A 72,089-nucleotide genomic window follows, 5' to 3' on the forward strand; every position below is an offset into this window, starting at 1 on the left:
TACAGAACAGGCAGAATAGACTGAACATAAATCTTAAGGGTCCTAGGATTTTCAGAATGGTAAGTGAGCATTGGCTTCAACGTCACCAGCTGCGTTACCCGCTAACAAGTCAGTCTGTCCTTTCAAGCTTTGAAGGCAAGCACTGACCTCTCCTCTCTAGCTCTGGACGTCCTAGATGGCATCTTCTTCCAGTAGAAGGCTGTTTCATCTACCTTGAAAACCTGTTGTTTAGTGTAGCCACCTTCGTTAATTACCTTAGCTAGATCTTCTGGATAACTTGCTGTATCTTCTGTAGCAGCACTTGCTGCTTCATCTTGTACTTTTATGATATGGAGACAGCTTATTTCCTTAAGCGTCATGAACAAACCTCTACAAGGTTCAAATGTATCTTCTGCAGCTTCCTCACCTCTCCTCAGCCTTCACAGAATTGAAGACAGTTAGGGCCTTGCTCTGGATTAAGCTTTGGCTTAACGGAATGTTGTGGCTGGTTTGATCTTCCATCAAGACCACTAAAACTTACTTCACATCAGCAATAAGTTTGTTTTGTTTTCTTATCATTTGTGTGTTCACTGGAGCAGCACTTTTAGTTTCATTTAAGAACTTCTCCTTTGCATTCACAACTTGGCTGTTTGGCACAAGAGGCCTAGATTTTGGCTTTCAACCTGCCTTCCTCACAAAGCTTAATTATTCTAGCTTTTGATTTAAAGTAAGAGACAAGAGATTCTTCCTTTCACTTGAACACTTACGGGCCATTACTAGCTGGCCTAATATCAATATTGTTGTGTCTCAGGGAATAGGGAGGCCCAAGGAGAGGGAGAGAGATGGCAGAATGGCCGAGTGATGGAGCAGTCAGGACACACACGCTGATCTATTAAGTTCTCTATCTTATATGGGTATGGTTCATGGCACCCCAAAACAATCACAATAATAACATCAGAGATCACTGATCACAGTTCACCATAACAAATAATAAGTTTGAAATATTATGAGTATTATAAAGATGTGACACAGATATGAAGTGAACAAACGCTGTTTAAAAAATAGACTTGCCCCACACAGGGTTGACACTCAGTTTGTAAAAACCACAATATTTGTAAAGCACAATATAGAAAAGCATAATAAAACAAGATGTGCCTGTAGTACTAAAATGCTTAGATAATTAAAATGATTGCTTATTGCGGTACAAAGACTTTGTAAAAGTGAATTTTATGATCTCCTTTTATAGAGATTTGCATTCTCTATTCCAGGATTTTTTTTTTCTCATACCAGGTAACTTAGTGTGTCTCTCAGCTTTTTAAGATCATTTTAGCAGTTTATTTGTTCCATCATATTTATGAGCCAGAAATAGAAAATGATCAAAGTTTCATTCCTTCTCTATTCACAATTATTTTAATCATTTGCATTTAAATTTTTCATAATATTAAGTTTTGTTTTAGTCCTTTTAGAAGTGGATAGTGCAAGGGCATTCTTTAGAATTGTATAAACAGTTGTATCCATCCAAATAGAAGAGGAAAATTATTTTGCTTCATGTAACTTCCTAGATAATTTCAAAAGTGATTATTGTTTTCTTTACTTATTGAGGTAGCTTTAAGAGTCTTTATGAAGAATTTTTTTTTCCCAGTAGCGGTTGCTTTTAGATAGTGGGATGAGAAATCCCAGATGCCATTAAAAAAAAAAAAAGTGAGTAGGTGCTACTTTATTTAGACAGGCACATAGACACATAGCCTGGGCAGCTAATGGGCTTAGGTAGATCATTGCTAATTAATTAAATATGTGGCCTAGTTATAGAAAAGCATCAGACCAACACAGATCCTGAGCTAAATTGTTTTTAGTTCTGTGTTTATCAACTAAGCCCAGAGTTGGAAACAAGAGTGTTATTTAAGCCTCACTCTGAGCCCCAACAGTTGAACACATTCCCTAAGAGGTGTATGGATCTGTAAATGGAAGAGCAGCTCAGCAGATGGTGGGATAGGGAAAGGAGGTATGGTAGAACAAACCAGAGACCCAGAGGAAGAAAGTCTCAGGATCTTGACAAAGTAAGCAAATATTCTGACTCAAGTTCATGTAAAGTGTGGCGACAACATTTGCCCAGCAGAGTCACTGTGAGAATTAAATAACATGCAAGAAAGCTTCTGACACACAGTTAAAGATCGGTAAAGGGTAGTTCCCTCCCCTTTCCTTTGCACAAGATCTAATTTAGAAAACAAACAGCAGCTAAGGGATAAAAGAGTCACTCTCAACCCCAGGCCCATCATAGGGAAGTGCTTCCTCACAGGCCAGCTTTATGGACAGCCATGCTTGATTTCATGCTCTACTATTGCGATTTTGAAATCTTTAGTAGTTTTGAACAGGAACCCCTCCTTTTCATCTTTTTTCTTTTTAAAATTTTTTTATTGTGGTAAAAGTCACATAATATACTATTTTAACCATATTTAACTGTACAGTTCAGTGGCATTAAGTATATTCACATTATCATGCAACTCTCACCGTCATCCATCCCCTGAATTTTTCACCTTCCTAAACTGAAACTGTCTCCATTAAACACTAACTCCCCGTTCTCCCTCCCCAACCCCCCCAGCATCTACCAATGTACTGACTCCATGAATTTGACTATTCTAAGTATCTCATATAAGTAGAATCAAACAGTATTTGTCTGCACCTAATGTATATAGGAATGCATTTTTAACGTTGACTTACGTCCTGCAAAAAACTTGTTACTTCTTTTTTTTCTCCCTGTGCTATACAGTAGGCCCTCACCAGCCATCTACTTCATACAGAGTAGTATACATACGTCAATCCCAATTTCCCAATCCATCCCCCCCACCCCTTCAGCCTTGGTGTCCGTACATCTGTTCTGTGTCTGTGTCTCTATTTCTGAATTGCAAATAGGTTCATCTGTACCATTTTTCTAAATTCCACATATATGCGTTAATAACATTTTTGTTTTTCTCTTTCTGACTTCACTCTGTATGATAGTCTCTAGGTCCAGCCACATCTCTGCAAATGGCACAATTTCATTCCTTTTTATGGCTGAGTAATATTCCATTATATATATCTACCACATCTTTATCCATTCTTCTGTTAATGGACATTTAGGTTGCTTCCACATCCTGGCTACTATAAATAGTGCTTCAGTGAACATTGGGGTGCATGTATCTTTTCAAAATATGATTTTCTCCAGATATATGCCCAGGAGTGGGATTGTTAGATCATATGGTAGCTCTATTTTTAGTTTTTTTAAGAAACCTCCATACAGTTCTCCCTAGTGGCTATACTAATTTACATTCCCACCAACAGTCTTTAATCCATTTTGAGTTTATTTTTGTGTATGTGTTAGGGAGTGTTCTAATTCCATTCTTTTACAGGTAGCTGTCTAGTTTTCCCAGCACCACTTATTGAAGAGACTATCTTTTCTCCACTGTATATTCTTGCCTCCTTTGTCATAGATTAGGTGACCATAGGTGTGTGGGTTTATCTCTGGGCTTTCTATCCTATTCCGTTGACGTATATTTCTGTTTTTTTGCCAGTGTCATATTGTCTTTATTACTATAGCTTTGTAGTATAGTCTGAAGTCAGGGAGCCTGATTCCTCCAGCTCCATTTTTCTTTCTCAAGATTGCTTTGGCTATTCGGGGTCTTTTGTGTTTCCATACAAATTGTAAAATTTTTTGTTCTAATTCTGGGAAACATGCCATTGGTAATTTGATAGGGATGCATTGAATCTGTAGACTGCTTTGAGTAGTATAGTCATTTTCCCAATATTGATTCTTCCAATCCAAGAACATGGTATATCTTGCCATCTGTTTGTGTTGTGTTTGATATCCTTCATCAGTACCTTATAGTTTTCTGAGTACAGGTTTTTTGCCTCCTTAGGTAGTTTTATTCCTAGGTATTTTATTCTTTTTGTTGCAATGGTAAATGGGATTGTTTCCTTAATTTCTCTTTCTTATTTTCCATTGCTAGTGTATAGGAATGCAAGAAATTTCTGTGCATTAATTTTGTACCCTGCAACCTTACCAAATTCATTGATTACTGCCAGTAGTTTTCTGGTGGCACCTTTAGGATTTTCTATGTATAGTATCATGTCATCTGCAAACAGTGACAATTTTACTTCTTTTCCAATTTGGATTCCATTTATTTCTTTTTCTTTTCTCATTGCCATGGCTAGGACTTCCAAAACTATGTTGAATAAAAGTGGGGAGGGTGGTTATCCTTGTCTTATTCCTGGTCTTAGAGGAAATGCTTTCAGGTTTTCACTGTTGAGAATGATGTTTTGCTGTGGGTTGATGTATGTGGGCCTCTATGCCCACTTTCTGGAGAGTTTTTATCATAAATGGGTGTTGAATTTTTGTCAAAAGCTTTTTCTGCATCTATTGAGATGATAATATGTTTTCTTCCTTTTCATCTTTCACAGGATACCACATGTTATGTAGCTGGTCCTACTTCCCCAGAGCTGGGATATTTGTGGCTTATGCTTCCTGTCCTGGTCATGCAGGTAAGGACCCAGCCAAACCCTGCTCTAAAGATAACCTCAAACTACAAACTCTAAAATAGAGGAGGAACATGAACTTGAATTCTCAGTCATTTCTTCTCCTTCCACTGCTATTATTGCTCCTCTGCTTTCTGTTGGTCTCAATTTAAGATTAGGGGGAAAATTGAATTTAAATTTATGTATCAACTGAAAAGGCTCACCATCCGGCTTAAAACTTTAAGGAGGCAATAAGGCAGTAAATGAAGAGTTAATTCATTCCAGAAACACTTTTAAATCTTTAGAACACTGATTAATAAAATGTTATAATTAATTTCTTAATCTTGATCTAAAGGGTTGACAGAGGTTAGAGACAAATGACTTTTAGTAGAACCCTGGTGTTCCATGAGCCAAAAAATATAGTGAACAAATAAGTGAACAACTTCTTAGATGCATAATATTTACAGCTTAATATCAGTTGGTTGGAACCTGGCTATCTCACCTCACTTATTCAAAATTCCTTCAGAGATCTTCTCATTTACTCTCACCTATAATATGTCTGCCATGATTTTAAGAATTTTATAGATATTATTCCTAATCCACACACCAAATGTTTGTGGCAGGTATTATTGTCTCCATCTTACAGAAAAGTAAAACCTGAGATTCCAAAAAAGTTAAGTTTATCCAAGATTACATGGCTACTAGATATAGAATAAAGGTGTTCTCACAGTACTGGCTATGTCCAAAGAAGGTGTTCTTTTAACCAAGCAAACTAATTTTCATAATGGTGATCTGAGTCATTAAAGGGATATAAGTATATGATGATTATATTCCATTTAAGGAGATAACACATTTTAGAAAGATAACATTACAAACAGAGTACCAGTATTTCTTAATGATACTTGGGATCTTAAACTCCAGCCATTTTTAAAAATCAAATTTATAGAATTCACTTCCAGCGAGTCTCAGATAAATTAAAAACTAATTTATCATCTTTCCTGACAGTGCTATTGCAGAAATAAGTCGACCAAGTTAAAGGTGAAAGTATGTAGATAATATAACAGAACTGAAAATCATCATCAATAATAACCTAATATTTATTTCATAGGAAAATTCCTAATTGTTATTAATGATAAACGTGAAACATGGACAGAGATTTATGGATAGGCATTTATTTCAACGTAGTAATTTAGAATACCAAAATTTTGAAGAAAACTAAAGAGGGGGGCTTCCCTAGTGGCGCAGTGGTTGAGAGTCTGCCTGCTGATGCAGGGGACATGGGTTCATGCCCCGGTCTGGGAAGATCCTACATGCCGCAGAGAGGCTGGGCCTGTGAGCCATGGCTGCTGAGCCTGCGCGTCCGGAGCCTGCGCTCCTCAACGGGAGAGGCCACAACAGTGAGAGGCCCGCATACCGCAAAAAAAAGAAAAAAAACTAAAGAGGGGATTGGTAAAATAAATCAAATCATGGCAGATGTGAGATATTATGCTCCCATTTAGAAATAGTAATGGAAAATGTTTAACATGATAGAAAATTAAATATCAAGGCCCCAAAGGGTATATGCATGCAGTAGGCTTGTCCTTAGTGCTGTTTGCCAGGTATTAAGAGTTGGCTCCCTTTCTGGGAAAATTATGGAATTGATATCTTTGGCTGTCTTGTGGTTGGGTAGAGCCATGCAAGTAGTTCTAGCACTTGTTTTGATTGATTGGCAATAAACTCTTATCTTCACCTATTATGGAAATTGTCAAATTTGAAATGATAGTTGCACAATCAGCATAGGTCCCAGAATAATTTTTATTAGTAAAGTCTTACTAATCAAATTTAAGAGGCTATCTTTAATGAGGAACACATAAAACTCTATTAAAAAATAAAACCACATTAAACACTTGCTATGCATGAGGCATTATTCTAAGCATTAGGTATCTAACAGTAAACAAATAGATTCCCAGGAAGCTTACATTCTAGTTGAGGAAATTAAACAGTAAATACACAAAACAAATAAGTGTGTATCCGATGATTATAAAAGTGAGAGATGATATTTTTCTACTGAAACAGATATTAGATTGATTGTAATAGATTTTCACGTTACTTCTAAATAAAAGCTTTCACTTGAATACGGATCTGGGATGGCATACAGTATAATACAACAGAGCCCATAATTGTATGGGGACACACAGATAGAAATGATGTTTTCAGTAATGGAAAGTATTATTCTACTTTTATAAAGCAGTTCACATATAGTCCACATAATGTCAGAACTCAAATTTTACCTACATTTGTGTGCACTCAAACTCATACATACTTTAGAAATGTTTATAGCTGACCTGAATAAAATATTAGGAACACATATAACCTGTAGGTGATTCCTTTTTTATTTGCTGAATTGTGTTTCAACATGTGTGAAAAATTAACTCTTTAAATTTAGCATTAGTAACTACTTCACAACATAAAAGTGACCTAAACTCTCAAGTATTGTATTTCAGCGTTCAACGCCAACAACATGACCCAATAGGTCAGCAACAAGGTGTGCCCACTCCAGCAGCATCTGGGTTCCTTGACCAACCCTCAGTGTAATGGCTGCTGTTTCATGTCTGACTTTAATATCACACAAGATTTTCTTGTGGCCAAGCTATACAGGAAATAGAATCTGAGAAAATGTAGTTCCAAATTTGCTAGGTTGACATACTTCAAAAATACCACGGATTATTTAAAGAGAAACAATAACTGTCTTGTGAGGGTTATGAATAGAGAAAAATATGCCATAATCGTAACAGAGGGCAGAAGATAGGTAAATAGAAATTATTTTATTGCACTGGGAGTGAGAAAGCACTAATTTTAAGACAGATAGAATGTAATACATTTAGGATGCATATCAGTGTCCAAGGTAACTGAGAAGGTACACTTTAAAAACTGTGGTATAATTTAAAAAGATATAAAATAGACCATACAAAATGTTGATAAATTTTTTAAAAGGCAGGAAAGGATGAAAGAAATGAGGACAGGATGGGAGAAGAGAAAACAAATAGCATGATGGTAGACTTAAAACCGAGAATATCTGTCATTATATTAGACGAAAAAGTCTAAAAGGAAACACTGTCAGACTGGTAAGGAAAAAAACAAACCCACCTCTATACTTTTTATAAAAGATTCTATATAAACACAAAGACACAGTAGAATGTTAAACAATAAAAACATACTAGTGAAAAGAAAGCTGTTGCAGCTTTATTAATATCAGGCTCCAAGGGAAGAAATATTAAAGTTATAGAGAGATGTTTCATTTTAGCAAAACAGCAAATTAAACAGGAAGACTAAAAACTCATAAGTTTGCAATAATAATAATTCTTCCAAATACAAAAAACAAAATTTGACAGAAATGGAGAACTTGACAAATCCACAACCATAGTTGTATATTTTAATAAACTTCCCTTAGTGAATGATAGAAGACAGACATAAATCATTACCATTAGAGAAGATCTGAACAAAACTATTAACCAAATCATTTAACTCCTTTTTAGAACACTATACCCAAATAACTACAGAATATACATTCTCTTGAAGGCATATAAACCATTTAATAAAGCTGGTCATATGCTGGATAATAAAGCAAGTGTTATCAAATATCAAAGTATTTACAACATAAATCGCCTTTGACTAAATAAGAATTAAACTGAACTGGAAGTTAAAAAAGATAACCAGAAGATCCCCAAGTATTTTGAATTTAAGCAATCAATAATAAAAGTATAAAATCCAATAAAAAATAGAACACTTGAAAATCCCTTTAAAGGGCATATCCAAATAACTAATAATTGTATGAATAAGGAGCTTGGTGTCATTACTCATCAGGGCAATACACATTAAAACCACCCACACCCACTAGAGGGACTAAAATTTAGAACACCAACAAGACCAAGTGTTGTGCAAGTTACGGAACTCTGCTGCATTACTTGTGGAAGCATCAGGTAGTAAAAAAACTGTGGGAAATTGGCAGTATTTACTAAAGCAATTCCAACCCTAGATACATACCCAAAAGAAATGAATGTATTTGCTTACAGAAAGACATACACCAGGATTTTCACAGAAGATTTAACTGAAAATGAAACAGTAACAAATTCATAAATAGTACAATGAATTGAGATATGTATAAATTTGACATCTACAATAGTAAAAAAAAAAAAAAAAAAGAATAAACTACTGCAACATATAAAAACATAGATGTAATAGCTGCATCCTATAGGCATTATGTTGAACAAGAGCCAGACACAAAAGCTTCCATATTACATGATTTAATGTATAGTTGACCCTTGAACAATATAGGTTTGAACTGCGTGGGTCCACTAATATGAAGATTTTTGACAATTTGAAAAAAATTCACAGAGGAGCCATGTAGCTCTCTCTCTAGTAACTGGAGAAACTTTGTATCAGCCTATCATCACAGGTAAGTTGTTTTTAAAAAAATGTAACAATGTTTCCAATACTGTGTTATGAATATGACTGTAATACTGTATGCCATAAACATTTTATAATGATCCGTTTCAGTCATTAGTGTACAGGCTAGGCTACTCCGAGGCCATCATATTGATTACATTAAGCTACAAAAAATCAATCATATTGCTGCTTCTTTGTTATCAGCACAAATCGTTATACCTCTAAATAAATGAGTTTCTTTTTTACATTATCTTTTCATTCTTGATGTCTAGCATTAGTAGTACATATAACATCTATAGTGTTTTATATCACAAAAGACAGTTTTGATATAGGTACTGATAAACAATTCATCTTGTAAACAGGGTAAACTTAAACAGGGTAAACTTAGAGTAATGATAAATACAGTACTCTAATGTATTTTCCCTTCTTTATGATCTCCTTAACATTTTCTTTTCTCTCACTTGCATATTGTAAGAATACCGTATATAATATATATAACTTACAAAATATGTGTTAATATACTGTTTATATTATCAGTAATGCTTTTAGTCAGCAGTAGGTCATTAGTTGTTAGGTTTGAGGGGAGTCAAAGTTATACACAGATTTTCAGCTAAGTTAGGGGATCAGTGCCCCTAACTCCCATGTTGTTCAAGAGTCAACTGCATATACATTTCAAGAAGGGGCATAACAAACCTATGGCAATAGAAGCTAGATCAGTGGTTCTTTTAGGGAGTATTGCTATGGAAAGGAGTATAAGGGATCCCTTTCATGTGCTGGAAATATCATATATTCTTGATCTTGCATCCAGTAAAACATGCGTATACATATTTAAACATTCACAGAAACAAACACTTGAAATTACTGCATTTTATGCTTTTTTTTTTTTTTTTCGCGGTACGCGGGCCTCTCACTGTTGTGGCCTCTCCCGTTGTGGAGCACAGGCTCCAGACGCGCAGGCTCATCGTCCATGGCTCACGGGCCCAGCCGCTCCACGGCATGTGGGATCCTCCTGGACCGGGGCACGAACCCGTGTCCCCTGCATCGGCAGGCAGACTCTCAACCACTGCACCACCAGGGAAGCCCTATGCTCTTTCTTAATGTAAATTTCACCTGATTAAATAAGGGAAAAGGGAAGTAAAGCTATAAATTGTCTGACCATTTGCAACTAGATTTGTACACATTTCTAATGTTGATTCTTTTACAGCTGGTTAGTTTGCTAACAGAGCCTCTTCTGCTCCATCCTGTGTGGTTAAGTATCTGTGACCCTCCAAGCACAATAACGTGAGCACAGATATAACATCTGCATCGTCTACCAACTGCTTTGCCACCATTAAGAAAGTGGAAAATGTTACCAGGAGCCATCATAGACCTTTATTTTCTTAATATTACCCTGTCTTTAAGGATAAATTATCATGATACGGCCACATGCTTGAATATGGTTCTAAAGCAGAAAAGTTACCTTCTTTGTATTGAGTACACTTTGCCCTTTTTAATCAGAATCCTTTAGCATAACTTAAATGTACACATAAAATAGTGTCAGTAGTAGGAAACCATTTATCAATTTCTATGTCTCATTTCTCATCTCAAGTACTTTTGGGAAACCCTAGATTTAATATCTTAAGGATGAAAGGAGTTGTTCACCTTAAAATAATTTTTATGTAATTTCGATAATTACTGAAAGAACGTTCAAGTGTAAATCTATTCTAAATTGCTTGCACTGTGCTTTAGCGTATTTGAAAATTAAGGGATATGTATTAAGTCCAAGTTTTCATTTTTAATCTACTTGCATTAATTAACAATTTCATTTTTCAACCACGAAGAATACAGAACACTGTAGGCAAGGCAAAAATTTACCTTTACTCTCTTATGGTCTGAGAATTAAATTGAGGTAAGATAGATTAGCAGGAGAAAAGCATACAGATTTTTACATGTACATGGGAGCTCCCATAGGTAAATGGATACCAAAGGAAGTGGCAAAACCTAAATGCTTACCTAGTTGGTTGAACAAAGTGGCAATTGTGGAAAAGTAAAATGCATGGGGAGGCTAAAGGAAGATAAGTTACTTTAACAAGGTCTGGGGGCTTCCCTGGTGGCGCAGTGGTTGAGAGTCCACCTGCCGATGCAGGGGACGCGGGTTCATGCCCCGGTCCAGGAAGATCCCACATGCCGCGGAGTGGTTGGGCCCATGAGCCATGGCTGTTGAGCCTGCGCATCCGGAGCCTGTGCTCCGCAACGGGAGAGGCCACAACAGTGAGAGGCCCGCGTACCGCAAAAAAAAAAAAAAAAAAAAAATGTACTTAAAAAAAAAAAAAAAGAAAAAAAAAACAAGGTCTGTTTGTACAGACTTTTCTCAGCTTTGACTCTACCTCTGGTGACTAGAAAGTTTTCTCCCTATACAGGGAAGGCAGAGTGTCCTTTTTTGTATCTGCTTTATTTTAAGTGTCTTTAGCTCAAAATAATCCGTATGTTAAAGTGTCATATTTAGGGGTGGTGTATTCTACCACCCTTCAACATTATATAGTACTTGTTATATAGGTACAGTAACAAAGTTTTAAAAATTGTTTTAAATATGATTAGGCATTTCAGCTACTATTTCCTTTCTAATTAGGAAAAATCACTTAGTTGCTGCAAAGTATTTGTTTTACTTATTATCTATTTTATACTCATATATAACATGGTATTTCCAATACCTAAATCTATGTATAAGGATGACTGAATGAAGAAAAGAAACAAGAGTTTGGAAAATAAGTACAGGTGTTTCATTTAGCTTAAAATTTTTTAAATATAACTTTCCCACTTTCAACTATATGATGTGGCATTGAAAACTATAATAAATTCGCATAGGGTCTCAAGTTTATCTGAGTTTCAATAAGGGACTGTACAAAAATCAACTGAAAGAGGTTTTCCCTGTCTCCTAAAAAGGGCCAGGCAACATTATTTTATGGACAGAATTCAGTGGGCCTTTTGAAAAGGATTAGGCTCGATCCTTCCTGGCTGAGACAGAGTCCATAATCAGGGTTTGAAATTAGGAAAATTCTGAATTTTATTCCCTCACACTTGGAAAATAGTTTTCAAACTCACTAAAAAAGAGAAAGGAAGTAAATATATGATCAGCTATGAGGAGAGTTTTTCTGTCCCAACAATACTTAGGGTAGCTTGGCCACCAGCTTCATAGAAGTTGTTACTTCCAGAAAAACAAAACGACCTGGTATGGTGGATCCAAACCCAATCTGATGTCTGATAAAATCATATACACTCATTTTTTTAATAGAGGCAGATCTAATGTATAATTCCAATGTATCTTTAAAATTTCATATTTCTATTTATATTGAAAGCATATTTTTATTTAATCATAATAAAATAAAAATGTAGCTGAAGTGAAACTAGATTGTCAGTTTCATAACCCTTCATATGTAATTGTCATATTATGATTTATAATAAGAAATATATATTTGGTCTTCATTCCCATTTGTGGCACACAGCTCCTAAAAACCCTTGTAATATACTAATATAGTGATAAGAGCTACAGAGGCATCTTTTGTTATACTCTTTGCGCCTGGTTCCTGACAGCTCCAGGGACAAAAAAGTGAAAGGAATGTCTTTCGTTATTCATAACAACTTCCTTTCAAACCTCCCCTGACTTTATGTTAATGAGGTGATATTTGGAAAGCCTGAGATGGGCTGGTTGCCAGGGGAACCAATCACATCATTAGAGGGTTGGAACTTCCAGCCCCACCTTCAGACCTCTGGGCAGGGGACAGGTGCTTGAGGTTGAATTAGCCATTAAGGCCAATGATATAATCAGTCATGCCTATAAAATAAAGCCTACATAGAAATCCCTGAACTGTGGTGGTCAGAAGTTGGTAAACCTTCACTAACCTACATCAACCTTCCAGGATGGTGCACATGTGGAAGTGCTGGGAGGCCAGGACCAGGGAGGGCACAGAAACTCTACACCACTCCCACATATCTTGCCCTGTATATCTCTTCCATCTGGCTGTTCCTGAGTTGTAACTGGTGATCTAGTAAGTAAACCATTTTCTTCAGTTTTGTGAGCCGCTCTAACAAGTTATCGAACCCAAGGAGTCCTGGGAATAGCTGGTCAAAACCCAGGTAATAATCTGTACTTCAGTTGTCCAAAGTAGTGTGGAAGCATTCTTATGGAACTGAGGCTTTAACCTGTGGGATCAGATGCTATTTCCAGGTATGTAGTGGCAGAACTGAGTTAAATTGTAGAACATGCAGCTGTGTGGGAGAATTGCTGGGGATGGGGGCAAAATCCCACACATTTGGAGACCAGAATTATTGAAAGTAGAGTGTTGAGAGAATAACAGACTTTTCTGATCAGTACAGTACTTCCTAAAATATTCTTCCTCAACAGAAGTTGAGGAGGGATATTTTAGGACCAGAGAGTAATTATATTCAGCTTTCCAAGCCACATCCAATCTCTATCACAACTATGCAATTGACACTGTAGCACCATAGACAATATATAAAAGAATGGGTGTAAATGTGTTTCAGTAAGTATTTACAAAAAAAAAAAAAAATAGTGGCAGAACAGATTGGGTTCATGGGCCACATCTTACTGTTCACTGCTCTAAAATGAAAAGTCAAACGTAAAAATGTTAAATTTATGGGGTCATTGTTTTTGGTTTGGTACAGTGTTTGCATATGGGTTTTCACACATTTCAATCTTAATCAGTAGCTGTTGATTTCCTATTATAAAAAATAAAGAAAATTAACACATTTACACTTATTCCCATTTCTCCTTTACTTAAGTTTGGTGTTTGTCAGTTATAATATTCTATAAATTTCAGCATTAAAAACAACTTATTCTCTCCCGTGGTCTATCTTCCTAACGATGAATCAAGACGCCCTATAATACTGTAGAATTATCTGTACTGTATGTAAACAAGCAAATACAAAGACTGCACTATGCAACCACCAAGAAAAGTACACAAGGTGGGTCTAATTATTTATAAAGTGATTAGGAAAGAATTTAAATTCCACTGTTTTTGTGTATTTCTGGAGCCGTAGGTGTGCATCACACTGGAATCCACTGACTTAACTGAACACCCTGAAATTTGTTTCTCACTTCCTCCAATGTGAGGGAAATAGATACGATTTTACTAGATAAAAAGAAACAGATGCTTACAAATGGCGTGTCCTCTAAAATTGCAAATTCATTACAAATATTTGTCCAAACAGATTAATAAATTGCATGATAAGATTTTAAGCGTTTGCCATCTTGGGGGAGAAAAGGAATGCATCCTATATGTGGCAGACACTACCTGCCCACATTCCATCTCTGCTAGCTTCAGTGCCCTGTGCTGTGCCCAGCTTCCAACAGCTATCACCTGACTTTGGTTGCCTGAGGATTCTCTCAGGCCTCTGGAACCAGCTTTGCCACCTACTTGATAGGCTGTAAGAGCAGGGGAATTAATAACTCCAGGAACAGCCCTTGAACAAAGGCTCACAGGAGTTCATGTATACATCTCCCAGCTCCCTTGCCCATCTCTTGAGTCTGTTTTACACAGACCCCCATAACTCCCCTGGTGGGATTAAGCTTTAGCTGTCCAGAGTGGTACCTAGTTGATAATTCTCCACTCGTTGGTTGCCTTCCCCTCCCCTTCTTATCTCACTTCTTTGCATCCTGACAGGTTCCTTCACCTCCCATACCCTGAAGCAAATGTTAGTACACCTATCTTACAGGAAACTGAAAATTAGAGACTGTAAACAACCATCCATGAACACAGATCTTCCTGGCTATGGAGCCCTTGTTACTGGACACTTTATCTTTTAATATAATTTTTTTTGCAGTTTACTCCTAAGAAGCAACAGGACATAAAGCTCAGCAGTAGTAATAATTGTGCTCATTCTGTGCCAGCTACAAGTACCACTTCACTTAATCTTCACAATAATTCTATAAGGTAGGTACTATTAGTAAGCATTTCTATGTTTTAAATAAAAAACAGGTCATAGAAAAGTTAAGTAATTTAGGGTGGTGGTGGTATCAGGACTTGAACCAGTGCATCTGACTCAAGAGTACCAGCTTTTACGCGGACCCCAGAGACGGGCGAGAGACGCTAAGGCTGCTGCTGCCGCCATCAAAGAGCCTGTGTGCGAGCACAGGTCACTATCCACACCCCTCTTCCGGGGAGCCTGTGCAGCCCGCCACTGCCAGGTTCCCAGGACCCAGGGACAACTTCCCCGGGAGAACGCACGGCGCGCCTCAGGCTGGTGCAACATCACCGCCAGCCTCTGTCGCCGCAGGTTGGCCCCGCACTCCGTGCCCCTCCCTTCCCCCGGCCTGAGTGAGCCAGAGCCCTAGAATCAGGGGCTCCTTTAACCCCGTCCTATCTGAGCAAAAAACAGACGCCCTCCAGCGACCTACACTCAGAGGCAGGGCCAAATCCAAAGCTGAGCCCCTGAGAGCTGTGAGAACAAAGAAGAGAAAGGGAAATCTCTCCCAGCAGCCTCAGAAGAAGCAGATTAAAGCTCCACAATCAACTTGATATACCCTGCATCTGTGGAATACATGAATAGACAACGGATCATCCCAAATTGAGGAGGTGGGCTTTGAGAGCAAGATTTATGATTTTCTCCCCTTTTCCTCTTTTTGTGAGTGTGTATGTGTATGCTTCTGTGTGAGATTTTGTCTGTATAGCTTTGCTTCCACCATTTGTCCTAGGGTTCTATCTGTCCGTTTGTTTTTCTTAATAATTAATTTTAATTATTTTATTTTATCTTCTTTCTTTCTTTCCTTCCTTCCCTCCTTTAGACAACGAATCATCCCAAATTGAGGAGGTGTACTTTGAGAGCAATATTTGATTTTTTCCCCTTTTCCTCTTTTTGTGAGTGTGTATGTGTATGCTTCCATATCAGATTTTGTCTGTATAGCTTTGCTTCCACCATTTGTCCTAAGGTTCGATCTGTCCGTTTTGTTTTTTAAAAATTTTTTAAATAATTTTTAAATTTAATAACTTTATTATATTTTACTTTATTTTACTTTATCTTCTTCCTTTCTCTTTTTTCCTTCCTTGCTTCCTCCCACCGTCCCTCCCTCCTTTCTTTCTTTCCTTCGTTCCTTCCTTTCTTCCCTCCTTTCTTTCTTTCTTCCTACTTCTACTAATTCTCTCTCTACTTTTTCTCCCTTTTATTCTGAGCCGTGTGGATGAAAGGCCCTTGGTGCTACAGCCAGGAGTCAGTGCTGTGCCTCTGAGGTGGGACAGTCACCTTCAGGACACTGGTCCACAAGAGACCTCCCAGCTCCACATAATATCAAACGGCGAAAATCTCCTAGAGATCTCCATCTCAACACCAGCACGCAACTTCACTCAACGACCAGAAAGCTACAGTGCTGGACACCCTATGCCAAACAACTAGCAAAACAGGAACACAACCCCAACCATTAGCAGAGAGGCTGCCTAAAATCATAATAAGGCCACAGACACCCCAAAACACACCACCATATGTGAACCTGCCCACCAGAGAGACAAGATCCAGCCTCATCCACCAGAACACGGGCACTAGTCCCCTCCATGAGGAAGCCTACACAACCCACTGAACTAACTTTAGCCACTGGGGACAGACACCAAAAACAACAAGAACTACAAACATGCAGCCTGCAAAAAGGAGACGCCAAACACAGTAAGATAAGCAAAATGAGAAGACAGAAAAACACACCACAGATGAAGGAGCAAGATAAAAACCCACGAGACCTAACAAATGAAGAGGAAATAGGCAGTCTACCTGAAAAAGAATTCAGAATGATTGATAGTAAAGATGATCCAAAATCTTGGAAATAGAATGGACAAAATGCAAGAAACATTTAACAAGGACCTAGAAGAACTAAAGATGAAACAAACGATGAACAACACAATAAATGAAATGAAAAATACTCTAGATGGATTCAATAGCAGAATAACTGAGGCAGAAGAATGGATAAGTGATAAAATAGTGGAAGATAAAATAGTGGAAATAACTACTGCGAAGCAGAATAAAGAAAAAAGAATGAAAAGAACTGAGGAGTCTCAGAGACCTCTGGGACAACATTAAACGCACCAACATTCGGACTATAGGGGTTCCAGAAGATGAAGAGAAAAAGAAAGGGACTGAGAAAGTATTTGAAGAGATGATAGTTGAAAACTTCCGTAATATGGGAAAGGAAATAGTTAATCAAGTCCAGGAAGCACAGAGAGTCCCATACAGGATAAATTCAAGGAGAAATATGCCAAGACATATTAATCAAACTGTCAAAAATTAAATACAAAGAAAGCATATTAAAAGCAGAAAGGGAAAACCAAGAAATAACACACAAGGGACTCCCCATAAGGTTAACAGCTGATCTCTCAGCAGAAACTCTGCAAGCCAGAAGGGAGTGGCATGACATACTGAAAGTGATGAAGGAGAAAAAACTGCAACCAAGATTACTCTACCCAGCAAGGATCTCATTCAGATTTGATGGAGATATTAAAACGTTTAGAGACAAGCAAAAGCTGAGAGAGTTCAGCACCACCAAACCAGCTTTACAACAAATGCTAAAGGAACTTCTCTAGGCAAGAACCACAAGAGAAGGAAAAGACCTACAATAACGAACCCAAAACAATTTAGAAAATAGGAATAGGAACATACATATCAATAATTACCTTAAATGTAAATGGACTAAATGCTCCCACCAAAAGACACAGATTGGCTGAATGGATACAAAAACAAGACCCATATATATGCTGTCTACAAAAGACCCACTTCAGACCTAGAGACACATACAGACTGAAAGTAAGGGGACGGAAAAAGATATTCCATGCAAATGGAAACCAAAAGAAAGCTGGAGTAGCAATTCTCATATCAGACAAAATAGACTTTAAAATAAAGACTATTACAAGAGACAAAGAAGGACACTACATAATGATCAAGGGATTGATCCAAGAAGAAGATATAACAATTGTAAATATTTATGCACCCAACATAGGAGCACGTCAATACATAAGGCAAATACTAACAGCCATAAAAGGGGAAATCGACAGTAATACATTCATAATAGGGGACTTTAACACCGCACTTTCACCAATGGACAGATTATCCAAGATGAAAATAAATAAGGAAGCACAAGCTTTAAATGATACATTAAACAAGATAGACTTAATTGATATTTATAGGACACTCCAGCCAAAAACAACAGAATACACATTTTTCTCAAGTGCTCATGGAACATTCTCCAGGATAGATCATATCTTGGGCCACAAATCAAGCCTTGGTAAATTTAAGATATTTGAAATTTTATCAAGTATCTTTTCTGACCACAACGCCATGAGACTAGATATCAATTACAGGAAAAGATCTGTAAAAAATACAAACACATGGAGGCTAAACAATACACTACTTAATAACGAAGTGATCACTGAAGAAATCAAAGAGGAAATAAATAAATACCTAGAAACAAATGACAATGGAGACACGACGACCCAAAACCTATGGGATGCAGCAAAAGCAGTTCTAAGAGAGAAGCTTATAGCAATACAAGCCCACCTTAAGAAACAGGAAACATCTCGAATAAACAACCTAACATTGCACCTAAAGCAATTAGAGAAAGAAGAACAAAAAAACCCTGAAGTTAGCAGAAGGAAAGAAATCATAAAAATCAGATCAGAAATAAATGAAAAAGAAATGGAGGAAAGGATAGCAAAGATCAATAAAACTAAAAGCTGGTTCTTTGAGAAGATAAACAAAATAGATAAACCATTAGCCAGACTCATCAAGAAAAAAAGGGAGAAGACTCAAATCAATAGAATTAGAAATGAAAAAGGAGAAGTAACAACTGACACGGCAGAAATAAAAAAAATCATGAGAGATTACTACAAGCAACTCTATGCCAATAAAATGGACAACCTGGAAGAAATGGACAAATTCTTAGAAATGGACAACCTGCCAAGACTGAATCAGGAAGAAATAGAAAAGATGAACAGACCAATCACAAGCACTGAAATTGAGACTGTGATTTAAAATCTTCCAACAAACAAAAGCCCAGTACCAGATGGCTTCACAGATGAATTCTATCAAACATTTAGAGAAGAGCTAACACCTATTCTTCTCAAAGTCTTCCAAAGTACAGCACAGGGAGGAACACTCCCAAATTCCTTCTACAAGGCCACCATCACCTTGATACCAAAACCAGACAAGGATGTCACAAAGAAAGAAAACTACAGGCCAATATCACTGATGAACGTAGATGCAAAAATGCTCAACAAAATACTAGCAAACAGAATCCAACAGCACATTAAAAGGATCATACACCATGATCAAGTGGAGTTTATTCCAGGAATGTAAGGATTCTTCACTATACGCAAATCAATCAATATGATAAACCATATTAAGAAATTGAAGGAGAAAAACCATACGATCATCTCAATAGATGCAGAGAAAGCTTTTGACAAAATTCAACACCCATTTATGATAAAAATGCTGCAGAAAGTAGGCATAGAGGGAACTTTCCTCAACATAATAAAGGCCATATATGACAAGCCCACAGCCAACATCATCCTCAAAGGTGAAACACCGAAAGCATTTCCACTAAGATCAGGAACAAGACAAGGTTGCCCACTCTCACCACTCTTATTCAACATAGTTTTGGAAATTTTAGCCACAGCAATCAGAGAAGAAAAGGAAACAAAAGGAATCCAAATCAGAAAAGAAGTAAAGCCGTCACTGTTTGCAGATAACATGATAATATATATAGAGAATCCTAAAGATGCTACCAGAAAACTACTAGAGCTAATCAATAAATTTGGTAAAGTTGCAGGATAAAAAATTAATACACAGAAATCTCTTGCATTCCTATACACTAATGATGAAATACCTGAAAGTGAAATCAAGAAAACACTCCCATTTACCATTGCAACAAAAAGAATAAAATATCTAGGAATAAACCTACCTAAGGAGACAAAAGGCCTGTATGCAGAAAATTATCAGACACTGATGAAAGAAATTAAAGGTGATACAAATAGATGGAGAGATATACCATGTCCTTGGATTGGAAGAATCAACATTGTGAAAATGACTCTACTACCCAAAACAATCTACAGATTCAATGCAATCCCTGTCAAACTACCACTGACATTTTTCACAGACGTAGAACAAAAAATTTCACAATTTGTATGGAAACACAAAAGACCCCAAATAGCCAAAGCAATCTTGAGAACGAAAAACGGAGCTGGAGGAATCAGGCTCCCTGACTTCAGACTATATTACAAAGCTACAGTAATCAAGACAATATGGTACTGGCACAAAAACAGAAAGATAGATCAATGGAACAGGATAGAAAGCCCAGAGATAAACCCACGCACATATGGTTACCTTATCTTTGATAAAGGAGGCAGGAATATACAGTGGAGAAAGGACAGCCTCTTCAGTAAGTGGTGCTGGGAAAACTGGACAGGTACATGTAAAAGTATGAGATTAGATCACTCCCTAACACCGTACACAAAAATAAGCTCAAAATGGATTAAAGACCTAAATATAAGGCCAGAAAGTATCAAACTCTTAGAGGAAAACATAAGACACTCTATGACATAAATCACAGCAAGATCCTTTTTGACCCACCTCCTAGAGAAATGGAAACAAAAACAAAAATAAACAAATGGGACCTAATGAAACTTCAAAGCTTTTGCACAGCAAAGGAAACCATAAACAAGACCAAAAGACAACCCTCAGAATGGGAGAAAATATTTGCCAATGAAGCAACTGACAAAGGATTAATTTCCAAAGTTTACAAGCAGCCCATGCAGCTCAATAACAAAAAAACAAACAACCCAATCCAAAAATGGGCAGAAGACCTAAATAGACATTTCTCCAAAGAAGATATACAGACTGCCAACAGACACATGAAAGAATGCTCAACATTATTAATCATTAGAGAAATGCAAATCAAAACTACAATGAGATATCATCTCACACCAGTCAGAATGGCCATCATCAAAAAATCTAGAAACAATAAATGCTGGAGAGGGTGTGGAGAAAAGGGAACACTCTTGCACTGCTGGTGGGAATGTGAATTGGTTCAGCCACTATGGAGAACAGTATGGAGGTTCCTTAAAAAACTACAAATAGAACTACCATATGACCCAGCAATCCCACTACTGGGCATATACCCTGAGAAAACCATAATTCAAAAAGAGTCATGTACCAAAATGTTCATTGCAGCTCTATTTACAATAGCCAGGAGATGGAAACAACCTAAGTGTCCATCATCGGATGAATGGATAAAGAAGATGTGGCACATATATACAATGGAATATTACTCAGCCATAAAAAGAAACGAAATTGAGCTATTTGTAATGAGGTGGTTGGACCTAGAGTCTGTCATACAGAGTGAAGTAAGTCAGAAAGACAAAGACAATACTGTATGCTAACATATATATGGAATTTAAGAGAAAAAAAGATGTCATGAAGAGCCTACAGGTAAGACAGGAATAAAGACACAGACCTACTAGAGAATGGACTTGAGGATATGGGGATGGGGAAGGGTAAGCTGTGACAAAGCGAGAGAGCGGCATGGACATATATACACTACCAAACGTAAGGTAGATAGCTAGTGGGAAGCAGCCGCATAGCACAGGGAGATCAGCTCAGTGCTTTGTGACCGCCTGGAGGGGTGGAATAGTGAGGATGGGAGGGAGGGAGACGCAAGAGGGAAGAGATATGGGAACATATGTATAACTGATTCACTTTGTTATAAAGCAGAAACTAACACACCATTGTAAAGCAATTATACCCCAATAAAGATGTTTAAAAAAAAGAGTACCAGCTTTTACAGCCTCTACTCTGCTACTTCCCAGGAGAGCAGAGCTTCAATACTCACTTTTCAAACAAAATAATCAGTTCATACTTCTGCTATGCTTCTACCCAGTGGCACACAGCAGAAGCATTGCTGGAAGTCTGTGGACATTTTCTAATGAGTTTTGTCTGACGATGATATCAAAATAATTACTCATTTCTTCCTTTGTGAAGTGCTTCACAGAGTATCATAACAAATAGTATGATCTAGATAGTATTACCTCTATTTCAAACTATCTAAGCTTCAGTTTCTTTAAGTAACAGGCTCAAGATCACACAAATAACAGGTGGCAGCACCTAGATTTAATTCTAGGTTTTCCTGAGACTAGTGCCAAAACAATTTTCATGAAACCTCCCTGTTTCAGCAGCCCACCCACTTAAAGATGTCAGAAAAGGCATTTCACAGGACTGGCTTCAGGGGAGTTTCATTTTTAAGTGAGCCAGATGGCCCTTCTTGGCATTTGTTGCTGTCTTGTTATCTCCACTTGTAAGGACCTCCACGGTCTCACCTCACCCTCTTTGTAAACTTCAGTTTACCATCAAGGCTCCTCCAGAAGTGAGGGTCCTGTAGGCCTCCCAGGTTGGTGAGTTAGTGGTGCTGAAAAGGGATATTAGCACAGCCAGCAGCCTCATTTGTCCACGAAATCTTCCCCTTTCCCTCCAAGAAACCCCAGGGATAAGTGGGTTATTTCCATACTTGTTAGTTTATTATTTTTTAAGCATTATGTCATTTTTAAAAGCAGAATGGCACCATGGCACCTGTCTATCCAAAAATCTTAGTCTTTTCTCCCAGTACACCCCTCTTCACCTTTCCACCTGTCACCTTTCCACTGTGGCAACGGGTTTGTCTCTCAGTATTTCTCAGTCTCTCTATCCCTCTCATTCTCCTTTTTCTCTCTCGTACCATATACACACAAACACATAAGCACCCCAGTCCCCATACACATTTAAAAATTTGCTCTTAGAAGATTTCATTAAATTCACTCACAGCAAAGTATTAAAATCAAAAGCTTTATCTCCATAGGGCTATTTGCATTTTGAGCCTCAGCTGCAGCTTGCAGAATTAAAAGTTTATCTCACTTAAAGGAATTTCATACATCAGTGACCAGCTATTACAGGGAACAAGGTATCTTTTAAAAATCCTATACAAATACACCCCAGCCTGGCTAATGGAGGAAGAAGGTTTGAGGGGCATTGCTAGGCATATCTGAATAAGCATTGGCCACAGTTCTTATTACCTGATGGTTTGTGTTCTAAATATGCACCACTTGGGACCCACTCTGAAATTCAGACAGGTACCACCAGCATTGCAATAAGCAGAAGCCACACAATAACCTCATCCCTTTGCTTTCTAAACACATTTATCAAAACCTGGCAAGACATCGCCCCTAACTGAATAAACAAAACTAAGATCAGTGTCTTTTCCTCAGGGGTGTTCTGTCTCTGCCAGCAAGAAAATGTCATGGCTGACACCATTTCTTCACAGCACTGATAACCCAGCAACTTCACTCAGTATCTCTGAGGCTCCTGGGGAAAGATTCTTTGATATGGAATCTTGCTCTCAGCTCTTTTTTTTTTTTTTTTTTTGGTCAGGGAACAAACAGGCATCTTGAGACAGCCCAGGGCCCAGTTCTCTCTCCTTCCCTGTCCTTGGAGAGTTCCTCTATCTGTAGGTATGGCTGCCAGTTTTCTAAGGGTCCAGTAAAGTTGCAAGCCAGCCCCTGTTGATTCTTTTTTAGGCAAGAAAATTTGCTTCTATAATTGCCTCAGGGAGGAGGAAAGCTCCAAATGGAAAACAAGTAGCACTTTCATTTGCAACAATTCTTCTGGGAAGTTTAAACATAATCTCCTCACTGAGAATTTCATTAGACTTTACCTGGCTTATTCCCAGGGAAGCTTTAAGACTCAACTGAGATGTCACCTCTTCTGGGAAGACTCCCTGACTGCCAGTCTTTGTTAGGATGCTCTAATGGTTCTGGACTCCCTTTCATTGTTGCTCTTATCTCCCCGGATTTTAATTTTGATTGCCCCATCGGATTGGGGTCTTGAGGGCAAATCTGTGTCCATGTACTATATCCCTGTAGTACTAGTATATAACTCAGTTCAGCTAAGCTAGACATTTAAAGAAAAAAAAAATGACATTTCTATCCTTCAGTAGAATTCCGGGAGGAGTCAGGTGTAGTTTAGTGAGGTCAGTTCATCGTCATTTTGCCCCTAATGCCTTTGAAGACATGTTGTGGGTCCATCTGTCAATCTCAACAGTGATGCAGAAAATTTTAATTGCAGCAAGTTTATTGAACTTGATCCTGATCGGAGAATTTCTTATTCTACCCCAAAGCCCTAGTGCCTTGCAAGTAATACACTACTTCCAAGTATACTTGTGACCCAGAGATTCAGAAGAAAGAAATAATGGATAGTGCCAATGCTAGTTTTGTTTTTACTTATCATGTCACTGTCTTTGTAAAACACAGACATTTCTAGATGTGGGTTGAGGATAGGAAGAGAAAAGAATAACTCCCAAAAAGTCCTGAAACTTTTTCTTTCTTATGGTGAGTATCAGGGAACAGTGGGTCTAATCATGCTACCACGCCGAGGCAGGCACCATCAGCAGAAGACACAGATGTGAACAGGTATAAAAGCCACCCTTTCTCCTAAAGTTTGTGTGTACCATTTCCGGTTGCAGCACTCAGCTGTTCCCTGTGTGATGTTATCAGGGCACTGAAGCAACCTGCAAACAACAGATGGAGACAAACCCAAATGTTACTGTTGGAGGAGAGCTCCTTACAGAATGTGGCCCTCAGTGGGACGAGGTGATGAACTAGAGACCTTGGCACTGACTGGGGATTAATAATCACCCAAGAGCAGTGAGGAAAGCTCCAAATGCAGACAGAGACAGAGCCCTGAGGAAGAAATGGGAGTTGATATCATTGACAATGCAAGATTTTGTTGAGGGTTTGAAGTCAAAGGAAGAATGAATCTTAGAGTTTGTGCCTCCCTAACTCTGGTCTGCTGCAGCTGCCAGAGGTTGACCCCCTTCCTGGGCCTTGGACAAACAGACCTGCTAGAACAGGAAAAGCCCACTCTCACTAGCAAATGGAGCCTCAAAACACATGACAGACTACTTTTTTTGGTATCTAATATCCACCTTGAAAATGAAGTCTTTTAAATAAATGTATTGTATATTAAATAATGCATACTCACCATACAAATTATACAAGCAACACAAAGTCTTCAAAGACAAAGAAAAAAGCAGGCCAGTGACAATAATATATAAACGTTTTAAAACTTTTATAGCTGGAGAACATCATTCCAGATGCATTTCCATATAAAAAAGCCAGTAGAAATATTAATGATTAGAAATACTGGGTAATATTGTGATTATATTTCTCAAGCCATTATAAAATTATTAAATTTAATTTCATTTGCCAAAGAAAAAAGTTAAAAACTAAAGGAACTATTGGACAGCTTATAAGTATTTCTAGAGAAAAACAGATATTTATTGATGAAAATATATAAGATTGTAGAAAACTGATTAAGAAAATTACAAGTTTTGCTTGATAACATATTTTTTAAAATCACATTTTTTATTTAGTATTTAGTAATTCTCTGCTATGAAAAATGAAGGAAAGTTTTCTTTCTACCTTCAACCTCCCTAAAATCCTCAATTTCATTAATTGTATTTTATTATTTTTATATATTCAAGATTTATAATGGCATAAAGTGATGCCAATCTAAGGGTCTGAGCAAAGACCCAAATTCAATATCCCAAATAATGACTTCTAATACTTGATATTTTTAACAGAATTTTTGCAAAGTATTTTATTTAAGAACTATGTAGCCTAGACTTTTTGGTAGTAGTGCTCGCTTCCCACAACTGTTATCTACATATATCAGTGTTCTCATTTTACCCTCTCAGTTACTAGTTAACAGCATTATACCCAGTTATTTTTTAATATTGAATTCTCTGTTCAAATAGATGGGGTGGCTCCCATTCACTGATTAGAACTACTGATACGGAAATGTATGCAACATATTCCATTTAAACTTCATACTTTCAACTTCAAACTTTCGTACTTCAAACTTTCCCAAAGTATGTTCTAATGATTAGTAATGCTATAAGATGTTCAAAAAACTTGAAAAGGCTTTTGTGTTGGAAAAGATTACAGAAACAGCACATCACAACCCTCCCATGGTCTATTACTATATAATTTAGCACTGAGTAGCATAAACTTTTTATTGTATTTAATAATCCTTGCTTTGTGTCCCAACCAAATTGTTTGGGTTCAAAAAGGGGTCTATCACTTCAAAGTTGTGTAAACCTGAGCACATCACTCAATCTCAATAAGCAGTATTCCTTTCTGTAAGATGGAGATCAAGTACCTCCCTCACTGGGTTATTGTTAGGATGGAATGAAATAACTTATGAACACCCAGTACTTAAGTTAACAAATGATAGAGCAAAGACTGCCACCATGTCCTGCCCGCCATGCACCGCACATGGTGGGACATCACTCCAGGACCTTGCTTCAGATGCTTAAGCTCTCTCATCCTTTAAAACATTGATGACTTTGTTGCTTACTCTTTTTTTGGTCTTCAAGCTGGGCAAACACAGGCCTGCAGGGTGCAGCCCAACAACTGGCAGAGCCAGCCAGGAGACCAAAGAAATTCCCATGAGTGCTGAGATATCAGGAAATACAAGACGGGAAATGGAAAGTTGGGGGGCTGTCCACTAATATGCGGGGCCCGAAAGTTGCAGGGGTAATCCTGGCGTGGCTGTCCACTGACACAAGGGGCCCAAAAGTTGCAGGGTAATCCCAAAAGTTTCAGGGGAAATCTCGGGCTGGCTGTCCACTGTATGTGGGGTCTTGTGGTGTCTGTCCTTGATTAATGGGGGCTGCCAAGAGATCTAGAGAACAATGGCCTCTAATGGCTGTACTACTGTATCAAAGTGAGCCTTTTATAACTGGTTAAGCTAGAAGGAATTGGTATTTCTCTTATGCCTTTGATATGTAAATGACACATTAGACATGAGACTTAATTGATATTTATAGAACATTCCATTCAAAAGCAGCAGAAAACACTTTCTTCTCAAGTGCACATGGAACATTCTCCAGGATAGATCACACCTTGGGTGACAAATCAAGCTTTGGTAAATTTAAGAAAATTGAAATCTTATCAAGCATTTGCTTGTTTTTGTCCTTGCTATTTATCTTGGGTTTTTTTGGTCTGTTTGTTTTCATTTGTTTTCTTCCTGCCCTCTTTCTTTCCCCCACCACCAACCTTTTTTGCCAGGCCATGTGTCTTGTGGGGTATCCATTCCCAGGCCAGAGGTCAGACCTGAGCCTCTGGGGTGGGAATGCCTAGTCCAAGATTCTGGAACAGCAGAGAATTCCCGGCCCCAGGGAATATTAAATGGCAAGAGCTCTCCCGGATGTCTCCATCTCAACTCCAAGACCTGGCTCCACCCAACTGCCTGCAGGGTCCAGTGCTGAATGCCCCACACCAAACAATAAGCAAGACAGAAACACAAACCCACCCATCAGCAGACAGGCTGCCTAAAGTCATGCTAAGCCCACAGACACCCCAAATCACACCACCTGACACAGCCCTGCCCATCAAAGGGACAAGATCCAGCTCCACCCACCAGAATGCAGGCACCAGTCCCTCCCACTAGGAAGCCTACACAAGCCACTGGACCAACCTCACCCACTCGGGGCAGACACCAGAAGCAAGAGGAACTACGACCCTGCAGCCTGCGGAAAGGAGACCTCATACACAATAAGTTATACAAAATGAGCAGACAGAGAAATATGATTCAGATGAAGGAGCAAGATAAAAACCCACAAGATGAAATAAATGAAGAGGAAATAGGCAATGTACCTGAAAAAGAATTCAGAGTAATGATAGTAAAGATGATCCAAAATCCTAATGGAGAAAATACAAGAAATCCTTAACAAGGACCTAGAAGAACTAAAGAACAAACAAACAGTGATGAACAATACAATAACTGAAATTAAAAATACCCTAGAAGGAGTGAATAGCAGAATAAATGAGGCAAAAGAACAGATAAGCAAGCTGAAAAACAGAATGTTGAAAATAACTGCCATGGAGCAGAATAAAGAAAAAAGAATGAAAAGAATTGATGACAGAGTTCTCAGAGAACTCTGGGACAACATTAAATGCACCAACATTCAAACTATAGGGGTCCCAGAAGAAGAAGAGAAAGAGAAAGGGTCTGAGAAAATATTTGAAGAGATTATAGTTGAAAATTTCCCAAACACGGGAAAGGAAATAATCAAGTCCAGGAAGCACAGAGAGTCCCATACAGGATAAACACAAGGAGAAACACACCAAGACACATATTAATCAAACTAACAAAAATTAAATACAAAGAAAAAATACTAAAAGCAGCAAAGGAAAAGCAAGTAAAAACATACAAGGGAATCCCTATAAGGTTATCAGCAGATGTTTCAGCAGAAACTCTGCAGGCCAGAAGGGAGTGGCAGGATATATTTAAAGTGATGAAAGGGAAAAACCTACAACCAAGATTACTCTACGCAGCAAGGATCTCATTCAGATTTGATGGAGAATCAAAAGTTTTATAGACAAGCAAAAACTACTAGAACTCAGCACTGCCAGACCAGCTTTGCTACAAATGCTGAAAGAACTTCTCTAGGCAGGAAACACAAGAGAAGAAAAAGACCTACAAAATGATACCCAAAACAATTAAGAAAATGGTAACAGGAACATAACATATTGATAATTACTTTAAATGTAAATGGATTAAATGCTCCAACCAAAAGACACAGACTGGCTGAACAGATACAAAAACAAGACCTCTATATATGTTGTCGACAAGAGACTCACTTCAGACCTAGGGACACATACAGACTGAAAGTGAGGGGATGGAGAAAGATATTCCATGCAAATGGAAATCAAAAGAAAGCTGGAGTAGTAATACTCATATCAAACAAAATAGACTTTAAAATAAAGACTGTCACAAGAGACAAGGAAGGACACTACAGAATGATCAAGGGATTAATCCAAGAAGAAGGTGTAAGAATTGTAAATATTTATGCACCCAACATAGGAGCACTTCAATACATAAACACTAACAACAATAAAAGGGAAAATCGGGGCTTCCCTGGTGGTGTAGTGGTTGAGAGTCCGCCTGCCAATGCAGGGGACACGGGTTTGTGCCACAACCCGGGAAGATCCCACTGCCATGGAGCAGCTAGGCCCATGAGGCATGACTGCTGAGCCTGTGCTCTGCGACAGGAGAGGCCACAACAGTGAGAGGCCCACGTACCACAAAAAAATAAATAAACAAAAATAAAATAAAAGGGAAAATCGACAGTAACACAATAGTAGTGGGGAACGTGGACACCCCACTTACACCAATGGACAGATAATCCAGAAGAAAATTAATGAGGACACAGAAGCCTTAAATGATACATTAGACCAGATAGACTTAATTGATATCTATAGGACGTTCCATCTGAAGGCAGTAGAATGTACTTTTTTCTCAGCTATACATGGAACATTCTCCAGGGTAGATCACATGTTGGGTCACAAATCAAGCCTCGGTAAACTTAAGAAAACTGAAATCATATCAAGCATCTTTTCTGACCATAACACTATGAGATTAGAAATCAATTACAGGGAAAAAAACTAAAAAACACAAACTTGTGGAGACTAAACAGTATGCCACTAAATAACAAGAGATCATTAAGAAATCAAAGAGGAAGTCAAAAAATACCTAGAAATAAATGACAATGAAAACACAATAACCCAAAACCTATGGGATGCAGCAAAAGCAGTTCTAAGAGGGAAGTTTATAGAAATACAATCCCAACTCAAGAAGCAACTCAAATGAACAACCTAACCTTACATGTAAAGCAACTAGAGAAAGAAGAACAAACAAAACCCAAAGTTAGTAGAAGGAAAGAAATCAAAGATCACAGCAGAAATAAATGAAATAGAAACGAAGAAAAACAATAGCATAGATCAATAAAACTAAAAGCTGGTTCTTTGAGAAGACAGACAAAATTGATAAAACTTTAGCCAGACTCATCAAGAAAAAAAGGGAAAGGACTCAAATCAATAAAATTAGAAATGAAAAAAGTTATAACTGACACTGCAGAAATACATAGGATCATAAGAGACTACTATAAGCAACTACATGCCAATAAAATGGACAACCTGGAAGAAATGGACAAATTCTTAGAAAAGTACAATCTTCCAAGACTGAACCACAAAGAAATAGAAAACATAAGCAGACCAATCACATGAAATTGAAACTGTGATTAAAAATCTTCCAACAAGCAAAAGTCCAGGACCAGATGGCTTCACAGGTGAATGCTATCAAACATTTAGAGAAGAGCTAACAACCATATATATATGTGTATATATATGTGTATATATATGTGTATATATATATGTATATATGTATATATGTATATATGTGTATATGTGTATATATCATTCTCAAACTCTTCCAAAACATTGGAGAAGAAGGAACACTCCCAAACTCATTCTAGGAGGCCACCATTGCCCTGATACCAAAACCTGACAAAGACATTACAAAAAAAGAAAGTTACACGCCAATATCACTGATGAATACAGATGCAAAAATCCTCAACAAAATACCAGAAACAGGATCCAACAACACATTAAAATGATCATACACCATGATCAAGTGGGATTTATCCCAGGGAAGGATTCTTCAATATACACAAATCAATCAATGTGATACACCATCTTAACAAACTGAAGAATAAAAATCATATGATCATCTCAATAGATGCAGAAAAAGCTTTTGACAAAATTCAACACCCATTTATGATAAAAAAAAAAAACTCTCCAGAAATGGGGCATAGAGGGAACCTACCTCAACATAATAAAGGCCATATATGACAACCCACAGCAAAACATCATTCTCAACAGAGAAAAACTGAAAGCATTTCCTCTAAGACGAAGAACAAGACAAGGATGTTCACTCTCCCCACTATTATTCAACATAGTTTTGGAAGTCCTAGCCACAGCAATCAGAGAAGAAAAAGAAATAAAAGGAATAAAAATTCAAAAAGAAGAAGTAAAACTGTCACTGTTTGCAGATGACATGATACTATACATAGAGAATCCTAAAACTGCTACCAGAAAACTACTAGAATTCATCAATGAACTTGGTGAAGTTGCAGGATACAAAATTAATACACAGAAATCACTTACATTCATATACACTAACAACAAAAGATCAGAAAGAGAAATTAGGGAAACAATCCTATTTACCACTGCATCAAAATTAAAATAGCTATGAAAATAAACCAACTTAAAGCCACAAAAGACCTGTACTCAGAAAACTATAAGATGCTGTTGAAAGAAATTGAAGGTAACACAAACAGATGGAGAGATATACCATGTTCTTGGATTGGAAGAATCAATATTTTGAAAATGACTATACTACCCAAAGCAATCTATAGATTCAATGCAATCCTTATCAAATTACCAATAGTATTTTTCACAGAATTAGAACAAAAAGTTTTACAATTTGTATGGAAACATGAAAGACCCCGAATGGCCAAAGCAATCTTGAGAAAGAAAGAGCTGGAGGAATCAGGTTCCCTGACTTCAGACTATACTACAAAGCTATAGTAATCAAAACAGTATGGTACTGGCACAAAGACAGACTTATACATCAATGGAAAAGGATAGAAAGTCCAGAGATAAACCCACACACTTATGGTCACCTTATTTTTGATAAAGGAGACAAGAATATACAATGGAGAAATGACAGTGTCTTCAATAAGTGGTGATGGGAAAACTGGACAGCCACATGCAAAAGAATGAAATGAGAACACACCCTAACACCACACACAAAAATAAACTCGAAATGGATTAAAGACCCAAATGTAAGGTTGGATACTATAAAACTCTTAGAGGAAAACATAGGCAGAACAATCTCTGACATAAATCACAGCAATAACTTTTTTGATACACCTCCTAGAGTAATGAAAATAAAAACAAAAATAAACAAATCAGACCTAATTAAACTTAAAAGCTTTTGCACAGCAAAGGAAACCATGAACAAAATGAAAAGACAACCCTCAGAATGGGAGAAAATATTTGCAAATGAAGTGACCAACAAGGGATTAATCTCCAAAATATACAAACTGCTCATGCAGCTCAATACTCAAAGAAACAAAAAAACACAATTAAAACATGAGCGATACATCTAAATAGACATTTCTCCAACAGACATACAGATGGCCAACAAACATATTAGAGAAATGCAAATCAAAACTACAATGAGGTATCACCTCACACTGGTGAGAATGGCCATCATCAAAAAACCTACAAGCGATAAATGCTAGCGAGGGTGTGGAGAAAAGGGAACCCTCTTGCACTATTGGTGGGAATGTAAATTAGTACAGCCACTATGGAGAACAGTATGGAGCTTCCTTAAAAAACTAAAAATAGAACTACCATATGACCCAGCAATCCCCCTACTGGGCATATATCCAGAGAAAACCATACTTCAAAAAGATACATGCCCATCAATGTTCACTGCAGCATTATTTACAGTAGCCAGGACAAGGAAGCAACCTAAATGTCCATTGACATATGAATGGATAAAGATGATGTGCTACATAAAAACAATGGAAAATTACTCAGCCATAAAAAAGAATGAAATAATGCCATTTGCAGTGACATGGATGGATCTAGAGATTGTCATACTGAATGAAGTCAGACAGAGAAAGACAAATATATGATATCGCTTATGTATGGACTCTAAAAAATAATGGTACAAATGAACTTATTTACAAAACAGAAATGGAGTCACAGATGTAGAAAACAAACTTATGGTTGCCAAGGGGAAAAGTGGGGAGGGATACATTGGGGGACTGGGATTGATGTATACACACTACTATGTATAAAATAGATAATAAGAACCTAATGTGTAGTACAGGGAACTCTACTCAATACTCTGTAATGGCCTATATGGGAAAAGAATCTAAAAAAGAGTGGATATATGTGTATATATATATAACTGATTCACTTTGCTGTACAGCAGAAACTAACACAACATTGTAAATCAACTATACTCCAATAAAAATTAGTAAAAGAAACAAAAAGTTGTGTTCTTAGGCCATAAGTCTCACAAAAGGCTATCAGCATATGTAATATATAATATATGTGATATTGTTTCTATTAGAAGGACATTTAAATTATAACTGAGGAGGTCTGATACTCCTCGCTCTTTTACAGCAATCTCAAGAATCTGAAACCATATTCTTATAAATAAGGATATGTTTCTCTTCCAACCACACATTTATGTATTCATTCATTCAACAATTATACTGGAGACTCAACAGTGAACAGTAAAGACAATTAAATATTTCTTAACATATACCTATATTTAACTTGCTATCATAGCAGGCATACAATGGTAAAATTAATATAATATGATATAATGTCAGGTTTGTGATAAGTCCTAGGAAGGAAATATTAAGTCTCTCTTATAGCCTTCCAAGATAGCCGTATGAAGCAGGAGGCTCTAGGATTTTGGAAGTCAAAATCTAGGTACATTCAGAATAGCCACTCCAAGGAGACTGAAGCATAAAAACTCTAAGGTCAGTAAAATAAATAAATTGAGCTTAATCAAACTTAAAACCTTTTGCACATCAGAGGAAACCATCAATAAAATGAAAAGACAAGCTATGGAATGGGAGAAAATATTTGCAAACAGCACAACAAAAAAGAGGTTAATATCCAAAGTATAAAAACAGCTCATAAAACTCAATAGCAAAAAAACAAACAACCCAACCAAAAAATGGGCAGAAGACCTAAATAAGCATTTTTCCAAAGAAAATATACAGATGGCCAAAAGGCACATGAAAATATGCTCAACATCATTAATTATTAGCGAAATGCAAATCAAAACCACAATGAGGTATCACCTCACACTGGTCAGAATGGCTATCATCAAAAAGTCTACAAATAATAAATACTGGAGAGGGTTTTGAGAAAAAGGGACCCTCCTACACTGTTGCTGGGAATGTAAATTGGTGCAGCCACCATGGAAAACAGTTCCTCAAAAAATTAAACATAGAACTACCATATGATCCAGCAATCCCACTCCTGGGTATATATCCAGAAAAAAAAGTGAAAACTCTAATTTGAAAAGGTACATGCACCTCAGTGTTCATAGCAACACTATATACAGTAGCCAAGACATGGAAACAACTCAAGTGCCCATCAACAGATGATCAGCTTAAGAAAATGTGATATATATATATATATATAAAATATATATATAATATATATGTATTATATACACACGTGTATATGCACACACACACAATGGAATACTACTCAGCCATAAAAAGGAATGAAATATTGCCATGTGTAATGACAGGGAAGGACCTAGGGAATATTATTCTAAGTGAAGTAAGTCAGAGGAAGACAAATAATATATGATATCACTTATATGTGGAATCTAAAAATAATAATCTATAAAGAATCTATATACAACACAGAAACAGACAGACATACAAAAGAAACTTATGGTTACCAAAGGGGAGAAGGAGGGAAGGAAAAATTAGGAGTATGGAATTAACAGATACAAATTACTATACATAAAATAGATAAGCAACAAGTATTTACTGTATAGGACAGGGTATTATATTCAATATCTCATAATAACCTATAATGAAATATAGTCTGAAAAAGATAACCACTTTCCTGGACACATGGAACTAACACAATATTGTAAATCAACTACACTTCATTAGGAAGAAACACTTAGAAAAACATGATAGCTATGTCGTTTTTATTACTGTTTTTGTTATTTTCACTAGAATCATCCTGTCAGTTACCTACCTCAGTCCAATTTCATAGAACATCCTTTCTCAAAGTATGTTCCTGTGATACTTAATCTATTGGATCTCAGAATATCCCATGTTCTCCCAAATCTGAATACTTGGTACTGACAGTTCTTTCTGGTTGAATGATTTTACCCAACTGTACAAGGACTGTCCACCTGCCAAAATGCTGTCTGTCCACCTGCCAAAATGCTATTTTTCTTAAAGAATCTTTTAAATGTACCCTCACCTGAGAGGCATTTACTGATTTCCCTAGGTAACCATAGGGAACCTTCTCCCAGGCTTCTACTTTATTCTGCAAAGTCTTGTACCATAGCTTATGACATTGCATCACCTTTTGTGGTCTCCATTTTAGTCTCACTTCTAGACAGTAAATTTCTTTAAAGAAAGACAACTTTGTCTATATGTACTCAGTCCCTGACATCATCATCATCATCTCATCACCATGGTCACAGAAGAGAAATGTTTATTGTATTTTATCATGTAAGAGATAATTATTGTTCTATGAACCTTACATACATTATATGAATAATGGAACCTTCCTACTGGTAAATTATGCTCCTTCTAGAGCATATGAAATGTAAACACAGAAACCTTCAGAGACTTGCCTGAAGTCAGGCAACTAAGGATGACAGAGCCATGTTCCGTAACTCCAGAGCCCAATTTCTTAATGCTATGCTGAATAAACACTCAAATGTTTTATGAATAATGTGTACATGATCCCTAAGGTAACTTTTAACCCCAACAGCAGTATATTTTCAGGGAATTATTAAGCAATTAAGCATCTCATGTGTCATGCACTAGGCTAAGTGCTGTGAAGGATGGAAAAGCATGACTATGTAAAACATATATCCTACTTCCAAACATACTTTGGTTGAGGAAAAAAAAGTAGCATATATGAAAACACAAATTAGATGACAAAAACACACTAAAATGGACTGTAATGAAATTAAGAAATGTTAAAATTCAGTGAGGGCCAGAGAATCTGGAGAGGAATGTTCTTATGAGGTCATTTTAAAGAGCCACTAATGTATTATATTGTACTTTAAAATTCTTCCTGATTCTTTTAGTCTGAGAATGCAGTAGTCTTTACTTTCTGTGAGTCTAATAGATAAGCAGTTGATTGAAACAGTTACAAAATTACTGTTATTTCATAGAGCAGAATGCCAGAGATGCTTTGTGTATTGTTGAGTTTTGAGCACATAGGAGGAAAGTGAATTTAGTGTCACTATCTTTAAAATATTACCTTAAATATGAAAATAGGAGTATATAGATGACTAAATAGTTGAAATTTGAACACTTGCCTTGCCTGCCTCTCCTGTTATCCCCTCCACCTCCTTCCTATGCCCCCAGGACCAATGTGGCTGGGGAGGAGGGGGGCCTTGGAGGGCAGGGGACTGGCCTGGGAGCTCAGCAGTCTCCCCAGGCCTGAATGAGCAGGTAAAATGCCCTCCACTCCTCTCCTTGTCCCAGAGGGGCCCTCCCTCCTGCCTCTCCTGATCTCCCGGGCTCCCTCTTATACCCCCAGGACCCACGCGGCCTGGAGGGGTCTTTGGCTTGGTTGTAGGTTTTTCTTTCATCACTTTAAGTACGTCCCGCCACTCCCTTCTGGCCTGCATAGTTTCTGCTGAAAAATCAGCTGATAACATACAAAGGAATCCCGATAAGGTTATTTGTTGTTTTTCCCTTGCTGCTTTTAATATATGTTCTTTAATTTTTGTTAGTTTGATTAATATGTGTCTTGGTGTGTTTTTCAAAGGGTTTATCCTGTATGGGACTCTCTGTGCTTCCTGGACTTGGGTGACTATTTCCTTTCCCATGTTAGGAAAGTTTTCAACTATAATCTCTTCAAATATTTTCTCAGACCCTTTCTTTTTCTCTTCTTCTTCTGGGACCCCTATAATTCAAATGTTGGTGCATTTAGTGTTGTCCCAGAGGTCTCTGAGATTGTCTTCAATTCTTTTCATTCTTTTATCTTTATTCTGCTCCTCGGCAGTTATTTCCACCATTTTGCCTGCCAGCTCACTTATTTGTTCTTTTGTCTCAGTTACTCTGTTACTGATTCCTTCTAGTGAATTTTTCATTTCAGATATTGTATTGTTCATCTCTGTTTCTTGTTCTTTAGTTCTTTTAGATCTTTTTTAAACACTTCTTGTATTTTATCAATCCGTGCTTCCATTCTATTTCTGAGATTCTGGATCATCTTTATTGTCATTACTCTGAATTCTTTTTCAGATAGATTGCCTATTTCCTCTTCATTTACTTGGTCTTGTAGGTTTTTACCTTGCTCCTTCACCTGTGACATTTTTTTGCTGTCTCATTTTCTTTTTTAATGAGTGAGATTGTGTTCCTGTCTTACTGGTTGTTTGGCCTGAGGCTTCCAACACTGGAGTTTGTAGGCTGTTGGGTAGAGCCAGGTCTTGGTGCTGATATGAGGAACTCCGTGAGACCTTACTCCAATGAATATTCCCTGGGGTCTGAGGTTCTCTGTTAGTCCAGTGGTTCAGACTCAGAGCTCCCACTGCAGGAGCTTTGGCCCGACCCTCAGCTTGTGAACAAAGATCCTGAAAGCCTCATGGGGTGGCAAAAAAAAAAAAAAAAAAAGAAAAAGAAAAAGGTAAAAAATAAAATTAGACTAGGAAGCTAACAGTTATGTTAGAAAGAATATAAAAATATAGATGAATCAACAACTGGAAGGTACATCAGTACCACAATAGTAAAAAAAAAAAAAAAAGAAGAGGAGGGAAAAGATAAAAAAAGAAAGTGGAGGGTGCAAAGGCCTTGGCTGTGAAGGGTGGGGCCTAAGCAAAGGTGAGGTTTGGGCAGTGGGCAGGGCCTATGCTTAGGACCCACAGGGATGGGAAAGGCCCTGGGGACTGTGGGGGGTGGGGCTTAGGCTCAAGGAAGAGAAGGGGCCCAGGCATGCCCGCCACCCCTGGTCTCAGAGGGAGGGGGACCTCACCTGGGAGCCCAGCAGGCTTCCTGGGCTCCAGTGGCAGGGGAAAATGCTCCTCTCCCGCTCCTCCCACCTTCCTCTCCTAACCTCCCTGGGTCTCCCTCCTATGCCCCCAGGACCAATGCACGGGAGGGCAGGCCTTGGAGGGCAGGCCTTGGAGGGCAGGGGACCAGCCTGTGAACTCCACCTCCTAGAGTAACAGAAATTAAAAAAATAAACAAGTGGGACTTAATTAGACTTAAAAGCTTTTGCACAGCAAAGGAAACCATAAACAAGATGAAAAGACAACCCTCAGAATGGGAGAAAATATCTGCAAATGAAACGACAAAGGATTAATCTCCAAAATATACGAACAGTTCATAGAGCTTAATATCAAAAACACAAACAATCCAGTTAAAAAATGAGCAGGGGCTTCCCTGGTGGCTCGGTGGTTGAGAGTCCACCTGCCGGTGGAAGGGATACAGGTTCGTGCCCTGGTCTGGAAGGATCCCACATGCCGCGGAGCGGCTGGGCACGTGAGCCATGGCCGCTGAGCCTGCGTGTCTGGAGCCTGTGCTCCACAACGGGAGAGGCCATGGCAGTGAGAGGCCCGTGTACCGCGAAAAGAAAAAAAAAATTAGCGGAAGACCTAAATAGACATTTCACTAAGGAAGACATACAGATGGCCTAGAGGCACATGAAAAGATGCTCAACATCACTAATTATTACAAAAATGCAAATCAAAACTACAATGAGCTATCACCTCACACCAGTCAGAATAGCCGTTATCAAAAAATTCTAGGAATAATTAATGCTGGAAAGGTGAAAAGGGACCCCTCCTGCACTGTTGGTGGGAATGTATATTGATACAACCACTATGGAGAACAGTATGGAGGTTCCTTAAAAAACTACAAATAGAACTACCATATGACCCAGCAATCCCACTACTGGGCATATACCCTGAGAAAACCATAATTCAAAAAGAGTCATGTACCACAATGTTCACTGCAGCACTATTTGCAATAGCCAGGACATGGAACCAACCTAAATGTCCATCAACAGATGAATGGATAAAGAAGATGTGGCACATATATACAATGGAATATTACTCAGCCATAAAGAGAAACGAAATTGAGTTATTTGTAGTGAGGTGGATGGACCTAGAGTCTGTCATACAGAGTGAAGTAAGTCAGAAAGCGAAAAACAAATACTGTATGCTAACACATATATATGGAATGAAAAAAAAAAGTTCTGATGAATCTAGTGACAGGACAGGAATAGAGACGCAGACGTAGAGAATGGGCTTGAGGACACAGGGAGGGAGGGGAAAGCTGGGGCGAAGTGAGAGTAGCATCGACATATATACACTACCGAATGTGAAATAGCTAGTGGGAAGCAGCCGCATAGCACAGGGAGATCAGCTCAGTGCTTTGTGACCACCTAGACGGGTGAGATAGGGAGGGTGGGAGGGAGGCTTAAGAGGGAGGGGATATGGGGGTATACAGTATGCATGTGGCTGATTCACTTTGTTGTACAACCGAAACTAACACAGTACTGTGAAGCAATTATACTCCAATAAAGAACTATTAAAGAAAAAAAAAGGAAGTTAAAGGTCCAGTGGTTAAGACTTCACCTTCCAATATAGGGGGTACAGTTTTGATCCCTGGTCAGGGAGCTAGGATCCCACATACCTCATGGCCAAAAAACCAAAACAGAAAACAGAAGCAATATTGTAACAAATTCAATAAAACTTTAAAAATGGTCCACATCAAAAAAAAAAAAAAAAACGACCTTAAAAAAGAAAAAGATCTAAAAATTTGTATCCAGAAGAACCAGAGGTTTCTTTCAAAATTTCCCAGGCCAGGTGGTCCAAAATTACCTTGAGGTGAATGAATTAATAGATGTATATTACATGTATCCTTTATGCAAATCACTAGATCAAGGAAATTCTAATAAAGATGTGCTGTTTGAAATAATAGGCTGGAAATACTTAGATAGGTGAATAAGAAGCTCCCACCTTTCAGAACATTTGTATCATATGCTTTTAAATATTAGAACTGGAGATGTGAATAGTGAATCATAAGTCCCCAAAACATTGTGCTTTTGTTAAATCTAAATCAGAATTAATTATGACTTTTTTTCCCCTAAACTATAAAATGAATAATTTAAAAGCTCACAGTTCCATCCTGGTAAACTAATATTCAAGCATAATTTTTTATATATTTCCTAAAATTACTGAACCACCAAAATATCCTCATATTAAACTTGAAGTAACTCAATATCTTTTTCAGGTTAAGGTTTCTGATAATAAGATAGGCCTATGATTTAACACTACTATATTTAGAAAGCTCAGTATGTTGTATGTGTGTATGTGTTTGAATTATCTCTATCATCCAGTTTATGTTATCTTCATTTGTTCAGTTCTTTAAAATATATATATTCACACAATTATATTTGGTTGAATAGGTACATAGCTCTAAATTCTTACTGATGAGTTGAACTGTTTCTTTAAAATTACATATACGTTCAAATACTACCCTTTCTGCATTGCTCTTTCATGGATAGAAGTAGCAACAGACATATTCATGGATTTTCCCAACTGAAGAAAAAAATTTGCATTTTGCGGCAATCACATATTTAAGACATTCCTCCTACAAGTTATAGGAATAAATCAATGGTAAATGAAAGATTGAACATGAAAATATAAAAAATGTTTATATTTTTGTCATTTCTTTGTTCAAGTTTCCATAACTGCATTTTTCTATTTAAGATTGAATTTGATGTCATTCTTTCACAGAGATTGATAGATAGAAAAAAAGATAAAAACTAAAGCACTGAAGTAGACAACAAAAAACAATAAAAAATAGATTAAAAAACAATGAACCTAAGGAAAATGTATGTGACCAGAGGAAAAAGAGATCTGAGAAGACTCAAATGCTATTGTTAATTCTGTAACTAGTAATAAGCGTGATCTTGGGTGAGAAAACTGGTCCAGAGTGATTTCGTGACTAAGTTTTAAAACAAAATGGTTATACTAGATAGTGTTGCATGGCACTCTCAGACCTCAAAATTGATTACTATTTTATTCCAAAAGCATGGGATGAAAGAGAAACAAGGATATATGATAATCAAACAACTAAAAAGTAAAGGGAGCAAATGAAATGACAATTTAGCAAAATAATTCAATTATATGAAAAATCAGTAATGATGAATTAGTTAACCAAGGGAAGATTTTTACCTAATTATAGCCATATTTTCTGTCTTGTACTTAATGCTAATCAATTCAACATAATTGATCTTTATTAATTTTTTTCTTTAGTAAAATTGTAGAGACTCAAAAAATAAAATCAGAAGCATGAAAACACAGGAAGTATCTGTCAATTAAAGAATGACCAGAAAAAAACTAGTTTGAGTTTGTCCACCTTAAATTGTAGCTCTGCAAATAATTTGAGCATACTCTGAGAGGAAATAAGAGAATTTGGAAAAAAAATTTTGGTCCAAAGATTTTTATCAGTGATCAATTCTCTTGAAATCAATGTGAAATGAACCAAAGACCTAGGGCTTTGGACCCAAGTGTGTATCCCAACATTATCATTCACAGTTAAGTTTCTCAAATAAGGTTTTTCACTCCATTTAAAAAGTAATTTCAGAAAACTTCAAATATTTACATCTACTGGTTATATCAGTTAATTTAAACGTAGCAGGAGAGTGATGTTTTCTTCATTCCCAATGAGTAATTGAAATGGTAGATCCATCACTCAAAAGTCATATAACTTAAAGGCAAGCCTTTATATACCAGGCATTTTTCTAAGCACTTTGTCTATACTGAGTCATTTTATCCTCATAACTATATACAATACATATGTAGGAGAAGAAGCTGCGGCACAGAGATTTACATAATTTGCTTAATGTCAAAGAAAGTATAAACAAAGGAGCCAGGATTGAAATCCATGTGGTCTAGCTCCAGGATATATTATTCTTAAAACACTAACACTATAGTGATATAAATATGAAAGAAATTTTAAAAATTGTTAATAGCAACTTTTAAAAATGTATCTGAAACTATGGAAGATAGAAAGATTAAGTGCCCAACCTGGCCAAAGGAAATATGCAGATGAATAGCCAAAATGAGGTTAAGAAAATGGAAGGTAAGTGCTGTTAAATGCCATTAGAATAATGCCTTCTACTAAATAACTCCAAATACTTAAAGATAAATTCTTTTAAAAGATTTTATAAATACTAGGAGGTTAAATACAGAAGGCTGCAGAACGTATTAGTGATACTATTAATACAGGTAGGCCTATATGGTATTAGGACACATATGAATCACTTAATGTATTTATATATTACCCAATTTAATCCTTATGACAACCCTAGAACGGATTCTTATGACCCTCCGCACTACAATCTTGTCACCATTCCTGTTTTACAAGTTAAAAACCTACACAGAGCAACAACGAAAACTGAAACACAAAGAGACGGGGTAACTTGCCCAGGGATGCACAATAATTAGGTGGTGAAACCTAGGGCTTCTAGCCCCAGATTCAATACAGCCCACCACCATGCTGAGCTGCCTCTTGATTTAATGCACTGCTATACCGACATTTTAGATATGCTGATCTGACCTCTAGATGTGCTTGATGACTTAGATTAAGTGCTGACCAAGGGGAAGTTGTAGAAGAAAACACATCTATACCCATAAATTATTGCCCCATTATATTTACAGCTAGTCTGACCCTAATCGCCAGTAGTAACCTGGCCCAGATTTAGCAAAGGCCATTGAGTTTTAACATCTGAGCATTCTTTGGAGTTTCTCTCTAGATATAAGACTGTCTTCTCAAACAGAAAGATAAACTGGTGGGAAATTTTAAATGCCAAAGAAAAAATTAGGTTTATGTAATAGCAAACAAATAAAACTTTATTATCACAGTGAGCATAATTCTTCCAGTTTTGTTTTTTTGCGGTACGCGGGCCTCTCACTGTTGTGGCCTCTCCCGTTGCGGAGCACAGGCTCCGGATGCGCAGGCTCAGCGGCCATGGCTCACAGGCCCAGCCGCTCCGCAGCATGTGGGATCTTCTCGGACTGGGGCACGAACCCGTGTCCCCTGCATCGGCAGGCAGACTCTCAACCACTGCGCCACCAGGGAAGACCCTCAGTGAGCATAATTCTGAACTAATCCAACCAACATTAGTGTAGGGCACACAAACAGGAAGACAGGGAAGGGTAAAACATTTAATAAACAGAAACCTCAATTAAATAGAGTCAGGAAACCAGAATGGGGAGCTCCCATGCCATGCCCTGAAACAATAGCAGAGCAGAGCCCAACAGGGAGAAGGAAAACTCCTCTTCTTCCCTGGCAACAACTCGGCCAATGAAAAGCCATGGACTCTTTATTTACTAAAGCCCTCCCAACTTTCTTCCCTATGAAAGTGTCTCCTTCTCTTGCTGTCCTGAGACTTGCCTGTGGCTCACAGTGGTTGCAGACCCTGAATTGCAATTCTGTGCTGATTCCACCTTTGTTGGAGAGTAAACTCATCTTTGCTGGAGAAATTTGTTTTCTGGCAGTCTATTTGTTTTAAGTCAGAAGATAAAAATGATGATGATAAACCTCATCTTTCTGAGACATATACAGTCTCTATTTTTTTTAATCAAACATTTAAAAGAGAATTTCTTCTTTTCTCATTTTGGAGAGAACCCCTTTTACCTAGTCATTCCTGGTCCTGTTGAACCAAGCCCTGTGACCTCTGGTTAGGCTGCCAGGATCCAGTATTTAAACAATTGTAATCTGCAAAGATTAATCTTTGTAACAAAGATTATGGATAAGAAAGTGGATGCCCAGTAGCAGCTACAGAAAGTGTAGCTGAAACTATTCTGTGAAAAGAGTTGAAGCAACTCCCTAGGCTCCCTTTAGACTAACTTGAGTGCTTTATTCATAAATTGGCTTTCAAATTCCACAAAGGCTGCTTTTTGTTTTTGTATCTTCAGGGAAGCCTTGTAATTCCCAGTGTCAAGAGCGCAACAGAATCTGTGATGGTGCAAGGAACTCAGCTCATCAGCATTAATTATTGCTCTGCTAGGCTTGTAAACAAATGTAATCAGAAGCCTTACGCAGAGGCCCCAGTGAGGACGCCACCTTTTTCTCTGCCTGCTCATTCCTGGTCTCCTTCCACTCTCACATGAACTGTTGGCTCTCCACCCTTTTGATCACTTTCTCCCTGGGTGGGCACATCTGCCTTCCTGGCTTCAGCTAAAATTTCTATTATGATAACTTCTAATTATATATTTTCAGCATCAGCCTTTTTCAGAAGCTCCACACCTGTATTTCCAGCTGCCTACTAAATGCAACTCAAACCACCAGTTCCAAAACTGGCTCGTGCTATTCCTCCACCCTCGAGCCCATATTTGTTTTTCCATGAGAGCTCCCACGGCAAGCTGATGTCTCTGTGCTCTGTGTTGCCAATGCTGCACAGAAAGAAAACCTCAGGTTCATCCCTGAATCATTTCTTTTACCCTCATCCTATCCCACCACAGCCAGTCAGTCATCAGATCACTTCAATCCTAACTCCACAAGTGTTCCTATTTGGGAACTATTACCTGCTGTCAGTTTCTCCTCATTTCTTAACTGGATGATTCCCAGCCCCTATCTGTCTGATTTGAGGCTCTCACCATGCTTATCTCCTTCCCACCCAGCAGTGTTATTTTCCAAACATCAAATATTCTGCTCTTCACTTTAAATGTTTAGTGATGAATATACTTACTTTTCTCATGGCAAAATATACTTTGCGAAGTAAAACTTGATGAAATAGATAAAAGTCAGCTCTAATTTATTTTAATCTCGACAAATTACTTTCATGAATTTGATGCATGTTGTTCTCAGTATAAATCAAAACTCCTTAGCCTGGTGTTCAGACAAATGGCCATCATCTATATCCTAGACATGATCTCCTACTATTTTCCCCATAGATATTATAATTTGGACACACTGAAATTTGTGCATTGTTCACTAGTGGTGCCTTTAACAGTTCCTAGAACACAGTAAGCACTGAATAAAATGCTTGCTGAATGGATGAAGAAGTTGTTCTCTGCAGTTCCTCTCTGCAAAGCCCTTTCTATGTTCCCTGTTTGCCTTTTCACATTCTACTCTCTTTACTTAGAAATTTCTTTCTGCTCTTTTGGACCTGGCTAATCATCACTACCCTTTCTGAAAAATCTAGCTGACATTTGACCTTTTGATTATCATTAATTAATTCAACAAATGTTTATTGAGCTCATACCAAGAGCCTGATGCAAAGGATACAAGAGCCACAATTTAGTGTGCAAAACATATAAAGAATTACAAAGCAGTTGCATACTTCCTTGCAGCCTTTCCTATATATTCCCACATATGTAGTTGCCTCTTTCTGTCTACTCCACATTTTTTATATCACTCAGAACTACTGCATTAATTTAGAAAAACTTCTCTCCAAGTTAATCTGCTATACTGCCAGACTACACTTTATTACACTATACTCTCGTTGCCCCTAAAATGAGCATAATTTCTAGCAAATAGTAAGCCACCAACAAATGGTGGTTATTTATGTAATTATGCTAAGGGTGCAATACAGTAAAATGAGTCTATGCTTATGATCAGATTGCTGAGCTGAAGTTCAGACTGACTTATATAATTAGGGTCTGGAGTGGATCAATTTAACTGTCCTGGCCTCCTTAGTACCTTGTCAATCAGGTGAGACAACACCTACTTCATAAGGTTCTTGTAAGCATCAGGTGATGAAATAAGATGGACTATGAAACTGGGACATGTTGAATGTCGGTTGTTTGCCTGATTTAGGAGTAAAAAATATGATAAGGTAATGGAAGTTCAATATATTGGATAAGTAGAAGGATGCAGACAAGAACAAACAACTGAGTTAACAGGTCAGTTCTTCCTAGACTGAAAAGCTCTCAGAGGGCAGCAGCAGAAAAATACAGAATAGGTAAACTCATGTTTTAGTCAACTTGGAAAAAGGAAATTTAATAGTTCCTTACTTAAAAGGAGCAGAAAGGTGATATCAAAATATACTGTACATCATTTTGTTAGATATAACTTCTCATAGTAAACTGTATGAGATTTTAATTTCAAAGTTTAGTTATTTTAAACAAATGTATTTGTTGTTCTCTGAAGTCGATTTTAAAAACACTCCAAGATATATATGCTTGGCCTACATGGGGCACAAAATCAAAATTTCTGGAGATCTCGAAGAGCAAAACCAGGGAGAAACTCCCCCATCTCTCTCTCTCAAGGGTCTTCCTCAACATAACTCATTTCTGCTTTTACACTGAGTCCGATGAGCTCTGATTCCTCTGGATTCCTTTGGCAGATATTTAACTGATGACTGATGGAGTGGACAGGAAGAGAGCCTTCATCAGGTGAAGACTTCAGGACTTGATGAAGCTGAGATTGAAGGACACTTCAAAATCGCATTTTTATAGACTACACAGACCACTCAGACCTGAGAACATCGCTCTCCAAGATAGTTCTTGCATTTGCTTCAAGACAAGGTGAGCTCCTCTTCACATATGAACTCTAAGAACATTGACTGACATCAAACCATTCAATATGTTTAGCTACATGGTATGTTTAGAGGACAAAGTTCAGCTTCAGTTGATTACTTACAATTCTCATGGTTTTTATTTGACATGTCTCCGTTTTCCTTTCATCCCTTTAAAGAAATCCATCTTCTTGACCTGATGAAACTGGGAATGATGAGCAAATTTCCAAAACCAAGCTATTTACTGAAGCAAAGAGAAATTTTTGTAAAATCCTATGTAATTTCAATGTAAAAACTACCTTGAGAAACCAGAAAATACAAAACTTTAAGAGAACTACCTCAAAATAAATAGGGAAGGAAATTGGACATTTTTGAATGGCTATCGGTTACTTAGGGAAATTGTAAGGAAGAAGATTAAGTTTAATTTGTCCATTATCAAATATGCTAAAATATGCAGATACAGGATTTGAACAAATATCCAAATCTAGAATATTTACTCTTTCTACAATATTTTACTATCCGCAGAGTGTACTTTTTTTTTTTTGGCTGCGTTTGAGAGCTGCACTGCTGCTCTCTCTAGTGGCTCGTGGGCTCTAGAGCGCAGGCTCAGTAGTTGTGGTGCACGGGCTTAGTTGCTCCGCGGCATGTGGGATCTTCCTGGACCAGGGCTCGAACCCATGACCCCTGCATTGGCAGGCAGATTCTTAACAACCGTCCCAGAGTGTACTATTGTTGAACTCTAGGACCACCTTAAATTCATGACCAAAAAAAAAGAAAAAAAAATTGGAGTTTTGGTTTTAAAGAGAGATTAAAAGCATATGAAACCCTTTTTTTCCTTCTCTTTTAGAAATTGAATCATGTACTATTGAGTCAATTTACAACTGTCCTTGGTTCATGATTTTGTAAATAAACATGGCATCGCTTTTGGCAGTGTGTCAATCTGACTTGTTTTCACAGCAGAAACTGAATGAAGTCATGGAGTAGCTTTTCTGGCCAGGTCATAACAATATAATTTACAGCATATTAGCCTTTTCATATCATATTGATTTTTTATGCTGAAGGGCTTCCAAAGCCACAATAGAAGCTAGTTCTGTGCTAAGGAACAAAATATCAAATTAAACATTAAGGCATGTGCCAATTTGAAGACTGAGTTAATATTAACAAAATAAACATTTGCTTCTTCTTAAAAACATTGCATTCACCCATGACTAGAGTCATATGATAAAGGAATCTTAAAAAACAAAGATGAAAACCAAAAATAATTACTTTCCAGGGCCAAGAATAAGAGCTTTCACTGAATTTTGAACTTGGTTATCAGCACGAGAAAAAACAATCACTTGAAATAATTCAAAAAAAATTGATTATATGAAATAAAGTAAGGAAAAGTGTAAGCCAAGATTCCGGAAATATTTACAAATCATTTGTTCCTTACACTGTGGAAAACTTTGTTCACAGAATGTTTCCAATGCTGAGTTCCACATAAGGATCCTTGTTCATCACTTTAAACACTATTTGAGAAGTCCTGAATTTATTATATTAGATTTTGGAGTAGAAACTTCTTGGTATCAATCCCTGATTCCCTCAACCCAGATTCTTACTTTTTAAAGCAAATAATACTTTAAAGCCAAAACAAATTAAAAAGACTTTAATCTGCTTTATTCCTTTGTTCCTTAAACCAAATTCAATTTTAGGTTTTTATATTTGGGTAAAGAAGCACAACTAAATTTTAGAAAATTTTTTCGTCATTTATAAAAGTAATGCTTTTAATTTATTTACTTATTTTAGAAAATGTTATTTCCAGTTTTTTTTTTTAATTTATTCATTTATTTTTGGCTGCACTGGGTCATCGTTGCTGCACACAGGCTTTCTCTAGTTGCGGCGTGCAGGCTTCTCATTGCAGTGGCTTCTCTTGTTGAAGAGCATGGGCTCTAGGTGCGCGGGCTTCAGTAGTTGTGGCTCACGGGCTCTATAGCGCAGGCTCAGCAGTTGTGGCGCCCAGGCTTAGTTGCTCCACAGCATGTGGGATCTTCCCGGACCAGGAACTGAACCTGTGTCCCCTGCATTGGCAGGCAGGTTCTTATCCACTGTGCCACCAGGGAAGTCCAGTAATGCATTTTAAAATAATTTCAAATATAAAATATTTTACTACATTTGCCTCTTCACACAAAATATTTCAGATTCCTTCAGAAAAAGATTATATATAACTTCCACCTAACCTCCAAATGAAGTCAACATTGTTTCAACATTATAATCCAATCCACAGACTCCTTTAAATTTGGCCAAATGTCTCAATGGTCTGAATAAAAATCATCCCTTTTCTCCATTCTGGACAATCATCTCCTTTCTTCAAGAGGGAGCTGTTCCTTGGACTTGCCATCACATTCATGTCCTTGACAGATTCAGAGTCTAGGTGACCTTCAGTGCAGGTTTGTCCATTGCTTCTTCTCCTTGAGCAGACTCAGGTGAAGCATCCCCATCAGGAATATCCCAGACACTATGATGTGCTCTTCTCAATGCAGCTCATCAAAAGGGACACAAGGTTGACACCTCATCACCACTGGTGATATAACAGGATACATGTAAACATTATGGGTTACATTTCTGCCAGGCTTTTCCACACACAAAAACATGCTTTTCCCTTTGTAATAAGTGGAATTTTATGGGAAGATATCCTTAGATTATGGCAATATCCTATTCCTATTTGATTCCACTGGTCAGTCTTGGTATCCCTTGATTCTCACCTAAAATATCTACCACAGTGATTGCCAAATGATGATTTTCCATTTCCATCACATTTAATACTTGGTATTTTACCATAAAGAGTAGCTTAATATGTTCATGGACACATTTGTTCATATCAGCATGGACACATAATTTTATTTTAGTCAATGGCTTGTAATCGGTTATAATTTTGATGTTCAAATTTTTCTAGATTTGTCCAGTGGGATCCCCTTCAAGTTGGTGCCTTTGCCCTTTTAATAGATCCCTTTACCCCCTTTATAATATTGTTGAAAACTGGACATTTTTAGATATTATATTGTAGCAACTCTGGATATTGATTTCTCCCATCCCTGGAGAGTTGATGCTGTCGTTTGTTCACTTGGTTGGTTGATTAGTGACTTAGCTGAACTGACTCTGAAATCTTTCACCTGTAATGTGCAGCTTCTGATGTCCTAAGATTTGTTTTCTTGTATTTATCTTGTAGCCTGGCTACCTATGATGTGTTCCTGAATCAGCATAAGCCACTTACTGGTTAAAGATTGTACTTAATCCCCCTTAGGAATCCAAGTTTTACTCATTACCATTGGATGTGTGTGTGGCTTGGAGGCTGCTTTCTCAGTTCTAGGAATTCACATTTATGACCCATTTTTGGACAGAGACTAGTAGTTTGTATCTTTCCTTTCTTATCATTCCTGAGAGGGCTTACCATTTGGCATAGAGTCTTCCAGGCTGCTAGGGTTGTGTCCGATCATATTTTTAAGCCTGGCTGAAATAGGAGCTGCCCCTGGGTCAGAGTAAATTATTCAGCTAATCATGGAGCAGACATTGTGTTTAAACCCTTGTGTCAGTAAGGCTTCCGTTCTGCTGATGGCCGTGTGAATTTGAGGATGTTTTCACATCTGTCCCAAGTCCTATCCTGCCTATGCACAGCACTCCCAACCCCCCAGGGTTCACAGTGATCCCAGAAGGACTCTTGGTTATCTCTTTCCCTGGCTTTCTGTGTTAAACTTCTGATTGCCCTGCTGTTTTACTTTTTGCTATTGTATCACGGAGTTATAACTGTGCTCACTTAATTGGTTTCCACCAAGAACTCCATTTTTTAATTCTTTTTTATCATCCATTGGCATGGAATTTTATACCCCCTGTTCTAAATAAAGCCAGTTTCCTTAGAGCTGAAGAACGCTTCATTTTAAGGCTTGCCTCTCTGGCCTGCCTCTCCTCATGAGCAGGACCTCTGCATTCCCACACAAGTACTGGAAGCAGTGACAGTGCACACTCCTCCCAGAATGACACTCCTGCTTTACAAATGGGTGCTGGGAGAGGACACGTCCTATGCTTTTTTGACTTGCCTCTCTTGGTGTGGAACTTCTACCCATAGAGCCTGCGGTAGTGGGTGATCAGGGCCCAGTATTCTCAGCCTGCGAGCCTGGAATGAGGCATTTACCATACAAGTGAGGTCTGGGTGGAAGAAGGTCACTCCAGACATCTCTGCCCTGCCTATCTGGTACACAGCTTTTGCACCCGGAGGCTGGAGGCAAGAGAAATACTTGTGGCCTTTCCCTTCTGAGATGAAGTAGCCCTAGACTGAACGTTGGGAGTGGGGGAGAGAAGGAGTCCCTGTCTTATTACAGCATCACCTAGTTAGAACTCCCAGAGTAGTTTCTGTAAGACAGAGCCGGGAATGGGAGAGCAGTCATATTTGAAATGCTGGGGTCTTTCCCTGTTTTTTCCAAGATTTAGTCAATTTTCTGGAATGAATATTTTTCCACTTCCTGTATGCTTTGAGAACAAATTCCAAAGAATTTAAGTGATTTTTTAAAATAAATTTATTTGTTTATTTTTGGCTGCGTTGGGTCTTTGTTGCTATGTGCAGGCTTTCTCTAGTTGCGGAAAGCGGGGGCTGCTTTTCATTGCTGTGCACGGGCTTCTCATTGTGGTGGCTTCTCTTGTTGTGGATCACAGGCTCTAGGCATGTGGGCTTCAGTAGTTGTGACTCGTGGGCTTAGTTGCTCCGCGGCATGTGGGATCTTCCCGGACCAGGGCTCGAACCCGTGTCCCCTGCACTGGCAGGCGGATTCTTAACCACTCTGCCACCAGGGAAGTTCTAAGTGATTTTTAAAATATTTTTTCAATTAAAAGATTGTTGGGGTAAGGATCTGCTCTACTCCTCCATAACAAAAAACTAAATTGTGATCCCATTTAATAGAATAGCTTCTAATACACAAGGCCAACTTTTCAAAATCTCTGTTAATTATACATGATTAGATATATTATTTAGAACCAAAAATCCATGTCTATTCAATACTAAGTATAGTTGGTATCTACTATATGCCTGAAACCATTAAGTGCTGGTTCCTATAAAGGTGAATAAAATATAGACCCTGACTTCAGGAGACCCACAATCTAAAATAAGACCTAAAAGAAAACTTAAGATTTATATATACATCTTCAAATATATATATGAATTATGTGTATATATACATATATATGAATGATAATTTTAAATATTTGAGATCAACAAGCTCATTTAACCTATTCAGCTTTTCTTTTTTTCCTTTACAGCTAATTTACCTGGCTCATTTATTTAATAAACACTTGTTATGTGTATTGATGTTTAATTCCACCCTTTTTCAAGTTTTGATCCATCTGAGAGCAAAAATCAAATGGAGAGGGGCTTCCCTGGTGGCGCAGTGGTTGGGAGTCCACCTGCCGATGCAGGGGATGCGGGTTCGTGCCCCAGTCCGGGAGGATCCCACATGTCACGGAGCGGCTGGGCCCATGGGCCATGGTCGCTGAGCCTGCGAGTCCGGAGCCTGTGCTCCGCCGCAACGGGAGAGGCCACAACAGTGAGAGGCCTGCGTATGGCAAAAAAAAAAAAAAAAAAAAATCAAATGGAGAGAAAAACAGTTTTATTACTGATAAAAACTGGACTAGCTGATACAAATTAAGTATCTGGCCACAATCAGACTTTCTGATACTTTCACTGATTTAAACTCGGCCACTCAGGACTGTTGGCCATCCCATGCCCAGTTCCCACTGGAGTGGAAGCTGACTTACACACATGGAATGAAGGAGAAAAGACAAAGGAAATGCATGGGTTTAGTAGTAAGATTGGTCCGAAAGAGAAAGCCTAGGAGGAGCTGAGCCGCATATATTTGTTCTCTCTCCCAAACTCAAGAAACAAGTAACTGGACTGGATGGGCTTTTTGCATTTTAAATCTGTGAGTGTGTGTGTGTGTGTGTGTGTGTGTGTGTGTGTGTGTGTCACAGTGGTGGGGATCCAGAGTGAACAATGACTCAAGGAGCACACGGTCTAATGACACTTCCTTCCAGGGTACCATCTTCACTAGCAACTGTATGATTCACTCAATTTAGTGACTACCTTACTTGGCTTGAATACTCTTAAATACTCTCAAGTACTTATAAATACTTACTTATAAGTACTCTTAAGTAACTGATAAAATAATTTAAAAAATGAGTAACTGATAAAAATTATGTTTAATATAAAGTGCTTGAAAATGACCCTTCTTTGGTGTAGCAATGAAATTGCCTCATTGACCAAAAAGAAATAGTCTCCTTTGGCCATGACCTTCCATAACTGTCCTTCCAGGATGTTGTGTTGTGTAGCATACAATGTGGACAGTCATATCTTACATTTTTTCCCCTGCCTTCTTGGCCATTTCCCATCTTATTTCAGAGTAAAACCACCTGCTGCTGTCATTATGTCTAGAACATGTATTTGCTGATCTAACCAGGTGCTCAATTGATGTTTAGAGTGTTACCGTCTGATTTATGGCACCATGAATGAGGTTATGAGTCAACCAACCAACTCTGGTACTTTATAGGAATCTAGTATTCTGTCTACATCTAAATTAGACCACAAGCTCTTTGGAGCAAGCACCTTGCCTGTGCTGCTTTATGCTTTGCTAAGTTCCATGCACACTTACCATATTTTATAAATATTCTCACGGAATATTTATGGCAAGTCTAACATGGCAAGCAATTTTACCAGGGTCACTATACCCTGGTAGATTTAAAGTTCCTTAAATTACATTAGTGACCTACTTTGTAATATTTTATCTAGAAAAATCTAAGTTCCAAAGCAACTCTCAGATTCTATTCAATTTTTCTAGCTTCCTCAAAAAAAAAAATCTCAGAAATGGCTTAGTGCTATTTCAAAGCCTATGAATGTGAAAGAGCTCCACTGTAAGAGTAAAATCACTATGAATTAGAATCCAGATTTGAGGCAGATATATCCGAGTTCAAATCTCAGCTCAACCACTTTCTATTTGGCCTCACATTTCTCTAAACCTTAGTTTTCTCATCTATAAAATGGGTATGATAATAATTATACCTACCCTCTAGGGGTGTTGTGAAGATTAAATTAAACTTGACACTTGGTTTACACTCAGTACTTATTAGTTGGTAGAAATTGTGGTAGTAGGAATTGTGATAGGAATAATGGGGACATCAACAACTACAGAAGTAAAATCCATGCTGATGGATCTGGGAAAACTATAAAAGGCATTGTAAATAATTACGAAGGGAAAAGTAAAGGAGTTTTGGGAATGCCAAAGCCCAACTGTTTTCATAAAAATATGGACTCTGGAAGCAGGCTTGGAATATGACAGTAGTTACACCAAAACTTAAACGATTGTATGTTCTCAGTTTAAAGAAAGATTGTGTTGACAGAATGAGTGCTGTTTCTAAGAAGTCTAGACAAATGAAAATCCATAAATGACAAATTATTAATGTATCTTTAGCATTAATTAAAAGAGGGTATTCTGATCTGATAGCAAAATCTGTATCAATTTGGCAAGTATACCCTTACCCAGGAGATGGATACATCAAGCTGTCCAGCTGAGCTGCTTCTCATTATCCAACTATCTCCCATTTCTGCAATGAATCAGGTATACACCAGAAGAAATTTTGGCAACCAGTGACCATTTCCTTTTAGAAAGAGAATATTTGGCTCCCTTCTACAGTTCTAATTACCAAGGTGGTAATTTAGTTTATTCACATCAGTCTTTTGTGAATGTAGTCATCAATTCCACAGGTATTAACAAACTCTAGATGCCCTAAAATAACCAGGTTTTGGAGACAGAGAAGCTTAAAACCAGTCCCTGGAATATCATAATGATAAGAGACATGTCTAATATATGACTTCTTGTCTAGCCAGACATTGACCTTACTAGATGGCACATCTCTAAACTCTTTCATTATAACAAAGTCTAAAAATGATACAGAAAATCCAACTTCCTACAATCCTCCAGAAGAAAAATGTTCATTGTAAAATCAGGATGTGGGGCTCTAGTTAAGAACATGAATAATTATCATCCATTTCTTATAGCAAAAATCTCTGACACATTATATTCTTGACACGGGGGAAAACAAAGAGAAAAAAGAAAAAAAATAGAAATCAGAGGAGAAAATTAATTAAACATAGACTCTGTGTTGATGCCCATATCTTAACTTTCTACATGTTAATTGGAAAAAGAGATAAGAGAGATAATCCTGGGGTTAAACTTAATAGACTAAATAAAAGCTTAGATGTAGTCTTTCATTTTAGTTTCTGCTTCTGTGAAATAATACGTTCTGCTTTATGTTTGGACCCAGCCTTTTCTCTGTGAATTAATTGGAATAAAGGGTGTCTCTAACATATTCAAAGAATTTGGTGCTTTCTATTCAACAAGAGTACCCTCATCAAGGGTAAATACCATGTGCTCTCATACACCACGCCGGTAGGTTAATACAAAGACATCCATTAATTTACATAATTTACATAGTGGGGTCTTAATAATTATAGGATAATTTCATTCACAAGCTACAGGGACAACCTCCCTTTCCTACTTAAAAAACATTCTATAGATTACTTTAAAATTACTTAATAATTCAGTTTCCTGTAAAATATAAGCTTTATAATTTGTGTTTATAACCTGCTTCAGAATGAAACGTGACATTTCTAGGAAATTATATAAAAATATTTTACGCAGTTTCACATCTCAGGGAATTCCGTTATGTTTAGTTAACACTGAACAAAAGTTTTTTTTTTTTTTTTTTGCGGTACGCAGGCCTCTCACTGTTGTGGCCTCTCCCGTTGCGGAGCACAGGCTCCGGACGCGCAGGCTCAGTGGCCATGGCCCACGGGCCCAGCCGCTCCGCGGCACGTGGGACTGGGGCACGAACCCGTGTCCCCTGCATCGGCAGGCGGACTCTCAACCACTGCACCACCAGGGAAGCCCAAAAGTTCTAAATTCTTTAAAAAGAGTTTGAATGGATTTACTGTAAATATTCACTAACATTCTGCGTTTACTACTTATTCTAAGAAGGGTAAATAGCAAGCATAGGATTTTCAAAGAGGTTATATTCACAACCAAGTTGTTTCCTCTCAGGAGTTCTCATAAGATACTATTGGGGTGGAGCAGACTTATGGTTTTATTTCATACTTCTTTTGGCCACAGAACGCCTACATGCAATTGAATCAGAAACCAAATTTAGTTTTATTCTCTTCTTAGTGGGTTTCCACCCAGAGCTATTGTCAAGTAGCCCTCAGAGACAGAATTTGTGTGTGTGTGTGTGTGTACATGTCATGTGCATGTATCCCATAGGGTAAGGAGATGTTCTTCACACTGACAGGGACTTTAGATAGATACTGGTGAACAACGAAAGAAAAATAAGCCATTTAAAAACTTGTTTTGGTTGTATAAATACAATGTTATGTTTTATGTGCACTGCTCTCATTTCTGTATAATTTCCATGCAGAAAATAATTGGACATATAATTATACACGTGTCAGTTCAACTTATATAAATTTCATTTGATTATATCATCAAAAACCTGTTCATATGGTCATGTATACACATTTTTTATAGGGTATTGCTCATGTAGCAAGGCCATCTGCTCTCAAATTTTAAAAATAGGAAGCAGATTCAGACTATAGTCAGGAAAAAAGGTTTTCTACAAAAAGAAAAGAAATACAGCAGACAGTAAAATTACTTGAACACAAATGAGTGTAGTTTCATCTTAGAAAACATTCTAATTAAGCAAAATATATTATTTATTCTTTATTAATTCAGATTTCAAGTATGATCCCAGCTAACCTGTGAAAAATTATACAATGGTTATGAATAAAGACTTCAGTGACTGAAAAGAAAATAAAACTTGACTCTCTTCATCAAAATAGTGGCTTTTGTTGATAGGAGAACTGAGTACATAAATGACTGAATTCATTTCAATCACATTTTTAGCATGTATCTATAGTAATTGGTGGATTCTATTAACACTAACACATGACACAGGGAAGAATTCGTTCACTTTGTTACTTATTTATTCAACATATACAGGTATTGTGCCTAATTAGTATTAAGTGCTATTCTAGTTGCTGAGGATACAACGGAGAATCAGACACAGAAAGATCCCTGATCTCAAGGACTTTCTATTCTAGTGGGAGGATGACAGAATTTATAAACGCCCTTTGGGAGATGCAGAGAAGGTGCTTCAAGAATTCAGAAAGGGATGAGTTCATTCCTGCTTGGCATATGGATGGACAAGAGAGCTTCATTAACAGGAGTTTCATGACTTAACCATATCATCTGCTACACTGATTCCTTTTTATCTTATCCTGCTGTACTCTTTTCTTTCCATGTTCATATGTTAAATATTGGTTATAACCCATGAAATTCATTTAATGACCCTCTGATGGTAAGTCACATTTGAAAAGCACTGCATGTTTTGACTGTGGTGGTAAGCGGTGAAGGTAGGTTAGAAGACAATCGTTGCGAGACTGGGGTCAAGGAACTGACCACAGAAATAGAAGGTTCATCCAGGTGAAGAATTATGACAGAAGGTAGAGAGTGCAAAAATCTTCTGGAAAATTTTTTTTATGTCAACACTAACCCCTCTATTATCCATCTATATCTTTGACTATCCTTATCGGCCACATTTGTGAATTCACCTCTTCAGTTCTCAAAGTAAATTTAGTATATCATTCAGGATTTGGTCTTAGAGATCTTCTCACTGTACATGCTTACTCTGGGAAGTCTTAAGTGTGACCATCCAACTACCATTTGTACAGCAATTTTATTTATTTATATACATACATTCATATGTAAATGATTTCTTTAAGACCTGCAATTCTCATTCTGGTACCTGAGCTTCAGTTTCATACATTTAATCTTTTCCATCACTAAGTTCCACATCTCCAAACTTGAATAACTTCAATAAAACTGATCTTTCCTCCTGTAAGTCTCACCTTAAATAGCATGTAAGAAAGAAAACTCCCAGTTTCTTATACATCCCTTTTAATAAGTCAGAAAGAAGGTCTTCCTGGGTTGATCTCCAAAACATCATCTATGTCTTTTCCCCTCTCAGATGTCACAGCCTCACTCAAGACTCTCATTACACATCGGGTTGATCTTTGGCAGTGACCTCTTGTATCTCTTCCTCCCTCGCTCTTTCATTCACTCAAAGTGCTGCCAGTCTAATCTTGTTCATTAAAAATTGGGAGTTGGTGGCTTCCCTAGTGGCGCAGTGGTTGAGAGTCTGCCTGCCGATGCAGGGGACGCAGGTTCGTGCCCCGGTCCCGGAAGATCCCACATGCCGCGGAGCGGCTGGGCCCGTGAGCCATGGCTGCTGAGCCTGCACGCCCGGAGCCTGTGCTCCGCAACGGGAGAGGCCGCAACAGTGAGAGGCCCATGTACCGCAAAAAAAAAAAAAACTGGGAGTTGCATAACTGTCCAGTCTCACATCCACCACTCTCTCTGCCCATTCCCTACTCTCACATGTGCTCTATTTGCAACCAAATTATCAGCTTATTCATAGTTTTCCAAAAACACACCATTACATGCCTCAATGCCTTGTTGGATGCAGTGGCTTCTGTCTGAAATGACTTCCCAATTCTGCTCTTTAAGCATCATTTTCTCTGTGAAGGTTGTCCTTAACTCCATATAGTACTGCTCAGTCCTTCTTTCTGCTTCATCAGTTCCTGGAATTGAGCTTATCACATTACGTTTTGTTTTTAAGTATGTCTCGTTCTCTTCCTATACATTGACCCACTTGTGGGAAGGCACGAATTTTCTTTTCATCTTGGTAACCCCAATACCTAACACACATGATTACCCAATACATGCTTATTAAACTAGTGCAAAGTAGAAAATGTTATAGGAGCAAGATCTACGATCACAGTGAATGGAGAGATTTTTATTGTTCTGTGTATATTAGAGAAGTCTTCCAGAAGAATAGAGCATTTACACTGAAACTTACTTAAATGATGGGTAAGATTTCAAAAGATGAGGACCAATAGAAAAGTCAATTTGAATATAGGAAAGCATGAAATGGAAAGTAGGATGCAAGAGGGGAAATAAAGAACCAAGACATGTATAGAAGATTGGAATCATGTCTTCCACTGATTCTATAAAAAATCTCTAAAATTACCTTATTCAAAAGATGAAACTTTTAAAACTAACTTAAGCTGCATACCAGAACATGTGCAGACTAAACTACAAAGATAGAAGTATAGATTATACTGTGTGTAAAGGGTCACTACTGATTAACGGAGTATGTTATTCTATATATGACTATGTTATAAACACTCTGGATAAAAACTAGCTCTTACTAGGCACTATTATTTACCCATTTTACCACATCTTTCAGGGTATACAGCACATTGTTAAATTATCTTAATAGCTAAAGAAACTTACCTGATAAACATCAACATCCAGGAATAAACAAGAAACTCTCTTACCCTTATAAAGTCTATCTACCTTAACCCGTAGCATGCATCATATGGAAAGAGAGAAACTTTAGAAACATCTCCTTTAAAGTGGCAAAAAGATATGGGCACCTTCTCTTCTTTACACTGCTTATCATATAATATTAGAGTCAAGTAAAACAAGAAGAAAAACCAAAGACATGTATAGATATTTGCTTTCATTTGTCATGGCAAATACAAGAATATCAAGAGACAAAACACTAAAACTAGTAGAAGAATTTAACTTGACTACAGGATAACATGTCAGTATACAAACTAATTAAGTTTTTTACACCCCAGTAATTACCAATTGAAAATACAATAAAATAAAACAATAAATACCATTTACAATATCATTATCTCTATCCTCTTATCCATCTAGAGTTTCTAGTAATTAACCAAATGAAGATGGCTTTGAACTGTATGGAGGAAAATTTCAAAATGATGAAGAGGTTAAAAGAAGAACTAAATAAATGGTCAGCTATCCCCTCTCCATTGGGAATGGGTTACCATTGCAAAGATATAAATTTTCTCCAGATTTCTTAATAAAATTAAATCCAATTCTAATTAAATTACATTTTTAGGCTAGGGGAGAAGAAATGACTCTAAGATTTTCATGGAAGAACAAAGTTTAATACATAGATAAAATAATTTTTCAAAGAAGAGCAAAAAAGAAAAACTTTCCCTATCACATATTAAGTCATATAACAAATACTTAGAATTTAAAACAGACCAGTTCTGGAACAATATTAATATAACAAGGATACATAGCTGAGAATATAGAAATGGGAGCATTTATATGGGAACATATAAATGTATATAACAATTTGAAAAAATGAATTATTCAGTAAATAGTATTGGTCAATATATAGCACAAAAATTAGATTCCTACCACAATTATATTAAAAAATTAAAACCAAATAGACCTAAGACATAAATGTGAAAGAAAAAAATATAAAAACTCCTACAAGAAAATGTAGGTGAATATATTTGTGATCTTAAGATTGGAAAAATTTTTAAAACAGGTGCATGAAAACACAAGTGATTAAGGGAACAATTAACAGATTAAGCTTTGTGAAAATGTAAGATATAAATAACCATGGAAGGTGGAAAGAAAGCATTCTCAAAACACAGGTGTGGGTAACTACTGGGGTTTGAGCTTGGGGATAAGGAATAAAAGAGTAAAAATGCTAAAATAAAGGGCTGTACACAGACTGCTGATGACAGTGTACCATGAATTTTGAAATGTCATCAACTCAATTTTGTTCATCTGAGCTCTTTTCCAAAATAAAACAAAGCACCCTAACCCACATACACCCTATAATGCAGGAGCCATCATAAAAAGCAAATTATCGGGCTTCCCTGGTGGCACAGTAGTTAGGAATCCGCCTGCCAATGCAGGGGACATGGGTTCAACCCCTGGTCCAGGAAGTTCCCACATGCCGCAGAGTAACTAAGCCCGTGCACCACAACTACTGAGCCTGCGCTCTAGAGCCGGCGAACCACAAATACTGAGCCCACGTGCCTAGAGCCCATGCTACACAACAAGAGAAGCCACCTCAACGAGAAGCCAGTGCACCACAAAGAAGAGTAGCCCTTGCTCACCGCAACCAGAGAAAGCCCACACACAGCAACGAAGACCAAACAGTCAAAAAATTAATTAATTAATTAATTTTTAAAAAAGCAAGTTGTCTGTTTGGGGATTGCAGAGTACTAAAGTACCCCCAAGACTCTACAGGTTCAACTTTGGACTTTCAAAAAAAAATAACCTTATTGAGTCACTACTCTATGTATAAAATAGTTCTCATCCTCATAGAATTTACAGATTATAGGGTGAGGTGGCTGGGGTAGAGAGCTGATCTTAAGTAATATCACAACTTGTTATAAGGGCTTAAATGAAAAATATTATAAAAGATTTATTTATAATAATAAGCAGGCCTGGTTTCATTAGGGGAAGTGGGGTCACTGGAATACAGACCACATTTCTAAGGATTGAGTATCTAAATGAGACAGTGGTAAAATCAGAGTTAACAGGAATAAGAGTTGGATAAGAGCTTTCCAGGGGGTGGGAACCACATGGGAAAAATACAAAAACTGTGGAATATTTTCAGAATTAATGAACAGCCAGTATAGTTGGAACCAAACAAGCCAGAGGACGATTGCCTCAGGATTGGAAAGGAGGTACACGCTAGATGTTTGGGCTTTGTCATACATGTTAAAGGCCTTGGATTGTATTCTCAACTGCAGCAGAAAACCATTTTTTTGATCTGATTTTTTAAGTTTATTCTAAATTTTTTAAAAGAATGCTTGCCCATGTTCCTAGAGACTTATCTAAAAATATGTTCATTATGTTTGTAAAATAGTGGAAATGGAAAATAAAATCTGAACATTAATAGAATAGTAGTCAAATAAAGCAGGGAACATCTGTATTAAAGAATACTGTATCAATTTTTAAGCCAAGATGGAGACATAGGAAGATCCTGAACTCACCTCCTCCCATAGACACACCAAATCAACACCTACATATAAAGCAATTCTTCCTGAAGAACTGAAACCTGATTGAAAAGCCTCTGCACAACAAACTATAGAGGGACCACAAGAGATGGGTAGGAGAGACAGAAACACAGTATCAACAGGAACCCCACCCCTGATGTGGCGACCTGCAGTAAGAGAGAGATTCCTGAGGAACATGTGTATAGACTCACCTGCCCTGGGGCACAGCAATAGAAAACAACGGCAGTTTAAAAGGCACCTAGATGATAGGGGAAGAAAAATCATTTATTAACCTTAAAGCATCTGCCAAATGGACTGCTAGAACTCTCTCCAGGGTCAGAGATGCCAGAAAGCACCATTTTCTTTGCTTTTTTGCTGCACCTTAATGTAAGCAGGAACATAATCTAGGCATTCTAGCTGGCCTACCAAGGCCACCCCAGCATGTTCAGCTTCTTGGCCCATACCAGCTCCAACTATCCCCCAAGGTGGCCCCACTGCAGTGTGTCCTGGGGTCTCCTGACCTGTGCCCACTCTAGTTCCAATTATGCCATTATGACAGCCCTAGGACAGAGTGCCCTGAGACTACCCCTCAGGCCATGCCTACTCTAGCTGTCCCACCAGGGGAACCCCAGAGTGGAACACCCCAGGACCCCTTAGCCTGAACTCATTCCAACTCCACCTGACCTGCCAAAGTCACCTGCCACAAACAGTTTACATAAAGGATGTTCCTACCAAAGCTATACCTTCAAGACAGGGGGAGAGAGCTGTTTTGCCTGATTCATAGAAACAAACACAGAAAGTCAAACAAGATAAGAAGACAGGGGAGGATATTCCAAATGAAAGAACAAAATAAAACCCCAGAAAAAAACCGTAAATTATTTACTTGTTAAAGAATTCAAAGTAGTGATCATAAATATACTTACTGAACCTGGAAGAAGAATGGAAGAACACTGTGAGAATTTTAATAAAGAGCTAGAAAATATAACAAAGAACCAATCTGAGCTGCAGAATACAATAACTGAAATGAAAGGTACACTAGAGGGAATCAACAGCAGATTAGATGACACAGAAGAACAGATCAGTGAACTGGAAGACAGAATAGTAGTACTCACCCGATCATAACAGTAGAAAGAAAAAGGAATGTTAAAAAATATAAGGATAGTTCAAGGGATCTCTGAGAAAACATCAAGTTGACTAATATTTGCATAATAGGGGTCCCAAAAGGAGAAGAGAGAAAGGGACAGGAAATATACTTGAAGAAATAATGGCTGAAAGCTTCCCTAACCTGGGGAAGGAAACAGATACATAGCCATATACAAGAGAACCCCCATAAGGCTCTCAGCTGATTTTTCAGAAAAACTTTGCAGGCCAGAAGAAAGTGGCATTATATATTTTAAATACTCAAAGAAAAAAGCTTACAACCAAGAACACTCTACCTGGTAAGATTATCATTCAGAATTGGAGAGAGTTTCCCAGAGAAGCAAAAACTAAAGCAGTTCATCACCACTAAACTGGCTTTACAAGAAATGTTATAGGGACTTCATTAAGTGGGAAAGAAAAGGCCATAACTAAGAGTGAGAAAATATATCAAAGAAAAAATTTCATTGGTAAAGGCAAATACATAGTAAAGGCAATGGATTAGCCACTTAAAAAGCTATTCAATAGTATGAAGGTTAAAAGATAAAAGTAGTAAAATCAACTATAACCACAATAAGAAGTTAAGAGATATCACAAAATAAAGATGTAAGATATGACATCAAAAACACAAAATGTAGTGCTTTTAGAATGTGTTTGAACTTAATGACCATCAGCTTAAAATAAAGTGCTATATGCAGGTCAATGTATATGAGCCTCATGGTAACCACAAACCAAAAGCCTACAATATATATACAAAAAATAAAGAGAAAGGACTCCAAACACAACAGTAAAGAAAAGCATCAAACCACAAGAGAAGAAGAAAGGAACAGAGAAGAATGGTAAAAACAACCAGAAAACAATGAACAAAAGAGCAATAAGTACATACCTATCAATAATCACTTTAAATGTAAATTAACTAAATGCTCCAATAAAAAGACGCAGGGTGACTGAATGGATGAAAATGTCAGACTGATGTATATGCTGCCTACAAGAGACTCACTTCACATCTGAAGACACACAGAGACTGTAACTGAAGGGACTGAGAAAGATATTCCATAGCAAATGAGAAAGAAAAGAAAGTTGAGGTAGCGATACTCAGAGTAGATTTTAAAACAATGACTGTAACAAAAGACAAAAATGGCATTACATAATGATAAAGGGGTCAACCCAAGAAGAGGATATAACATTTGGAAATTTTTATGCAACAAACATAGGAGCATCTAAATATATAAAGTAAATATTAACATAAAGGGAGAACTTGACAGTATAATAGTAGAAAAATTTAATATCCCACTTACATCAGTGGATAGATCATGCAAACAGAAAATCAATAAAGACATATCAGCCTTAAAAAAGTCATTAAGCCAGGTGGCCTTAATAAATATATACAGAACATTCCATCCCCAAACTGCAAAAATCACTTTCTTTTTAAGCGCACATGGAACATTCCCCAGGATAGATCAGGTTAGGTCACAAAACAAATTAAAGAAGACTGAAATAATATCAAGTATTATTTCCAAACACAATGGTATGAAACTAAAAATAAATTACAAGGAGAAAACTGGAAAAACCACAAATACATCAAGGCTAAACAACATGCTACTAAACAACCAACAGGTCACTGAAGAAACCAAAGAGGAAATCAAAAATACCTGGAGACAAATGAAAATGAAAACACAGGACTAGAATAAATAGTCTTAAAATTGTATGGAACCACAAATACCCCAAATAGTCAAAACAATTTTGAAAAAAAGAAGAACAGAGCTCTGATTTTAAACTATACTACAAAGCTATAATAATCAAAACGTTATGGTACTGGCACAAAAACAGACACATAGATCAATGGAACATAAGAGAGCCCAGAAATGAAAACGTTTCTATTGCATGTTCAATTAATCTATGACAAAGGAGGCAAGAATATACAATGGGGAAAAGACAGTCTCTTCAATAAATGGTTTTGGGAAAACTGGATAGCTCCATGCAAAAAATGAAAATAGACTACTTTCTTACACTATATACAAAAATAAACTCAAAATGAATTAAAGACCTCTTAAATGTAAGACCTGAAACCATAAAGTTCCCAGAAGAATACACAGGCAGTACACTCTTTGACATTAGTCTTAGCAATATATATTTTTTTGATATGTCTCCTCAGGTAAGGGCAACAATAAATGGGACTAAATCAAACTAAAAAGCTTTTGCACATTGAAAGAAACCACCACCAAAGAGAAAGGCAACCTACTGGAACAGGAGAAAATATTTGTAAATGATATGTCCAGTAAGGGGTTAATATTCAAAATATGTAGAGAACTTATAAAACTCAACAGCAAAAAAATAATTCAATTTAAAAATGGGCAAATTACCTGACTAGATATTTTTCCAAAGATGACATACGGATGGCCAAGAGGCACATGAAAAGATGCTCAGTATATCAGCAAGGAGATGCAAATCGAAACAACAATGAGATACCACTTCACACCTGTCAGAATGGCTATCATCAAAAAGACAAGAAATAACAAGGGTTGGCAAGAATATGGAGAAAAGGGAAGCCTCCTGCACCAGTGGGATTGTAAAGTAGTACAAACAGTATGGAGGTCCCCCCCCAGAAAAGATTAGAAGTAAAACTACCATATAATCCAAAAATTCTACTTCTGAGTATTTATCTAAAGATAACAAAAACACTAATTTGAAAAGATATATACACCCCAGTATTCACTGCAGCTGTATTTACAATAGCCAATATATGGAACCTATGTCCATCTATAGATGAATAAAGTTGTGAAAACATAGATGGACCTATAAAGTATCATGCCAAGTGAAATAAGTCAGAGAAAGCCAAATACCATACTATTTCACTTATACGTGGAATCTAAAAAACAAAGCCAATGAACAAACAACAAAACAAACATATTCATAAGTACAGAGAACAAACTAGCAGTTGCCAGAGGGGAGGGGCTGGGGGATGAGTAAACTGGGTGAAGGGGACTAAGAGGTATAAACTTTCAGTTACAAAATAAGTCAGAGGAATGTAATGTAAAGCATAGGAAATATAGTAATAATACTGTAAATAACTGTGTATGGTAAAAGATGGTAACAACTTATTGTGGTGATCATTTTATAATGTATAAAAATATAGAATCACTATGTTGTACATCTGAAACTAATATTGTAAGTCAATTATAATTTGATAAATAAAGTTTAAGAAAAAGGCAGATGAAACCAGATCAAAACAATGGATTGATGAACATAAATATTAACATGTAAGCTCCCATATAATCTAATACATATATCTCCGCATAAAAGACATATATCATATTTTTAACTGAAGTAACTTTGGAGAGAAAGGGGCAGTCAGAGATGGAGAATAAAGGAAGGACCTTCATGTTTCATAATATTCACTTGCTTAAAGCATTTATGATAAAATACATTCATATGTTATCTGGTTAATAAAAACAGGATTAGAAAAATTAAGAAAACAGATTAACAGACAAATTAAAATTATTGGAATACTTAGTTTATGTAATAGTCAGGGGGAAAGATGATAGTTATTCAGTATTGATGCTGGAGGAGAGAGAAGTGAACAGATTTTGTATATATTATAGAAATTGAATCAACCAATAGAACCAATAGATGGATTAGCTGTATGAGATAGAAATGTCTAGAACACACCTATTTTCCAGGAATTAAAACAAAGTGGTTAGAGATACTAAAAAATAAGATTGTGGGGACACTGGAACAGGACTAATTTGGAGAAAAAGATAGTGTACCATCTCTGTAACTGTTACGTTGAGATACCTGTTTATTCATGCCAGGGGAGACATCAAGGAGGCAAGAACTTCAGCACAGAGGTCTGTTCAGGTGTGAAGAAAATAAGGAAGGCTGCATTTTGAAAGTCCTTGACCTATAGTATCTACCAAGTACACAGGCTTTTTTTCATGCAAACCTGTAAGCAGGAAGCATGGAGAGTCATTTGAATTTTTATCACTATTGTCATTTCATCATTAACATCACTAGTGTCAACACAAATAGCATTTCCTTCCTTGAACTTATATACGGGTGTGTGTGTGTGTGTGTGTGTGTGAGAGAGAGAGAGAGGGAGAGAGAGAGAGAGAGAGAGAGGGAGATTAGCCATCTAGAAATTCCTTTAGCTTAATACTAGAAACCATCTGACTATAAAGAAATATAGTCATGTTGTTTACTCAAAGAACAGCCAAACACTTTAAGAAAATAAAAGTTGAAATAAAAATAAAAGCTAACAATTGTGATATATTCCTATTATTTATATGTGAGGAGATTAACCCTTTAACATTTTTTTTTTTTTTACTTTCTGTATGACCATCTAGAGCAGTGGTTCCCATTGTATGGTCCCCAGACCAGCGACATTTGTATCACCTGGGAATTTATTTGAAATGCAAATTATTAAAACTCATACCTGACTCAGTGAATCAGAAGTCTGGAGCGGGCCCTGAAATCTGTGTTCTAAGAAGCGCTTTCATGTGAATCTGAGTACCTTCCCTCAAGTTTGGTTTAGATAAACTGTTACCACATCTGTACCTTGTTTACATAGAGCACTGGGAGCATTTGCCAACAGTCTGATGATAAAGTCATAGAGCTTGGATTATTTAGTGAGGGAATAAAAGCCAAGAAGCTATTTCATTTAAGTTTAGGCAGAAGTTAACTTTCATTCTGTACATGAATTTTGATTGGCACTGACTCTGACCTTTTGGAAATATGAAGTTCCTAGCACAAATACTTTTAATCTAATACAGATTTTTGACCTCATCATTGACAGAAGGTTGGCATTTCTGATATACAGAGACAAGACTATCTGACCTTTTTGCATTACAATGATTGTCATGATTGGCAGGGCTTGGCCTCTCTTTTGAAGAGTTGTGGCACTTGGCACCCTCAAATCATATAAAGAACCTCCATTCTGTCCTCTAAAGCCTGAGTATGACAGATTGCCCCGTCTGGTGATATCCTAAGATGCTGTTGTTTCAGTGACTCTGGGGATGACTCTCAGCTTCCTGATGATGACAGTGTATAGGTTGGCAGCTGCCATTCTGATGCCCTTAGCTTGCATTGATACTGCTTTGACAGCCAAGACCTTTGCTTGAGCAGCAGTGTGAGTTGATTTCAACTCAGCAAGGAGATAACTTTGGAATCCTTCAGCTAGACTGCATACCTCACGGCAGACTGCTGGGAAAATAAGACAGGCAGAAGGCAGTGCAGGAGATGATACTTTCTTCATTTGTGAAATCCAAATAGGTTAGAAGGTAATGTTTTTATCTAACGTATACCACCTTTTCCATCAAAAAATTATATATATTTAATATTTTTTGAAGGACTAGGTGGTATACGTTAGATAAATGTGTAAATAATCATCGCTTGTTTCGCCAAGCATATTGCAAGGCACAAGAGGAAGTGAAGTGACACGAAGAAAAATAAGATTCGTCCTTGGACGCATACAATCTATTTGGCAAAAAGATATACATAAATTCACATCTAAAGAGGCAGCTTATACTTAGCTCCAGATTATTATGAGAATGACCAAATATTCCCATTTTACAGCATAAGAAGAGGGGAAATTTGCTCTTCTTCCTCCTTTTTGTTGTATTTGGGCCCCCCAAAGGATGGATGATGCCCACCCACATTGGTGAAGGTGGTTCTTTTTATTCAGTCTACTGCATCAAATGTTAATCTCCTCCAGAAATGTCCTCACAGATACACCCAGAAAAAATGTTTGATCAGCTATCTGAGCCTCCCTTAGGTCAGTCAAATTGACACGTAAAATTAACCATCACAGTAATCAACTCTACAAATTACGCTTGTAGTTGAATATTCCATCTCTCCACCAGAAAAACTACTTCAGGACAGGGACCATTCTCTTTCCATTTATTAAATATGTTTTGGAATCCTACCTATGTATCAAGACCTTTTGAATGTGCTGAAAAAATAATGTTGATAAAGTAACTGTCATGTAGCCTACATGATCAATAGCTCATCTTTCCTCTGGCACCTATTATCATGCCTTGCAAATCAAAGATCTATAAACACTTGAGAATAATAGTGAAAATTAGGAAAGATTTGAGCAAGAAAATGAGAAAAATAGAACCAGGAGACCAATGATATTGTCAGCTATTTGAATATTGAAAGAACCATTACTTGTACAGAAATAAAGCACTCCTTTGAAGTAAATTTTTTTTAAAAAAACTTTCTACCATCTTTTATAACTAAATTATCAAGGTCAGGGAAGTTTCACATACAAAAATGGATATGTAATGATATTCACTATTTAGAGACTTTTAGAAAATAAGTGATTACTGTAAGATGTAGATACATCCTGTATCTATGGATGTAGCCACTAGTTTCACCTCCATTTAGGGGATATAAATTAGCTTTCTAAAACCCTAAAGTGATTTGTTCAATATTGAGCCTAGTTAATGACAAGGATCTATAAATAATGTGGGACTTTTGCCTGGACTTAAGTTCCTGATCTAAATACTTGGGCATTTTTTTATTATAAAATGAAATTATAGCCATTTCCAATCCTAAATAATTTGGGCCAAATAGATTTTACATGTGATATTTATGACTCATGTACCCTATTCTGTAAAACTTCCCCTAAAGACTCATTAAATGTGTTTTATGTGAATTTTTCCCAGCCTTGCACTTTCATTAACTGGAAGGAAGAGAATAGAGACTGCTTACAATGCCACCAGACCCATGCCAAAGCCCTCCCTTGATGGATGTCTTCCTAATGAATTATATATATTGTAAACAAGTAGTACGTGCCAGCCCAAGGTTTTCATTAATTTTTCATTAATGAAATGCACCACTTAGCTTGTTTGACATTTAAGTGAGCCACATAAATTTAAACTAGGGGTCACCATAAAGAAAGCATTTGCAAGCACTGTAGGAACAAGCTAGCAGCTGCTCCACCTCTTAAATCAAATCCTGCCCCAAACCATGTTCAAGTTTACCACCACCAGATTAATAGAATATGTAACAAGTAAATGATACTATAATTACCTGCTAATGACTGATTTGAAATTGAGTGTTCCATGCTATTATTAAAGAATACTGTATGTTTTTAATAATTTCTACTTCAGTTTTTGTTCCCTCATGGACAAATTAGAAATCAGATGTCTGGAAGCTATCTTGGTTCTGAAGGATATAGGGTGTGTATATAAGTCCCTTCCCACTCCCCAATATATAGCATCTACCATGTGCTTCAGGTTTCCAAAAAAGAACTCTGAATTAAGACAGTGTGGCAGGAAAATACTCTAGAATTATGGTTAAAAATACACTAACAACAGGAAATCCAAATGCTTACATGATCCAAAAAGCCCAAAGATGTCATACAAGAAAATTCCCAGAAATATGAAATATAGCTGTGCTTTAAAATATGTTTTTGAAAAAGAACCCTCTTTCCTTCTGCTCTTGATTAACATACAGGTCCAGCTCACTCAAAGCATATCAATTCTAGAGCAACACATATAACTCTAGACTCTTCAAATTGATACAGATGTAGCTGCTGTCTTTCTTACCTGATCAGGATTGGCTTGGGATCCAAGTAGAGCTGAATTTACAGGGGAAGTTACATCTATCTAGAGTTCTTTGAAGTTGAAGAAGGTAGAGGCCAGCAGAAAATCATTTTTTTCTCCCCAGGATATATATCGTCCACATAAAGTAAAAGTAAAACTATAAAGGATATCCTGAGCACACCTTATGCTGGTCAGGAGGTGGGGCACATTTTAAATTGCAAAAACATTTATTATGCTGTACCCGATACCATGCTAGGCACAGAGAACATACAGGAGTATATGAACTGCTCCTACATTCAAAGATCTTATTTTAGTGGTGGATATAGACATGTAATCGGACCATGTTCATATAACCAGGTAGTGCAGTAAGAATACGGTATTCTTAGACTGTCTCCTCCCACCATAAAGTCCTCTCAGACACAAAATATTGCCAAACTTTGCTCTCAAATGCAGCAGCACATTTCTGAATGAAAAATTTAGTAACAAATGAAGGGAAATAAGAACACATAATCCTTTTCTAAAAGGAGCATGCATCTCTTGCAATTCTGTTGTAAGCACTCTGGTTGGACCATAGAGCTTTCTCTTTGGTTATAATCTGACCATGAATTTTCTATTGCCAAGCATGTTTCTCTCTTCTGCTGGTCCTCCTGGGGTTCATTTATTTCCTTCCCTCTTTCAATCTGTCACCGTTCACTTTTTTACCTAGAGTTTATTACTTCACGTCAGCCCACTCCTCTGCAATACTGCTTCAGAGGGATCACCATTTCCCCAGTCTCTCCTTTCCTTGCTATTCCTCAGAAGAACAACTCAAAAGATTTGCTTCCGAGAGCAGCTCTGCTAATCATTTAGTGAGGCAGACCAAATGACAACAACAATAAACTTGCCTCAGAGCAATGTTAAGGAGAGAAGAAAACAGCCCAGAACAAATCTGTACTGGTGATCCTCACTTGAAGAAAACAGGGAGGAGATTAAAATACAGAGCTTAGAACAAGACTTATTAAAACCTCAAACATCTTTGCTTCACCTGTTATTGTTCTAACTTCATACAGCTCATTCTGATGCCTCTCTTTCAAATGAGAAAAAAACTCAGCTTCTAGCCTGTGAGGGTTCTTTCCAATCACCTCGCCTCTTACCCTAATAACTTAGTTAAAACAGCATGTGTGTTTGTGTAATAAGACTTCCTCTTTTCTGTTGGCCAAGTCTTTGATACTGAATACCCCAATATCCTTTAGTTTTTATATTTCTCAAGGCCAAGTTCATTAAAGATGTACCCTGCTTCAAAACTTTCTCCAGGTCCTGAAGACGCCTTCCTCCTAGAAAGCCATTTCCACCCCACCACGCAACAGACATGCAAGTCATTAGGACATGGGGAAGAAACAGACAGTGGGAAAAAAACTGAAATGTATCCAATTTACATATTATTATTTTCATCTGGAGAACTATAAGTCAGAGGGGATCCACCTCCTTTCCCCATAACTCTCCTCATCCTCTGATCAATTATAGGATTATTTAATTCAAATAATAGTTAAATAATGAACAGATATGCTTGTTACACATATGTATTTAAATTACCAGCTTATGATGGCAAAAGCCTAAGATACCAACACAGTGGCTAAGGAGATTTCCTTTCTTAGTGTCTTCAGCCATTCTGAATAAGAGTATATAGCAACTTGAAGATATCCTCATCCAATAATTTTAAAAATCCCTCCAGAATTTATCAATAAAAATTCAAACAAAAAGAAATGGAAGAAGGGCTAACTAAAAGGTCATGAAAGTGAAGGCTTATTGTTGACACAATAAATAGTATTTTCACCACATGGCTTCTAAACACAATTAGAAATAAAACAAAAGTCGTGGAATGTGAAGTTCAAAATATTATCTTTATTGATGATTAAAAGTAGAGGTTTTGGTTTAGTGTTAAAGTTGAAGTCTAAGTGACCTGCTACATGAATCTCCCACCCTATGAAGGACATACTGCAACCCCATAAAATACCTCAAAATTGTGGGCAAAATAAAATAGCTGTTTTAAGTTACTATGTTTGGGGTTAATCTGTGTGACACAGTAACGATAATAGGTATAACACCTAATGAATGACAGAGGACTCAAGAATGGTTTAAGGATAGGAGGATGGCAGAAATAAAACAAACAATAGAAAAGGAAGAGGAGAAAGATTATTTGTTGTTTTGGTTTACAAAAATTCAATTCCATTGATTTGAATGCATTTCATTTCTGGTTCTAACCCATTTCTCTGATAAATACATTTCTCTAGTTATACGTATTTATGTGCAAACCACTCTTGATGTGATAAAGACCAAGAGACTCCCCTCAAAATCTCCTCTTGCTATGTTTTTTTAAAAAATTCCTATCACGGG

This window comes from Phocoena phocoena, chromosome 2 (assembly GCF_963924675.1).
Source record: "Phocoena phocoena chromosome 2, mPhoPho1.1, whole genome shotgun sequence".
NCBI lineage: Eukaryota > Metazoa > Chordata > Mammalia > Artiodactyla > Phocoenidae > Phocoena > Phocoena phocoena.